The sequence below is a fragment of the Lissotriton vulgaris genome, chromosome 7 (genome assembly GCF_964263255.1).
Source record: "Lissotriton vulgaris chromosome 7, aLisVul1.2, whole genome shotgun sequence".
Lineage (NCBI taxonomy): Eukaryota > Metazoa > Chordata > Amphibia > Caudata > Salamandridae > Lissotriton > Lissotriton vulgaris.
The window spans coordinates 1,035,922,798-1,035,994,886 of NC_141695.1; positions in this window are offsets into that span (position 1 = coordinate 1,035,922,798).

The following is a 72,089-nucleotide window of genomic DNA, read 5'->3' on the forward strand; positions in this document are numbered from 1 at the left end:
ATGTCTCCCCTGCCCAGATTCGTTTGGAATTCGGTATTATCAGACACACTCTAGAAAGGGGGAGTGCGTACGTAGCAAGCTGGCAAAAAATCCGCAATGCAGAGGCCGACTCCCTAAATGCCAACATATGGGTTGAGCTACTACGGCACCGCACGTCGCTGCATAGAGTTTATCTTTTTGAATCAATTGAAGTCCTAGGTTTGTCTGACACTTGGGAAACGTCTACAAACCTCCAGTACTTAAAAAAACTGGCCAAAAAATCAGCACACATTATCTCCGCGATTGAAGATAAGATAAGATAGCAAACAGAGCGCACGGATGGAAAACCCAGGGTGGATATGGCAAAACACAGCCGCAAGCATACCTTAACATCGGGAGGAAAATTCAAGTTAAAGAAAACTTTTTAAAACCTGGCCTTGGCGTAATCCCGATACTGCAACACCTGCCCCTGAGACCACCCGCTTTACAACAGTGTCGCCTGTGCAAGACCGGCATAGAGGATATTGTCCACGTGATATGTATATTCCCTAGACTGAGGGACTTGAGGCGCAACCTCCTGCTTCCATCCTTTAAGTCACACGCTGTATGAACCTGTAGGCAGGCAGTTATACTATGCTTTACCTCTAGCAACACAAAATTTAACTGCAAGGTCGTCAAGTCCTTTGACTCAATAAGAAAAAGACTTGATACCGTTTGAAGTTCTTCACTAGCACCTGAGGACATTTTTGATCCGATCACAGCAATGCAGTGTTCTTTTTAATCCTAACTACAGATTGGTTTTTAATGTTGCTACTGTTTGTAAAGCTTTTATTTCGACATATTAGTCATAAAGCCGTAAAAACATTTTAAATACATTCTCGTACATAATTACCAAAAACAAGGAATAACATGATTATCAGAAAGTGCAATGGGTACATATTTAGTGCTTCAAGACAACATTAGGGGATGTGTACAATTTGTATAAGGATACATTGCAATACATAGTGTAAAGTATAACATACACAATACAATATGCTACCAGTTAAAGATCAATTACAAGACCGGTTTAAAAAAGAAACATATGTACAATATATAAATAATTAAAATGCCAGTAATTAAAAAACGTGTTTTCACTTGTTAATAAGATTCAAGAGTTCCTTATGGGGTTTAGTGCTATGTTTTAACCCCCAGTTTCTTTATAATCAAGCATACACTGAAGAGGTACATACTGACACCAAAAGCTACCGTCTGAGAGGTTGTGGATTTAAGTATCCTCTCTGCCTCTTTGTAAGTTCTTAAGCCCAGATTATTACAAAGTGGTTTGATCCATTTTGTGCGTTGGTGTTTGTACACCGGACAAAAGAAGAGGATATGAGCCTCATCTTCTTTATGCTTAAGACCACACAATTTACAGCTGTACAAATCATTCCCCGTGGTTTTTCCCCAGCGACCGGTATTAGCATTTATTTGCAAAACGCCATACCTGTATTGCAAGTAAACAGTTTTAGCCAGGGGTGGCTCAATTTCGTCCATAAACTGGTCAAACATGGGAATGTCCTTAAATTGCAGAAACCTCTGGGCTAGGGAGCCGGTGCCATGTTCATATAAATACACAATATTAATAACGTGGGACCAGAAGGCAGCTTTTACCTGTTCTTTACAATTGGTTGGCAGTTCAAGTGGGTTAACCCAAAAGTGTGAAAGACCTATTTTTGTAAACCAAGTGGATATATGTCTCAGCCATTTGATTAAATTAAAAGTATCCAGTTCCATAATTTCCAATAGGCCACTTCTATAGTCTGTGAGTTCCGGGGTAGACCATAGTCTTACCCAGTATAGCAGAGGCCTTAACCAACATAAAAGATCAGTACGTTTTACTTTATTATCCAAGTAGACAGGCACTAGGGGCGTTCTTACGGGTAATCTTAGTAATCGCCTAAAGAACGCATTCTCATCAGTGTCAAAGGTCTTGTTCGAGTATGGCCCCCAAATCTCGGCCCCGTATAGGGCTGCAGATTGTGCTTTGGCTTTAAATACTTCCATAGCAGGAGTAATAGCTTTAGAAGCACTCCCACCATGAATCTTTAAAATAGGAAGTGAGCTGTGTTTGAATGTCAGCCTTCTCTTTTCTAGTTGTTTTTTCCAAAACAATTTACTATCAAGCCTGATACCGAGATAATCAAAAAATTCCACATACTCTAGTTTAGTATTGTTTAGGACCAAATTCTTCTTGAAGGTTTTTGGGGATTAATGGCCATATACTTGGTTTTTGATGGATTAATTTCTAGCCCCTTTGCTTCACAATAACCATTAAATTGGTTTATTAAATTTTGTAGTCCTTTGGGGGTTTGCGATATTAAGATGGTGTCGTCGGCAAATAACAGTGCTGTAATTGCCTCATTGCATAGTTTCGGGGAATCGTGGTTACATTGTGCCAGGTAAGGGGGGATGTCATTCACAAATAAGGAGAAAAGGGTGGGGGCCAGCACGCACCCTTGTCGTACCCCCCTTTTTACCGGTATGGCCTGGGTAAGTTCACCATTTCTTCCCCACCTCACTTTTGCAAAATTATCTGTGTGAAGCTTTATAAGATTTAATAATAATTCGCCCGGGACACCCATATTCCTTAAAGTATCCCAGAGTAGGGAACGTGGAACAAGATCAAACGCTGCACGTAGATCCATAAATGCTACGTAAAGGCTACCCTTCTTTATATGTACATATTTCCAGCAGATGCACATGAACCTGTGCACCTGGTCCACAGTGCTTGTTTTAGTTCTAAACCCTGCTTGATATTTGAAGAGGATTTTGGAGTCCTCTACCCAATCTAAAAGTCAGTTTAAAATATGCCTGGCAAAAATGTATTGTAAAATATCAATTAAACTAATTGGTCTGTAATTAGCTGGATTGTAGCGATCCCCTTTTTTGTAAATGGTAACTATCTCCGCCCCCTTCCACGTTTCGGGGATTGGGGTCCCTGCCAATATTGAGTTACACAAAAAATTTATATAGGGGCACCAAGCTTCGATGTTGTGTGTAAATAAGTCCCCAGGCAATTTGTCAGGGCCGGGTGCCTTACCCGCCTTAATTGCCCTTATTGCACGTAGTGTCTCTTCGGCGCTAAATTGGGAAAAGCTAGTACACAAGGGCAAAACAGTTTCAGGATTGTTTGAGCATGGGAACACATCTGCCGATTCATACAACTTTACAAAATGGTCATACCAAATTTTCTCGTCTAGGAAAAAGTCCCTATTGGAGCGACCCGTCTTATTGTTTTTTGATATCAAACTCCAAAAGGTACTTTGGTCGTGCTTCCTTGCAGCATTTTGCACTAGAGAGAAGTCTTTTGTATTCGTATCTACACTCTCTTACCCTCATCTGGTCCTTAGATTTAACAGCAGTGATTAAGTTACTTTTCGCTAGGCGACACTGTTTATTATACCATGGTGTCTCTAGTTCAAGTTGCCTGCTTATGTTACTTTTATCGTTGCTACATGTTTTACTTAGTAAGGGAATTAGTAGTTCGACCAAATGGTAGTGCATTTTGAGAACTTCCTGGGAACCCAAGCTCAAATTATTGTATAAAGGGATCGTGTCTGCGAAGGTATTATAAATGTCCACAAGTATTTCTTTTTTTGCTAGTATATGGGGCCACTTTATAGCTCTTCTGTTGTTAGAGACCTCGACTTCTTCCACCTCCCTGGTAAATTCTATTTCCCCTGGGGAAGTGAAAAATGGATCGGAAAGTAACCCTAATTGCAAAGGAAAGTGGTCGCTTTCAGGCCTGTTCACAACTTTAAAAGCCAACAATAAGTGCCACAAATTAGTAGTAATCAGCATAAAATCAATTAAAGATTTGGATATTCCCTTGCTGTATGTATAATTCGCAGGTTTATCGGGGTCAAGACGACCATTACATGCCCTCAGATCATTGGACACAGTTAATTCGAAAATCTGCATGGCTGCAACTGAACTTTTAACTAGTTTTACACTGTCTAAGGAGGGAATGTCGCGAGCCCTGTCTTCATTTTCTAATAAGTTTTCTAGCCCCGACACAGGTTCGAATTGGCAGTTAAAGTCCCCGCCTATAATAACTTGGGAGTCTAGTTCTAAAGTGGCAAAGTACGAACTTAACTGTTCTACAATCATAGATTCCTTATTGTGGGGGTTGGGCCTGTTGTAAATGTTTATTAGGTAGACATCCCCCATTTCCTTCGTGGTCACCTTTACCCCAAGCAAATCATTAGAACCCAAAAGCAATGGTGAGATATCAACATTCAGGGATATTCTTATCCAAATTATTAAGCCCCCTGATGGTCTACCTCTTGTAGATGCAATTGCCCCACAGTGAAATGCTTTCTAACCAAGTCTATGAACCATGTTTCTTGTAGGAATATAATATCATGCTCTTCAATGAAGGAACTCGAAACCCTGTCACCGAGGTTTCTTTGTTACCCTGCAATATTCCATGACAAAATTTTTATCTCACGTTTCAATTTGCATTGTATTAAACTACTGGGGTATTCATTATGTACATTGGGTGTTTCCCCCCCATTCAAATTGTCCCGAAGCCCGCTACTAAGCACTAGATCTTGAACCTCCATGTATGCTGGTGATGGCATATTTTGATCCAGTGCAGTAGGATCATCCACGGGTACCTTCTTTAGGTGTTCTCTAACAATACCAACAGTCGTGGTTTTGGCTGATTCAGTTACGGGGGACACTACACAAGATCTTACACATGATCCAACACATATGTCCTGTCCTGTGGGCGATCACTAGGTAGAGGGGAAGAGTATTCCCCAACTTCAGACTCTCCTTGTTGTCATCGACCCCACCATGACCAATTTGTGTCCACTCCCATATTCTGTAGTTGCATTCTGCCACCTGGTGTAGGGGGATCAAAGAACGAGTACCTCGTACTCATCATGCCCGCATTGGGTGGGCCTCTACTGCCCAATGTTAGTTGCTCTGGATAAAAGTAGCTAAGGTCACAGGTTCCAATCCCTAAGTGACCTCTCTGTTGGTTTTGTCCATACACGAGGTGGGCTACCAAGGGGTTTTTGAAGTTCACCAAAATACAGTCCCCCCTTATGTCCTTAGGTCCGGTGCCCAGCCAATTCACTCTTCGGACGTGTATAACCTGACAGTTAATAGTGTATGGCAGGGGTCTATTTTCTCTTAGCCAATATAAGGTCTTGTTTTTAAGTTCATCATAAGTCTCCCTCTTGTCAGGTTTCAGGGGAGGGACACCTGTAAGCACTACCACATACGGTTGGCATCCAGGTGGAAGGTCGGCATTTGGAGTTTGTTTTGGCACCTATTTGCCTATGTTGCGATCAGCTGCTGGGACTTTAGTGTTAGGAACACAATTTGTGGTACAAGAGGAGATTCCTATCCCTTCATCAATTATCAATGGCGCTAACGTTTGAGAAGTAACAGACACTGGTTTGGTTGTTGCTGTGACCTGCTTTCCTTTATGTGGCGCAGGTTTTGGGGGGACAGCAGTAAGAATTCCTCCACTTTTTGACAGCACCCCGGAAGGAGCTGCTTGCGACCCCCCCGGTACAGCATTGTCCTTTTTCCGATCCATCACCTTATCTTTTCTTGGTGGTCGAGTTTGTTCCGATGGTTTGGGAATTGTCGGGCTCAATTCTCCCCTTGTTATGTCTGCTCCAATCTTTGAGTGTAGTTTGACCAGTGATTTTAATGCAAAGAAATTATCAAATGAAGCTTGTTCGAATGTATCCAAACGCTCCGAAAGCCCTTTCAGTCTTTCAATCACGGGTAAAAGCAAGGTTGACATTAGATGTTGGATCTGTTCCATCAAAGGATTGTCTGCAGATAAATCCTTTGGGCAGTTGTCCAATTCAATGACCGGTGGAGGGCTAAGTGGTACATTTGCAGAATTACCCTCATGCCGGTCACTTGCTTCTATCCCTGCGTTCTTGGTCTCAAACCCCATAGATTTGCAAGGGACTCCCCCATTTACTTGGTTTCTTTGTATTCTTTTGAGGGCCTTTAGTCTGTAGCCCTTGCGCGGTTTGACTATTCTCTTCCTTTTTAGTGCTACACAACTTGCCCTTGCCGGGGTAGCCAATGTATCTTGTTGTGTCGGTGCTTCATGAATCATTATCACAGGGAGGGTGGATGAGTCTACAACTGTTGTAGCTGGATAGTTCAATGTTACAACAGTACTACTTGGACTCCTGTTTGTTATCTCTAGATCTGGGATAATGTCGAGAAGTCCATTATGTACCCCTGGATCAGCAATACAGGGCTGCTTAATACTTGGTGTTGTTGAAAGTAAGGGTTCTGCTGGGATAGTGTTAGTTGGGGATGTTGCCTGTACCAGAGTTCCCAAGGAAGAGCGCTTATGTGCAAGATATTCCCGTGATAGTCTTTGCTCAGCTAGGATAATTTCCTTCTCCACAACAGAAACAGCGCGAGTTATAAAATTGTCCATAGTGCCTAATGTTGAATTTCCCCCTCTCCTTGAACATCTACCAGAGCGGGTAGCCATTGGAGTATAGGCAGACATAGGAAAGTCAATGTAAAATAGCCAGTATGCTATTTAATGCAATGCCAATATCAACATTTACCTGGGTGATTCTTAGGGGGGTGGCCCGTCCCGGCCCCTGCTGGTCCCGGACGGCCACAGACGGCCCGCCCTTTGCCCGGGCTTCGCTCGGTGTCCCGCTTCCGTCCCGCTAATCGGTCCTTTAAAAACAAAATGAAATGAAAAACAATTTTTATCGCGCAACTAAGCCCAGGTGGGCGTCAAGGCGCATAACCAAATAATACCAGCTATCAGAGAATAGTTCTAATTACGGATATGCCCTGACAAAACACCAGGTCTTGAGCGCTTTTTTAAAAGAAGACAGAGAGGGTTGCATCTTAATCTCAAGAGGTAACAGGTTCCATAGTTTGGGGGCAGCAATGGAAAAAGCTCTGTTTCCCCAGCGTACCCTTTTGGCACGTGGGACAAATTCATCTCTGAAGATCTCAAAGATCTACAAGGCTGGTAACGGGTCAGCAAGGCACCAAGGGGATCAGAAAAACCCTCTGCTAGAGCTCGATAGACAAGACATAGGATCTTAAAAGAGATCCTGAGATGAATAGGGAGCCAATGAAGGCTCTTTCTAGCCATCGTAGCAGATGAAGCGTTTTGAACGACCTGTAATCACTGAATGAGCCCCCTGTTGGAGTCTACATAAAGCGCATTACAGTAGTCCAACCTTGAACCTATCAATGCCACTGCCACCTGCTTACGTGCTGAGGGAGAGAGATAGTGAAGGATCCTCCTGAGAATCTTTAACACCCCCCAGCAGGTGGCCACCATACGGTTGACCTGCAGAGTCATGGATAAGGAGGTGTCAAAGATTACCCCAAGATTTCTTGCAGACTGGGAGGGAGATGGACAGGTTCCCAGTGAGGCCGGCCACCACTCATCCGACCAGATATCCTGGTCTTTGCCAAAGACCAGGATCTCAGTTTTGTCGCCATTCAACTTCAGGGAATTCTGAAGCATCCAGTCAGAGACTGTCTGCATACAGATCCTGAAGTTGGTGGCAGATGTTGAAACTGAGTGGGCAAGTGATACCATAATTTGAGTGCGTGTATCAAGAGGGAGAGAGAGGACCAGATAGCTAGTCCAGATCCCCGGTTTATATGTCAATTAATCAAAAAGAGACTAGCTAGGAATGGGGTTGGCATGATATTTATATTATAAGGATCATGGTGACTCAGTATTGTTTTGTCAATTGGTGGTGGCACCTGCTGGGTGTCTTTTAAAAGCCCTCACCCACCAACCTAGTTGGTGGCATGCTTCATCATCGGGCCCACCCAGTGACACCTAGCGTGTCCCTGGTGTGCTACGACGCCTGATTACAGCGGAGCAGGTATGTCACTGTGTGTGCGGTGAAGGGTGATAAGTTTGTGAGTTTAAAATGGCTTGGCGGGGGTCCCAGTACCCAGAGGGTAAAGACACTTTATTAAATGGGCCTCCGTCAGCGGTTAAAAATAAGGCTGTGGGATGTTAGAGGCGAGTTACGACCTCCCACGTCCTTAGGTGTGTCAACATGTTTCAGCCAGTGCCTTATCAATATGCTGGCTTTCTTCAGGACAGATAAAAAGGTGTGTGTAATTAAAACTAGTGGGTGTGTAGTGCAGGCTATGTGTCTACACACCCTAAAGTGTATCTAACTGTGAGAGGGGGGATTCCCTTCTCAAGATCACCTGTACATATAACATAAAGGGACAAAGACAAAACATACAGGGGAGAAAAGAGTCACTAGGAGATATTTATCATAGGTTTTGACAGCCGGCTTAATAGCGATGGGGTGCAGGCTATAAGCGGCTCAAGTGTAATGGTACTGGTGGTACCATTATGGTGAAAGATCGCACTAGAACTTCGTTGGTGAAGTGGGTTAAAAAACAATATTTACAACAGTGGTGAGAAAGGTGGAAAAATGAGGCGTAAGGTCTATTTCTTACGCTAGTTTTAGGTTGTTTTTGCTTCAAGGTTATTGAAGTGGCAAGGGGTTGGCCCTATATGGAAGACAAAGGTAGGACCACTGGGGTTAGGAGACCTGTTGGGAAAAAGGAGTGGTGGCGCTTACCCATAGTAGAGATGGTAGTTCAGCCTACTCACAGGATTTCTGGCCAGCGCCGGCGTTGGACCTGTTGTGCCTCCTTCGCAGAACCGGTAAGTAATGGCTTGTACTGCCGGTTTATATACTGAAGCTGATTGGTTAAACGAGGGCACCTGGAAGGTGGAAGGAATGGTGGAAAGACTCGGATTGTCGAGTCATGATTGCGCTCAGGTGTGTGCCGGTTGCCTCGCGCTGGTGCGCGGTGTAGTGGGCAATGTCCGCACATGCGCGATGCGAATGAATCATCGGGCGCATGCGCGGTGGATTAGGTTCGCCGCGCATGCGTGTGATGGGAGCGCTGCTTATGAGGTCCTGGCGCCATGCGCTGGTAACTAGCGCATGTGTTGTGTTTACACGTGCTTAGCGCTCCAGTTATTTATACACGTGCTAGCTCTAGGCATGCGCCCGTGGGATAAGGCGCACGTGGTGCCGGTGGGTGGCCAGGGTGGGGTAATTACGCTAAAGGGGGCAGAAGTGACCCTCTATGGGATATTAAAAAATATTAAAATATAATTTGAGTGTCATCGGCGTATGACACCAATTCCATCCCCTGAGATTTTACTAGCCTTGCAAGGGGGGCGACATAAATGTTAAATAGGGTCTGGCTGAGAGCCGACCCTTGTGGCACCCCACACTGCAAGGACATAGCAGGGGAAAGGAACTCACCAAGCTTGACTCTTTGCTCCCTGTGCTGTAAAAAGGAGTGCAGAAGGTTCAGAGCCATCCCGGAGATCCCTGCCTCCCTCAACCGAGATGTAAGCGTTGAGGGAGACAGGGTGTCAAACGCCGCTGTGAGGTCCAGTAGCACCAACACTGTAGTTTGGACAGCGTCCACCTTCCTACGGATGTTATTTGCCACCATAGTCAGAGCTGTCTCAGTACTATGCGCCTTTCGGAACCCATGCTGGGAGCTGATTTGATAGGAAGGAGGGCGGCTGCGGGCGGGGCACGCAGGGGGCGCTGACCGGATGTTGTGTGGTCACGCAGGGACTCCTGGAAGAGTGAGTCCCTGCCGCGTGCCTCCCCTGCAGCCTCTCTGCACCACAGGTGGACACGGGGCAAACAGAGAGCAGGTAACGAGTCCTCCCGTGAAGAGGCTCCTGCGAAGCGGGAGCGGCAAACAGTAGCGCTGGCACCCTGTGGTTCATCACAGCACCCTCTGGTTCACCACTGCCACCCTCTGGTTCATTACTGCCACCCTGTGGTTCATCACTGTCACCCTCTGGTTCATCACTGCCACCCTCTGGATCATCACTGTCACCCTCTGGTTCATCACTGCCACCCTCTGGATCACCAATGCACCCTCTGGTTCATCACTGCCACCCTCTGGTTCAACACAGCACCTTTGATTTACCCCAGCCACCCTCTGGTTCACCCCTGCCACCCTCTGGTTCACCACTGCCACCATCTGGTTCACCACTGCCACCCTCTGGTTCACCACTGCCACCCTCTGGTTCAACACTGTCACCATCTGGTTCACCACTGTCACCCTCTGGTTCCTCACTGCCACCCTCTGGTTCATCACTGCCACCCTCTGGTTCACCACTGCCACCCTCTGGTTCATCACTGCCACCCTCTGGTTCATCACTGCTATCATCTGGTTCATCACAGCACCCTCTGGTTCACCGCTGCCACCCTATGGTTCATCACTGCCACCCTTTGGTTCATCACAGCTCCCTCTGGTCCACCACTGCCACCCTCTGGTTCATTACTGCCACCCTCTGGTTAATCATAGCACCCTCTGGTTTACCACTGCCATCCTCTGGTTCACCACTGCCACCCTCTGGTTCATCACTGCAACCCTCTGGTTCATCACTGCCATCATCTGGTTCATCACAGCACCCTCTGGTTCACCACTGCCACCCTCTGGTTCATCACTGCCACCCTCTGGTTCATCACAGCTCCCTCTGGTTCACCACTGCCACCCTCTGGTTCATCACTGCCACCCTCTGATTCATCACAGCACCCTCTGGTTCACCACTGCCACCCCCTGGTATATCACTGCTACCCTCTAGTTCATCACTGCATTCCTCTGGTTCACCATTGCCATCCTCTGGATCATCACTGTCACCCTCTGGTTCACCCCTGCCACCCTCTGGTTCAGCACTGCCACCCTCTGGTTCATCACTGCCACCCGCTGATTCACCACTGCCACCCCCTGGTTCACCCCTGCCACCCTCTAGTTCGTCACAGCACCCTCTGGCTCACCACTGCCATCCTCTGGTTCACCACTGCCACCCTCTGGTTCACCCCTGCCACCATCTGGTTCATCACAGCACCCTCTGGTTCACCACTGTCTCCCTCTGTTTCACCACTGTCACCCTCCGGTTCATCACTGCCACCCTCTGGTTCATCACTGCCACCCTCTGGTTCACTACTGCCATCCTCTGGTTCACCCCTGCCACCATCTGGTTCAACACTGCCACCATCTGGTTCACTACTGCCACCCTCTGGTTCATCACTGTCACCCTCTGGTTCATCACTGCCACCCTCTGGTTCACCACTGCCACCCTCTGGTTCATCACTGCCACCCTCTGGTTCATCACAGCACCCTCTGGTTCACCCCTGCCACCCTCTGGTTCACCACTGCCACCCTCTGATTCACCACTGTCACCCTCTGGTTCATCACTGCCACCCTCTGGTTCATCACTGCCACCCTCTGGATCATCACTGTCACCCTCTGGTTCATCACTGCCACCCTCTGGTTCACCACTGCCACCCTCTGGTTCATCACTGCCACCCTCTGGTTCATCACAGCACCCTCTGGTTCACCCCTGCCACCCTCTGGATCACCACTGCCACCCTCTGGTTCACCACTGTCACCCTCTAGTTCATCACTGTCACCCTCTGGTTCATCACTGCCACCCTCTGGTTCATGCCTTGTGGAAAAAGGGGATGTGCACCGCCTTATTGTAGTAAACTTTAACCGTGCTGGCATGGAAATCACTCCCCTCCTGGAGTGTATGTCTGAAATCTAACTAGTTGCACACCCTCTGGTTCACCACTTCCACTCTCTGGTTCAACACTGTCACCCTGTGGTTCATCACAGCACCCTCTGGTTCACCACTGCCACCCTCTGCTTCATCACTGTCACCCTCTGGTTTATCACTGCCACCCTCTGGTTCATCACTGCCACCCTCTGGTTCACCACTGCCACCCTCTGGTTGATCACTGCCATCCTCTGATTCGTCACAGCACCCTCTGGTTTATCACTGCCACCCTCTGGTTCATCACCTCCACCCTCTGGTTCATCACAGCTTCCTCTGGTTCACAACTGCGACCCTCTGGTTCATCACTGCCACCCTCTGGTTCATCACTGCCACCCTCTGGTTCATCACTGCCACCCTCTGGTACGTCACTGCCACCCGCTGGTTCATCACTGTCACCCTCTGGTTCATCACTGCTACCCTCTGGTTCATCACTGCCACCCTCTGGTTCACCACTGCCACCTTCTCATTCACCACTGCAACCCTCTGGTTCATCTCTGTCACCCTCTGGTTCATCACTGCCAGCCTCTGGTTCATCACAGCACCCTCTGGTTCCTCACTTCCACCTTCTGGTTCATCACAGCTCCCTCTGGTTCACCACTGCCACCCTCTGGTTCATCACTGTCACCATCTGGTTCATCACAGCACCCTCTGGTTCACCATTGCCACCCTCTGGTTCATCCCTGCCACCCTCTAGTTTATCACTGCCACCCTCTGGTTCACCAAGGCCACCCTCTGGATCATCACTGTCACCCTCTGGCTCATCACTGCCACCCTCTGGTTCACCACTGCCACCCTCTGGTTCATCACTGCCACCCTCTGGTTCACCCCTGCCACCCTCTGATTCACCCCTGCCACCCTCTGGTTCATCACTGCCATCCTCTGGTTCATCACGGCCACCCTCTGGTTCACCACTGCCATCCTCTGGTTCACCACTGCCACCCTCTGGTTCATCACAGCACCCTTTGGTTCACCACTGCCACCCTCTGGTTCACCACTGTCATCCTCTGGTTCATCACTGTCACCCTCTGGTTCATCACAGCACCCTCTGGTTCACCACTTCTACTCTCTGGTTCAACGCTGTCACCCTGTGGTTCATCACAGCACCCTCTGGTTCACCATTGCCATCCTCTGGATCATCACTGCCAACCTCTGATTCACCACTGCCACCCTCTGGTTCACCCCTGCCACCCTCTGGTTCATCACAGCACCCTCTGGTTCACCACTGTCTTCCTCTGGTTCCTCACTGCCACCCTCTGGTTCATCACTGCCACCCTCTGGTTCACCACTGCCACCCTCTGGTTCATCACTGCCACCCTCTGGTTCATCACTGCTATCATCTGGTTCATCACAGCACCCTCTGGTTCACCACTGTCTCCCTCTGGTTCCTCACTGCCACCCTCTGGTTCATCACTGCCACCCTCTGGTTCACCACTGCCACCCTTTGGTTCATCACTGCCACCCTCTGGTTCATCACTGCTATCATCTGGTTCATCACAGCTCCCTCTTGTTCACCACTGCCACCCTCTGGTTCATCACTGCCACCCTCTGGTTCATCACAGCACCCTCTGGTTCACCACTGCCACCCTCTGGTTCACCACTGCCACCCTCTGGTTCATCACTGCAACCCTCTGGTTCATCTCTGCCATCATCAGGTTCATCACAGCACCCTCTGTTTCACCACTGCCACCCTCTGGTTCATCACTGCCACCCTCTGGTTCATCACAGCTCCCTCTGGTTCACCACTGCCACCCCCTGGTATATCACTGCTACCCTCTAGTTCATCACTGCATTCCTCTGGTTCACCATTGCCATCCTCTGGATCATCACTGTCACCCTCTGGTTCACCCCTGCCACCCTCTGGTTCATCACTGCCACCCTCTGGTACATCACTGCCACCCTCTGATTCACCACTGCCACCCTCTGGTTCACCCCTGCCACCCTCTGGTTCATCACAGCACCCTCTGGCTCACCACTGCCATCCTCTGGTTCACCACTGCCACCCTCTGGTTCACCCCTGCCACCATCTGGTTCATCACAGCACCCTCTGGTTCAACACTGTCTCCCTCTGGTTCACCACTGTCACCCTCTGGTTCATCACTGCCACCCTCTGGTTCATCACAGCTCCCTCTGGTTCACCACTGCCACCCCCTGGTACATCACTACCACCCTCTGGTTCATCACTGCCACCCTCTGGTTCACTACTGCCACCCTTTGGTTCACCCCTGCCACCATCTGGTTCAACACTGCCACCATCTGGTTCACTACTGCCACCCTCTGGTTCATCACTGTCACCCTCTGGTTCATCACTGCCACCCTCTGGTTCACCACTGCCGCCCTCTGGTTCATCACTGCCACCCTCTGGTTCATCACTGCCACCCTCTGGTTCATCACAGCACCCTCTGGTTCACCCCTGCCACCCTCTGGTTCACCACTGCCACCATCTGGTTCACCACTGTCACCCTCTGGTTCATCACTGCCACCCTCTGGTTCATCACTGGCACCCTCTGGTTCATCACAGCACCCTCTGGTTCACCCCTGCCACCCTCTGGTTCACCACTGCCACCCTCTGGTTCACCACTGTCACCCTCTGGTTCATCACTGTCACCCTCTGGTTTATCACTGCCACTCTCTGGTTCATCACAGCACCCTCTGGTTCACCACTTCCACTCTCTGGTTCAACACTGTCACCCTGTGGTTCATCACAGCACCCTCTGGTTCACCACTGCCACCCTCTGCTTCATCACTGCCACCCTCTGGTTCATCACTGCCACCCTCTGGTTCATCACTGCCACCCTCTGGTTCATCACTTCCACCCTCTGGTTCACCACTGCCACCCTCTGGTTGATCACTGCCATCCTCTGGTTCATCACAGCACCCTCTGGTTCACCACTGCCACCCTCTGGTTCATCACCTCCACCCTCTGGTTCATCATAGCTTCCTCAGGTTCACAACTGCGACCCTCTGGTTCATCACTGCCACCCTCTGGTTCATCACAGCACCCTCTGGTTCACCACTGCCACCCTCTGGTTCATCACTGCCACCCTCTGGTTCATCACTGTCACCCTCTGGTTCATCACTGCTACCCTCTGGTTCATCACTGCCACCCTCTGGTTCACCACGGCCACCTTCTGGTTAACCACTGCAACCCTCTGGTTCATCTCTGTCACCCTCTGGTTCATCACTGTCACCCTCTGGTTCACCACTGCCACCCTCTGGTTCATCACTGCCACCCTCTGGTTCATCACAGCACCCTCTGGTTCACCCCTGCCACCCTCTGGTTCACCACTGCCACCCTCTGGTTCACCACTGTCACCCTCTGGTTCATCACTGTCACCCTCTGGTTCATCACTGCCACTCTCTGGTTCATCACAGCACCCTCTGGTTCACCACTTCCACTCTCTGGTTCAACACTGTCACCCCGTGGTTCATCACAGCACCCTCTGGTTCACCACTGCCACCCTCTGCTTCATCACTGCCACCCTCTGGTTCATCACTGCCACCCTCTGGTTCATCACTTCCACCCTCTGGTTCATCACTGCCACCCTCTGGTTCATCTCTGCCATCATCTGGTTCATCACAGCACCCTCTGGTTCACCACTGCCATCCTCGGTTCACCCCTGCCACCCTCTGGTTCACCCCTGCCACCATCTGGTTCATCACAGCACCCTCTGGTTCACCACTGTCTCCTCTGGTTCACCACTGTCACCCTCTGGTTCATCACTGCCAGCCTCTGGTTCATCACAGCACCCTCTGGTTCCTCACTTCCACCTTCTGGTTCATCACAGCTCCGGCTGGTTCACCACTGCCACCCTCTGGTTCATCACTGCCACCATCTGGTGTCGTGTAGTTCCTAGTTTCCCACTAGGCCCTGCGCATTGGAATAACATAAACAGTAGTATCGACGTGGAACTGCGGATATTCCAGGCCTCCACTGACTATGCTAAACTTAATTGGGTTGTGTTACCAACTAGCTCAGAGGTCACTGGAAACTTTCTTCTCTGCATAGGAAGTGATCAGCTTCCTTGGCACAGACAAGAAGGGATTCAGCTTTCCAACAACCGTGCAACATGACAACTTTGCTCCTCAGATCAAGAGTCAATCTCTAGGGTCGTGTGAAACAATAGACATGTATTTCACTCAGTCAGTCTAGTGCAGTTTACTTTCACGAGATGTAGAGAATAGAGAGACGGGCGTTTGTCAATAAAGGGTTAACATTTATTGAACAGTCTTTCTTCTCGTACAAGAGAAATGTATTGCCACAATTGCAATAATTGTTATTATAAAAAGTACGTACAGTAAGATAAGGATTGCGAGATAGAACTGTAAAAGCATTGATATGGTTTCTTAGCCATACAATGGTTTAAAGTAATAAAACATATATACAGTCATATATACATTAGGCTAACATACTCAACTGGTGCTTCTAACTAAGCCTACCCCAGTGTGCCTGACCTAAGCCTAACACGTGAAGGGGAGTAAGTAAGTAGCTTTAAGTTAAGTTGGTTTTGCCAAGGTTTGTTTCAAGAATTCTCGTCTAAGGGTTTAGTCAACACCATACCTCTGAATAGAATGATGGAGGATTGGTATCTCCTTCAGGGGTCTCTCTCGATATCCCAGTCACCCGCGAGGGTAAACCGGAAACGCCGTGGCTGGATTTCTCTGCACGAGAAAGGCAGCGGGTCTCTTCAGCGCGTCGAGGAAGGAGTGGGGACAGCGTCCGTGGGCAGCTGGAATCTGCTGGATGTCTTCGCAGAGGACGGCTGTTCAGCTCCTTAAGCGTACTGCACCATAGTTCGCGCTTTAGCGGCGATAATGGTATCAGCAGCTTCACCACCACAGGATAGCAGGCTGCAGCGACAGAGTGCTAGATTTACCAACACGGGGTCGTGCAGGCAGCTGGCTTCAGTAGCTCGTACAACAGGCATTGCTTAAGGCAACGTTGGTAATATTTATACCTGACAGGTGCCGGGTTTGACGCAAGTTTGCTGGACATAAGACGTCAATTAAAGATGTCACTAGGAAGTGATAGTTATCAGTTGCTCATTAGAGTTCTATTACTAATCAAAACATAGCAAGCGGGGATTTCCAGGTTTGCTGAGTTTTTATCTTGTTGAAGAACTCGGAGTGTTATCTAGGAATATCAGATAGTGACTACTGCTCTGTCATTGCACTAATTGGTCGCAAAGGAAGTGGCAGAGGGAACTATGCTGGAATGTGGCTCTGTTCGTGTGAGGCCAGAGATGACTTTTCAGAAAATCGCACTTGAACGGTTATGCCAATATAGGGAATAAATGGATTTATAGCCGAATAGGGGCATAAGGTCACAGTATCGATCAGGAACCTAGATAAACACGCAACACCCACTCCACGGGTTAATGTCCATCACAATTACTAAAACTAAAGCAATTAGATGCATGTGTAACATTGCCCACCCCAAAATACATAAATGCATTCGAAATAGGCGTACTTGTAATACATGAATTTAGGTACTGTACGTTTTTTAAAGCATAGTAATCATTCAAAAAATTATTGCATATGAAATCAATGAACGATTATGCAAAAGGAATTACACATGAAGTATCTCTGACAGAAGAAAGGCGAGATAAATCATCACATAAAAATGCATTGTAATAACATGTGTGCTAGAGGCTGGTGTAATGTTGTTATGTCTCTAGATGTGTTTAGAAATAGAAGTGTGAAGCTTCTGTTCTCTAAGAATAGTTTTTACTTTAAGCAAAGAATTGTTCGTGCCAAAAAAGGTCAATATTAGAAAAATGTCCAATTCAAAGAAAATAGATTTCCAAAGCTCTTGGCAGTTTTTGTTGATCAAAACTGAAGGCCGAATTCAGAGTTCATGGGAACGCTGTGTGTCGGAAAGCTTCTCAAAAGTTATTGTTTCTGTACGGGTGAGAACATCGTATCAGACAGGCTCTCAAAGAATTGGTCTACAAATTCAGGTGATAGTTCAACCAAATTAGATAGCGCTGTAACTTGGCAGGTGTGAGAATGATTGCTGTCATTGAAGGCAGGACCAGCAATGCTCACAGAACGTTGTACCTGGATGATGTTGCTTTTGTTACTCGCTCCACTGTTACCACTTGGCTGTAGTACAGGAGTCTCCACGAATGCCGTCATCCGGATTGGTAGCCGCTGGGGACAACACAATGCGTGAGCCGTTATTGGACTGAGCAAAGTATCGACGTCCATTGGTACTGCTGATGGAAGTGAAAGACAGATGTCCAACACGCATTCATCGCCGCAAAGCATACACCGTAGCACAGGTAAAATGCAATTTTGCCATATCGGTCTGAATGAAAGGAACCAGGTCATGTTTAGATCTCTCAGCCTGGCCAATCCAAGGACGTTAGTTATCCTGTCCCGGTAGCGCATTGCTAGGATTGTCTCTTCCATTCCCATGGGAGCTATGTCTGAGCCGAGGCTTGCCATAACGAAGCAGGAGGGTAAAAATAGAATCCCTGCGACGAGTCTTAAAAATAATGGTATGCCGCCAAAAATGTAGTGCACAAAATTAGGAAAGATTCCCAAAATTGCCTGGAAGGGTGTTAGCAGTCCCGTAAAGACTGTCTTAAATATGCCTGGGATGCTTGTTGCACTAGACATGTTAAGGAGTTGGCTGAACATTTCTACGAAATGCACGGGGCAATTTGTTGATAAAAGGTCATGAACTTCAGTAGCTGTCCTTGCAACTAGAAGATCATACGTCTCTTTAGATGACGTTATAGGCACTGTTGTCTGTAAAAGTACAGATTTCATTTTGCTTAATGTATCAATTCGTATAGAATAGAGATTCAGACGAGGCCAGATGGGAGTCACTATGTCTGGAGGCCCACTCGGAAACAATGCTTGCATACAGCATTTGACCATGGATGTTACTTCTACTAGATAACTTTTCCCTGGCACGAGGCCACAACATCTGTGATCCGTTCTAAGAATGTAACTCCCGTTCGCGAGTTGCATAAAGAAGGGCTCTATCTGAGTTGCAGGTGTGACTAGCTGGTGGCATGAAAGGTTGTTTGAATTTGCATCACATGCTCCGTGTAAATTAATACCCTGACACAAAAGTATACCGCTTAGTGAATGTTTACAATTTTCACCACTAAGAAATACATTTTTGTCACTGTCACTATAGCAAGAATGAGTGTATGGTACTTTCCATTCGGATTTTACATATCCTTTACCCAATTGTTCATATTGGCCAGCAGGTATGTACTCAAGGCACTTTTTAAATCGGAAAGTTATTATCGGAATTGTGATAATTCCGTGTATTATCCATTCAATGACAGGACTCTCTGACATTGTCAATGGTAATCTCTTGAGTTTTTCGATGCTCAGGATTGTATAGTCTGCTCCTTTCTGTGCCAAACTGATCTGTTTATCAGTAAGGTTAAAACTGGAAAATAATGACGTCGTGTTGATTAAACGCCAAGGCACATAGCCTGAACGAAGATTTTGCAGCGTCCAGCGTAGTTCTATAATAGAGCGTAATTGAGATTGTCCATGTTGTAACATTAGCAAATCTCTGTCTATCACATCAAAGGCAGAGGATACAATATTGTCCAACGAATATATTCTGGAAGACAGAGTCGTTAACCCATTGTCTACCACAGAAAGTGATTTCTCCAAATTAATACGATCAATTTCTCGTATTTTTTCAGCAGTTTCAATTTGCTTTACTTTCCCACCCTCGTTGTAAGCAGCATAGATACTGGTCGCTATGAAACGCTTTTGACGCTGTTTGCGTGGTCCAAGAATGAAATCGCGCAAATCAGCACCATCTTTTAATAAAGACAAGTGTTGCTTAATTTCAGCCAGTGTGGATGTTGTTAGCCATTCAAGGCAGAGTTTCCCTACACTGTATGTTGTTATAATCCCTGGATGTTGTCTCTGGGAATATCTCGAGTCTAATCTGGTCATTTTTAACCCCTGTGTTTTATTCAGGAATCTATCTTGACAGCTATTTGTGTCTGTAGGCCAGATTAACCACTTTTTCCTTTTTTTTTTTTTTTTTTTTTTTTATTTTCTGGCAGAGGTAATACATTCAAGGATAAAACAAAGATGATGAGTCCAACATAATTCTTTGCACAAAGCAGCCATTATACATTTTAGATCCAATTATCAATTGGTAGCCATAACTTCCGACCAAAAGACTTCTTTTTGAGTCCTTTCAATTTATAAACTGCTTTATCCATTCTGTATACATTTAGCAGCTTTCCCAGCCATAACTCAAACGTTGGTGATTCAACATCCAACCATCTAGAGGTAATACAAGCTCGATAAATAGACATTCCCATAAACAAAAAATGTTCTTGATCTGCACTTAAATTCCGAGAGGGAAAATAGACACCAAAAATAATGATAGTTGGATGGAGCATAATCCGTACATTTAGCAACTTAAACAAAAACTTCTCAACCTTCTCAATATATACAGCAAGTTTAGGACAGCTATAAAACATATGAATTGAGTCAGCTGCCAAAGTTCCACAGCGGCTGCAGTTAGTGCCTTTTACAGATTTCCATTTTACCAGTTTTGCAGGTGTGTAATAAAGATCTAAGGTGGACATAAAGTGTTGACTCTTAAGAGAACTATTGATTAGTATCTTGTTACTCATCTCAAACACTTTTCCCAAATCGATCCCTGCCGTACCAATCTTTCTCTCCCATTTCAAGGTGTGATGATCAAGATTGTTCTGCATCCTATTATTCATTAACTGATAAATAATACCAATACGACTGTTCTTCCTGGAGTTTTCTAGAATATCACTTGTTGCTATGGTATCGGTAAATAAAGCATTTTTTTTTTCCAGAAAACTACGGATCTGTAAATATTTAAACAAATCGTTCCTAGATAAACCAAATGTCTCTTGTAGTTTAGAAAAGGACATAAGGGACCCATTTTGGAACAAATGACCTAGTATATATATCTCATTCAAACGCCATCGGTAAATTATAGTATCTTGAAATATTGCAGGTAAGATCTTGTTGTCAAGCAGTGGTGTGTAATAATTCAATTTTGGGATTATACATAAGATTTTGTTCATTTGCCTCCAAATTAAACATGCAGCAAGGAGCACCTTGAACTTTGTTTTTTTATAGTAGCTGGGTTCGATGACTTTCACCAGGCACTGCCGCGCATGACTACCTAAGAGCATTTCAAAAATAGAGGGTGAAATGGCTGGGTCTGCTGCATAATCATGAAAGAGCAGAACCCGAAAAGATTTCAAAGCAATAGCCCAGTAATACATTTTGAAATTCGGAAACCCCAAGCCAGCACACTCCAATGGAAGAGTACACCATTTTAAAGATCTTCTAGCACGATGATACCCCCACAAAAACCTCGACAGCATTCTATCAATTCTGTTGAATAGAGACATTGAAAAAAACAAGGGAATAGTACGGAAAAAATACAAAAATTTTGGAAAAATCATCATCTTAATAACGTTAGTTCGACCATACAATGACAAGTGTAGATTATTAAATCTTTCTAGCGTTCTATTGGTAGATATAAGTAGGGGATCTAAGTTTAATGCAACAATTTCCTCAACCTTAGAAGACAGAGTGACACCGAGATATGAGCCAGTAGAGTTTAATGGGATATCAGTGGGTTTGCCCGCTTCCGAATGTAAAATCTGAGTTTTTGTAATATTTAGCTTATAACCGGAAACCTTCCCAAACTCATTGGCCAGATCGATTATTGTGGGTAGCGCAGCGGAGACATCAGAAGTGACAATTGCAACGTCATCCGCATACGCTAAAACTTTATGGTCAATTTCAAAAAGGCGGACTGGTGAAATATTAGGTTCCAAAATAAGTCTACTCAAATAGGGTTCTAAATATAACGCAAATAAAAGCGGGGAACAGGGGCACCCTTGTCTAGTCCCTCTGGTGATTGGGAAAGATCTCGAATAATCCATGCCTAATCTTATTATACCCTTAGGAGCAGAGTAAAGTGAACGCACCGCTTGAATAAATTGCTGGGGAAACCCCTTCCCTTCTAGCACAGTCCAAAGGAAACCCCAGTCTACTCTATCAAACGCTTTTTCAGCATCGAGTAGGATCACCCCGACAGGGGATTCCTTTGCCTGTGCCCAATCTAGAAGTGTAATCACCCGTTTAACGTGATCAGTAGTATCTCTACCCCTAATAAAGCCGTGTTGGATGTTAGACACTAGACTGGACATTACCTGATTAAGTCTATTTGCAAGAATTTTGGAGTAGATCTTGCTGTCTGCCGTAATAAGTGATATGGGTCGATATGAACCCAATTCTTTTGGATTCTTGTTTTTCTTTAGAAACACCACTATAATAGCGGTGGACCATGAATCAGGTGGTCTCCCTTGAAAAGCTGAATTAAAGATCTTTATCATCTCTGATTTTAAGATATGTCTAAAAGTCCGGTAAAATTCGAGGGGTAACTGATCGAAACCCATGGCTTTGCCAGCCGCTAGACTCAGAATAGCTTGCTCGATCTCTTCCCAATTAATTGGGCGCCGAAATAAATCAGATTCTGCACATCCCAATAATGATTGATTAGTACTGTAAAAATAATTTAAAGGATTCAGAGTCTTATCTACTTCATTATTGAAGTCATTGTACAATGTTTTATAAAATTCCAAAAATGATTCTAAGATTCCTTCCCTACATTCATGAAAGTCCCCATTCATGTCATTAACACCTTGAATTTCATTAAGAGAGGATTTCTGACGGAGACGTTGTGCTAAGATTTTACCGGTGCGCTCACTATACTCGTAGCGTTCTGTTTTGTATTGCTTAAAATCCAGTGCTACTTTGTCTGCAATATGAGTCCGTAGACCAGAACGTTCAATTACTAAACGTAATTGCGCGTCTTCTATGCTTATATTATTTTTGCATGCCATCGCAAGATCCAACTCGGCTAACCTAATCTTATTTAACCTCTCCTTAAATTCTGTTTGTATTTTTTTCCTCTTGAAGATTGAGAAGCTAATTGTCTCTCCACGTACGATTGATTTGAATGTGTCCCAAACCACTGGTGGGGAGGCAGTATCGTTGTTTATTAAGAAGAAATCCTTAATAATTGTCGCCATATGTTGCAAATAATCTTCATCACATAGCAGGTTTCTCTGAAATGACCACGACCTACTTGTGTTCTGACACTCTGTAAAGACCTCGATCTCCACAATCATAGGATTATGGTCTGAAATGACTTGGGGTAAAATTTCGACATTCATTGACTCCAAAAACTGCAATGACGTAAAAAAATAGTCTAATCGGGCAAACTTTCGATGTGGACTGGAATAGAAGGTGTGTCCAGGATCTTTAGGGTATTTTTTATGCCAAACATCGGTTAGTCCATTATTCAGAACCAGCTCCCTGAGAGCAATATAAGTTCTAGGTTTATATCCTATATATCTCCTCGCTAGTTTAATATTCCAGTCGGCCGACAAATGAATATTGAAATCCCCGCACATTATGATGGGTTGCGTCCACATAGCTAGTTCTGCATTAATCGTGTTAAATACTTCCCCATCATCTAAGTTTGGGCCATACATGCAACATAAGGTGAATTTAGACCCACCAATGACTAGCTCAGCAAGTCCCCATCTGCCCCATTTATCGGCTAGAGTTCTCAGACATTTCCCAACACCCTTTCGCATACATATAGCAACACCTCTTTTTATACCCATCTGCTTAGATACAAGTAGCACATCCAATCCCAACTTATCCAAAAGTGAACGCTTATCCCATGCAATATGTGTTTCCTGTATGCATAATAAGTCAATGAATAATGTTTGAATCATAGAACGAAACATTCCAATCTTTTTAACATCATTGAGACCATTAATGTTAATTGTACATATTTTCACCTTTTTCATCTTTTTCTCCATATTGAAATAATAATTATAACAGAATTATCGAATAGCAACAGTGTATAACCCTCACTACTACCACCAGAATACCAACTGAAATATCGATTACACATCCTTTCAATGAATACCTCTGCCTTACACCCCCACCACCAACCCTTCCCTCTTCCCACCCCCACCCCCACCCATTGCCCCAGAACCCCACCCCCCACCCTCCCCACTATAGGAGGCATAGGAACTATGAGTTCCTAGAACGTATGGGTGCCGTGTCCCTGGGCCATAACGTCCATACAGGAAGAGAGAGATGCGAAAAAAGCCATTAGATAAAGAGAAAAAACTAGAGGAGAGAAAACAAAATAAGAAAGACGCTTATCAGCTCAATTTGAAAGAAAAAGAGAGAAGAAAGGAAAAAAAAAAAGGAGAGAATTACAGCTTTTGTCAAAAATACATAAACTAGCAGCCCTTATAATCCTCATAGTCCAGCAACATAACAGCCTTGCATTCAATAAAGGCCTGAACATCTAATTTATTGATCAGATAGAGTCCAAGTATTCTTTGGCTTTGACCTCTGAAGTAAAGTATCTGGTTGTATCCTTGAATACAACCTTTAGCTTTGCTGGACCTTGAAGAAAAACGGTTGCCGCTTTCTTTTGGAAATCAGGAATCAGCTGTCTCAACCTCCACCGTTGGGCCACTGTGGCTTGACAATAATCCGGTCGAACAAAGAACTGACAACCAAGACCGTCTGCTTTCTTATCTGGTCTCGCCAATCCATAAATAGCTTCACGGGCAAGAAAGTTATTAAATGAGACCAGAATGGCCCTGGGATAATTTGCTTGGCCTTGTCGTGGACTCCGAACAGTGAAGGGAAACCTGTGCGCACGTTGTACTTCTCGTGACCAATCCCAGTCTACCATTTCAGGAAAAGCATCTTTCAGTAAATTGACAATGAACCTCCTTGGATCAGATCCTTCTTTATTTTCAGGAATGCCCAGAAAACGTAGGTTACTTCTACGGGCCTGGTTCTCCAAACTAGCAATCTTATCGGAGAGGTCCTCTTTTAGGGCTGTGAGGTCGCCAACTTCCTGTCTCTGTGCCATACATTCTTCTTCCAGGGTTGCAATTCTGGCCTCTGCTTCAACAACTCTGTCAGTAGTCTCAGAGCACATCTTGATTGCACGGCGAACTGAGTTTTTGACCTTAGCACAGGTCACCTGTGTGCGTAAATTTTCGGCCTTACTTTCAGCCCTGTGGCTCATCATAGTGTCAAAGATCATTTTCAGAGTAATCTCCTCACCACATTCGCTACTGTCCTGTGCTGTAATAGATCCAGATACAGAATTAGTGTTGTTTCCCACATTTTCAGTGACATCGGGAGAAGGGGCAGAATCCAGATTAGAAGGTAACATACTACCCCCTCTAGATGAGTTAGAGACACCTTCTTTACTCCCTGCACGTAGTGACCGCTTTTTCAGTAGTTTCTTTTTTATGGCAGTAGCTGTGTTAGTGTCAGGACTCATACTAACTTCGCCATCCGAAGATAAACTCTCACAGCTAATCTCAGCCCAGCCTTTATGAGCACCTGTCGTCTCATCTGAAGAAAGTTCCGACAAAGAAAAGAACTTATCTGAAGTCTCCAGATTAGTACCCTGTGAGGACTCAACCGTTATCTTCTGCTTTTCATTTTCTATAGATGCTGGCACTGATAGTGTGGGAAGAGAACAAGAACGACTAATGCCAGCACCTCCAAAAGCTGCCTCCCCCATAATACCTTTCTTTAAAGGATTAGCCAGCATCAGGTTTGGAATATTATTTAGCAAATTATTGTCAGTTGCAGCTGTAATGATAGATTGGACAGAAGGCGACTCTGTCATATCTAAGCCTTGCGCATTCGACTCAGTTGCTGTTTTTTTTCTGGTTACTTGCTTCTCAAATAGGGCAGGCAGGGTTTGTAACGTTACATCTTTAGCATTTACAGTCTCTTTATGCTTAACAGGGGGTCTGCTGGAGTTCTTACCCTGCTTTGTTGCTGTTGTAGTAGCCAAAGTTGGAAATACAGCCTCTGGAGCCTCGGTCATCGTGAATCCCTCGCCACCAGATTCCGCTCTTCTCAGCGTTCGTTCGTCGTCGTCTCTCCTGTTACTCCGGGTACTAACAGACGAGGGTAGCGGTGTCTTTTTTTTTCCTTTTCGTGTTCCGCCTCCGCCTCTACCAGGAAAGACGCAGCTCTGCGCCCAAAACAAACAGAGTGTTGCACGCCACAGCGGAGACCGCCGACTAAGCTCCGAGAAATTCAGCAACATTCGTGTAATCCTTTAAGGAGATACTTTGTATCCTGTTCCTGTTCAGCACACCAGTACACCAGTACACCAGTATGCCAGTATATTAACAATATATTAACAGACTTCTGAGGTCTCCGCAGTATTCTGCCGTACTCTACTCCTCGCCAGAAGCGGTGCTTGATTGAGCGGAGCATGCACGGGCAATCGGCCGGAAATGATCAACGCCTCTAACGGTCCCGTCTGTAGGCGTCCAGCAACGAAGAAAACAGCGATATACACGGGTAGGCAACCGAGCAGAGTGGTTCACGCCGAGCATATCACGAATGCCACGACAGGTCTCTCCTCGCAGAGAACGGCTCCGACCTCTCTCCCATCTCCCGGACGCATGGAACCAGGGAACGAGCTGCTCACACAGCCTTCCTCACGGCAGCCATCTTGCCTCAGACTGCCAATTAACCACTTTTTCCAATCAGGATTTGTTCTGATGAAATGTAAAATTTGTGACACGTCTAACTCAATATCTGTGGTTGTATTCTCAGGTATTGGCTTTGGTATAGATGGTGTTTTAAGGTCTTTGATCTTAGCTAGGCCAAGACAAGATGTTTGGTGTATTGTGTCATTTAAAAATAACATTTGTTCTGGTATCATGCAGGTTCTAAATAGCGCTTCAATGCCTTGCACCTGCCAATCTTTTGTACCCCAAATTGTTTTCGTTTCAATATTATTTTTCCAATAATCAAAACCAAATGTCATCATTTTGTCATAAAATGCTTCTGAATATATCAATTTAGAATTTGTCAGCATTGTTTTCATTCCTGTTTTATCTAACAGTTTATAATAAAACGTTTCTGCATCACTGGTGTTAAACCCTGAGAAGTATTTGAATTTCTCAAAGAATGCTTTAGAACTGCTTTTAGGTGGTGTAGAACAATGTTCCCATTGATTATACATAAAAACATTTCTAGGCTGTGCAGATTTATGCAAGTAATGATCCCCATAGTGGGTGTAACAGAATAACTGCTCATAACTAGATGAACCTTGTAAATAATCATGATCTGTGAATCTAGCTGACATTACTAAATCAGACATCATGTCATTAATACTGTTAAAGTCCCAATCATCAGAGAATGTACTAGGTGTCACAAAGCCACTTAAGGAAACCTTTAGTTGATGAGGATACTTCAGGATTTCGACCGGCCCATAGATCTCATAGTCTGTTTTCTCCCATACTACCCCACCAGGTATTGGAATTGCTGTGACATTTACTGTTGACAGTTCTCTTTTCTTCACGTGGGATGATCTGTGTGGTTTCAGGACTAGGTTGATGTTCTGACTTGCTGTGTCCATTCAATTGTAATAAACTTCCCTAAAATTAAAACTAAAATTAGGCATAGTAGGAGTATGAATACCCCTGAGATAATCCAATGCTCAATCAACGGTGAATCCAGATATAGTTCTTTGATTTGTTGAAGGAGTCCTGTTGTATTTTCATTAGAATACTTTTTTGTTTCTGGCATCACTTCGGGGTCGTTTAAATCTTCAGAGAAGTTGTCGAAGTTGATGAAATAACCAGAGGCAGTTCTGTCAATTGATGGGATTGTTCTTTCAATCTGTCTCTCGGTAGCACTTTCTGATGCCACATCATTGTAGACTGGTGTTGTTTCTTGACGAACTGTTTCAATCTGTGTTTCAAGAGGCACGAGTTCCATGGCATTATTGCATAGTCCTTCATTGTGCACTGCAGGCTGATCGAATGTGATTAGTCTTTCAGTTTGAACCTCTTGGATTGTTGCAAGTTTGGGTATTCTGTTGTTTCTTGGGAGTCCACTGGGCCTACTGTTGATTATAGGCCACATGCTTGTGGTTTTACCAGATCGATAGACACGACTCTGTTCTCCTTTTTACCAGCAAGGGGCGGTAGCACAACTGATCTTGTTCCGGTGACTGCCAAGACAGGTACTGCTTTTCTGTAAGAATGCCCAAATTCCTTCTTAACCGCGATCTTTTCTCTGACTAGATCCCCAATCTTTGGAATCCAGACAGGCCTTGCTGGGGCTGTTGCGGGTGGTGCCTCGTCAGTGGTACTTGGCTGTTGCTTTAACTTTATGTTGCTTAATGATTTTCTTGTTTCATTCAGTTCCTGTAAAACAGCCAAACGATCTTTGATGTCAAAGTCTATTGTTTCTTCTTGTACCACTGACATCTGACTATCGAGGTCCTGAACTCGCATTCTAATTCCGAACAATAGTTCGTATGGGCTGAAACCTTTTAGAGAATTTCTTGGCATGTTGTTAAGACTAGTCTGGACACTTATTAAATGTTTGACCCACCCAGCGCCTGAACCTAATACCTTCGCTGTTATAGATTGCTTTATGTCACGGTTTTTTCTTTCTACCACACTATTCCCTTCCGGGGTATGACGGACAAGAATACCGCAACCCAATCCCCATGCTGGCCATGGCCTCCTTATAGGCTCGAGAGCTGAAAGCAGGACCCTGGTCAGAATGGAACGTGGTAATTGCGTATGTGCCGATATTGACTCGCAAATCTTTTATAACCGTTCTAGCGTCAGCCGAGCGCTGGAGGCCTCATTTTTTAAGTGCTTTTCGTCTTAACTGTTAATAGGACGCAGGACGGGGTGTAGGCAGCGTTACGCCCTTTCTGACTGGTAGCCGGTAGCAAGGCTCGCTACTGCGATCCCTATTACAGTTTTCACAGTTGTTTGCATATATTTGGTGTTCTACACTCATTCCCGGCCACCAGAATACTGATTGTAATTCAGTCAGTGATTCCTTGATCTCTCTGTGCCTTAGACCCAAACCCATGTGTGCGTCTGCTATTAAAAATATTCTCCTGTTCGTGTTTGGAATTACTCTGTCCCCCACTCCAGGGATTCGAGCAAAAGGAACGGAGTTTGCATCGATTATGTATGCATAATTGAGTGGATAGTTTACGGGTAGTGCTGCACAGTCGCCTTTTACGGTCGTTTTTACTGCCAGCATGGTTTCCCCGTCTATGTGTTTATCTGTACACTTTTTTGTGGCTACGGAAGCCGGGTTAGTTGCTTCCGCTGTGGCTGTATTAGCCAATGAATTCCCTGCAACGTGAACGCCATCACGTTGAAGACTCTGTGCGTGAATCACGTGAGTCTTTTGTAGTTCTTTATGTAAAAGAGCTACCTCGTTCCAGAGCAATTTATGCTTTATTGTGGCACCTGTGTCATCTTTGTAGTCGTTTTCGATCCAACTCTGCAGTTTGTTATTGTAAGAGTTGACGCAAAAATGAGAATCGCACACTATAAGTGTCGGGAATTCACGTTCTGCATTTTCTAGCGCCATCTTTAAAGATCTGATTTCAGTTCTTTGAACCGAACAGTTTCTTACAGATTCAGTTTTTGTTACTTTCGGTCTGAATTTACCGCACAGCCAACGACCTTTAGTAATCGCACATGCTGCATCGTAGGATTTTCTCTCTACGTTGAAATGCTGTACAGAGCTATCTGTATAGATTATACAGGCATATAGTGGGAGAGGCAGAATTTCGATTGGCAGAGGATATTCTTCTTCATATTCTAAATCATTCAGTTCTTCAAATTGCGGTGCGAAATAGTATTTCACGTCTTCCGCTCCTAGAGAATCTATACACTGTATCCATTTCGGATCCAGTGACACTGTAGGCAAGTTTACTGGGCTGAATAGCGCCTCGAAGGCGGATTCCGCTGTAAGGATATTAATCCGTTTGCCGTGTGCTAGTTCTCGTTCATTTGCTAATGCGATTTGCACTGCTTTCACAGTTCTTTCTGTGTGACTGAATGTTTTTTCTGCTTGTGTGTACAAGTGAGATTTAATTGAAATTGGTACCTTTTCTCCCTCATTAGAGGTTAGGTATGTGAATCCGCATCTTCCTGGGATGACTCGGATTACAAGATCGATCGTGTTGTCACGTGTATCTAATTTTGTTTTTGCTAACATGTCTGTTTGCAGTGATCTCAAAATTTCTGTGTGTTTTTGAGTCCCATTGATTGGTTTAAAATCAGGTTTAATTAGTTCGTAGAGAGGTTTAACCCTCTCTGCGTAATTTAGTATGTAAGTTCTTCCGAAATTCAGAAAACCTAGAATGGATTGTAAATTCTTCAGCGTTTTTGGAGCTTGGAGTACAGCGCACTTCTCTAAGAAGTTGTCCGCTAGGCTTTTCCCTTCACTTGATAATTCGTACCCTAAGAATAGTACTGTCAGATGGGCAATTCGGGGCTTTTTAAAGTTGAATTTGTAACCCTCTGCTGCGAACCCAAGTATAATGGTGTTCACTCTTTTCAAGTGAGTATCCAAGTCGTCGTCTGTGAGATAAATATCATCTACGTAAGATAATGCTTCATCATCATAGATTTGTAGTAACTCTGTTACCCTAGCTGAGAATAGTCCTGGGCTGTTCTTGAACCCCTGTGGGAGTCGACAGAATTTTTTCTGTGACCCAAATGCAGAGAAAGCGGTCAAATATCTGCTTTCTGGTGCAATGTTTTGACAAAAGAAACCATTAGAAATGTCTAATGTCGTTTTATATTTTTTCCTAACTATGTTATTCATTAGGGCTGCACTATGCGAGTTTTGTACTGCAAAGGTTTTGCAACATGTATTAAGGTGTCTGTAGTCCAAAACTAGACGATATGAATTGTCTGGCTTGGAGACAGGAAACAAAGGATTGTTCATTTGAGAGGTGCATGTTTCAATCACCCCCTGGTACTCAAGTTGATCTAAGATCTCCCTGACTTGTTTTTTCGCTTCTTGCTTTATGGGATACTGCCGTTGGGCAGTTGGTTCACTTTTTAATTGGATTTTGTGAGGCGGTGAATCCTCATCCCATCCTACATGATTTTTATATAATGCAGGTGCCTGGGCTACTGCCCATTTCCTTGCATATGTATATTTTTTGTGAATCGGAATGTGATTCGAGAAGGCACGAATGTGATTCTTCGCCACGAGGGCACTCCCTGACAAACTCCGGGGGCCAATCTTTTTCAGCTAACAGAATATCATAGCCTTTTGAGAGCTTATCCCAAAATAGACCCTTAATTTTCCTAGTCTTATCACCCTCTATACGCAATGTTATTTCGTATATTTTATGGGGCTCGCTAAGTCTGGCGTCGGCAGTTTCAACCTGAATGAATTTATTCGTGTCCACTGTCTCCAGATGACTCATCAAGATCTTGCGCGCTATACTGATTTCTGCTGCACTGTCCAACATTTTCAATGCCCACTCCCCGTTTTTCAACTGTGTCCTCAGTATTCTCGGCATGGTTGATTACTCTAATACTGGCTACCTTCTTTTTAGGAGATTGAGATTTCTTATTTTGAGCAGGTTCCTTGTCTTTGGACTTGGTGTGCTCTCCTGGGCCTGACCGTCCTCTTCTTTCCGAATTCTGTGGAAGAGATCGAGAGGGACGTGTATCAATACTTTGATATCTATCAGGTTTTTTCAGATTATCCCTATTTCTAAGGTTATATCTTTTCTCAGAGGGCTCCCTCTGGGGAGACTGGCGTTCTCGAGTCAGAGTTCTTTCCCTCCGTCGAGGAGACCTTCCTCTGGACTGGAAAACTTTTTCCTTGGGAGTGGATTGTTTATTTCCATCCCAGCTCTTTTAAGGAGTGTTCAAATTATTTTTAATAAATAATTTTTCAGGATTTTCGAGCAGTTGGGGCTTTACCGGTTTCCCACCCAAGCTGTCTCTACCTAATTCTTCATAGCACTTTTCTATGATTTTTGCAAGCTCAACAGGATCTTTTATATCTGTTTCCTTCAACTTCTGGCGGATCGCCACAGATGCTGCTTCTCCTCTAATGTTGGCTAATAATATAGCCGTGACCTGCTTGAAGTCTTTCAGTAATTTCATACCTAGATTTAAAGCGGGCTCTGGACCGAATTCATTTTGAATCCGTTTTAGCACTTCTGGTATTACCGCCATAGACAGAACACCGTGTGTTTTTGTGTAAATGGAAGCAAAGACTGTACCCCAAGTGTCGCAGTCCTCCACGTGTGGTGCGATTCCCATAGGAAGGCAGATGGTCAAGATTCTGTGTTTCTCAATAGGGGTAGTATCAGGAAATACTGCCTCTATTTGAGTGATTTTCTGTGCTAACCAGAAAGGAATTTGTTCCCGTTTTACGGGTGTTTTACCAAGACATGATTGTATGTTCTGTGGTGTAATTTTATTTGTGTTCCCCTGATGAGGGGTCAGCTGTGGTGTATTAACAGCTGGTTGGACTGTTGCAGTCCGCATTACATATTGGACTAATTGCCTATGTATTTTTATTAATGTGTTTAGCTGTACTAACAGCTCTTCTCTAGACATTTTTTCAATGTCAGGATTTGGTGTGTAGCTGGCTAGAACCGGCCACGTGGCTCCTGGTCTACCTAGTGGACCGAGCCTAGTTATGTGATCAGTGTGTTTTAGGGCGCCATTAAACCAGAGCAGGTGCTCTTGAAATTTAAGTGGAATTTCAATCTCCTCGAAAGGAGCGTACTCTTCCGGAGGTTTCTCTATTTTGTAATAGTGAAACTCTTTTGTTATAGCGTTTACCGCTGGAAAGTTTATCCATGAATAGAATACCTCTGTCTGCCGATATTCGTGAGCCTCTATCACGAAAATTACTGTACCACCTTGTGGTGTCAGTCCGTTTTCTATAAGTTTTAAAGTTATAGATCTTCTTAAGTGGACCGGGATGATAATAGCATCCGGGTCTGTGTATTCAGGACCTTGCTGAGTCGCATCTGCTGCGGCCCCAGAGGTTCCGTTTTCTGGCATTGTAAAAATGCGAGGTTTGCAGAGTAGGTCTCCAAGGAGACAAAGATTAGGTGCACAATATTTTGGAACACTGTATCCTTCAACGTTGAATAAACCAGAGCTTTACATAGGAATCTCTTCCTACTAAGGTCGGGCGGATTTTAACCTTTCACCCACTCCAGACGTCTATTGGAGTATTTACGGGAGAAAGGGGTGTGAAATATGCACGACTGAGTTACTCTAAAAGTCTTGCGTTAGTTTATCGCCTTACCAAACGTTTTGGCGCCATGTAGTGTAGTTCCTAGTTTCCCACTAGGCCCTGCGCATTGGAATAACATAAACAGTAGTATGGACGTGGAACTGCGGATATTCCAGGCCTCCACTGACTATGCTAAACTTAATTGGGTTGTGTTACCAACTAGCTCAGAGGTCACTGGAAACTTTCTTCTCTGCATAGGAAGTGATCAGCTTCCTTGGCACAGACAAGAAGGGATTCAGCTTTCCAACAACCGTGCAACATGACAACTTTGCTCCTCAGATCAAGAGTCAATCTCTAGGGTCGTGTGAAACAATAGACATGTATTTCACTCAGTCAGTCTAGTGCAGTTTACTTTCACGAGATGTAGAGAATAGAGAGACGGGCGTTTGTCAATAAAGGGTTAACATTTATTGAACAGTCTTTCTTCTCGTACAAGAGAAATGTATTGCCACAATTGCAATAATTGTTATTATAAAAAGTACGTACAGTAAGATAAGGATTGCGAGATAGAACTGTAAAAGCATTGATATGGTTTCTTAGCCATACAATGGTTTAAAGTAATAAAACATATATTCAGTCATATATACATTAGGCTAACATACTCAACTGGTGCTTCTAACTAAGCCTACCCCAGTGTGCATGACCTAAGCCTAACACGTGAAAGGGGAGTAAGTAAGTAGCTTTAAGTTAAGTTGGTTTTGCCAAGGTTTGTTTCAAGAATTCTCGTCTAAGGGTTTAGTCAACACCATACCTCTGAATAGAATGATGGAGGATTGGTATCTCCTTCAGGGGTCTCTCTCGATATCCCAGTCACCCGCGAGGGTAAACCGGAAACGCCGTGGCTGGATTTCTCTGCACGAGAAAGGCAGCGGGTCTCTTCAGCGCGTCGAGGAAGGAGGGGGGACAGCGTCCACGGGCAGCTGGAATCTGCTGGATGTCTTCGCAGAGGACGGCTGTTCAGCTCCTTAAGCGTACTGCACCATAGTTCGCGCTTTAGCGGCGATAATGGTATCAGCAGCTTCACCACCACAGGATAGCAGGCTGCAGCGACAGAGTGCTAGATTTAACAACACGGGGTCGTGCAGGCAGCTGGCTTCAGTAGCATTGCTTAAGGCAACGTTGGTAATATTTATACCTGACAGGTGCCGGGTTTGACGCAAGTTTGCTGGACATAAGACGTCAATTAAAGATGTCACTAGGAAGTGATAGTTATCAGTTGCTCATTAGAGTTCTATTACTAATCAAAACATAGCAAGCGGGGATTTCCAGGTTTGCTGAGTTTTTATCTTGTTGAAGAACTCGGAGTGTTATCTAGGAATATCAGATAGTGACTACTGCTCTGTCATTGCACTAATTGGTCGCAAAGGAAGTGGCAGAGGGAACTATGCTGGAATGTGGCTCTGTTCGTGTGAGGCCAGAGATGGCTTTTCAGAAAATCGCACTTGAACGGTTATGCCAATATAGGGAATAAATGGATTTATAGCCGAATAGGGGCATAAGGTCACAGTATCGATCAGGAACCTAGATAAACACGCAACACTGGTTCATCACAGCACCCTCTGGTTCACCATTGCCACCCTCTGGTTCATCACTGCCACCCTCTAGTTTATCACTGCCACCCTCTGGTTCACCACTGCCACCCTCTGGATCATCACTGTCACCCTCTGGTTCATCACTGCCACCCTCTGGTTCACCACTGCCACCCTCTGGTTCATCACTGCCACCCTCTGGTTCATCACTGCCACCCTCTGGTTCACCCCTGCCACCCTCTGGTTCATCACTGCCACCCTCTGGTTCATCACGGCCACCCTCTGGTTCACCACTGCCATCCTCTGGTTCACCACTGCCACCCACTGGTTCATCACAGCACCCTTTGGTTCACCACTGCCACCCTCTGGTTCACCACTGTCATCCTCTGGTTCATCACTGTCACCCTCTAGTTCATCACAGCACCCTCTGGTTCACCACTTCCACTCTCTGGTTCAACACTGTCACCCTGTGGTTCATCACAGCACCCTCTGGTTCACCACTGACACCCTCTGCTTCATCACTGCCACCCTCTGGTTCATCACTGTCACCCTCTGGTTCATCACTGCCACCCTCTGGTTCATCACTGCCACCCTCTGGTTCACCACTGCCACCCTCTGGTTGATCACTGCCATCCGCTGGTTCATCACAGCACCCTCTGGTTCACCACTGCCACCCTCTGGTTCATCACCTCCACCCTCTGGTTCATCACAGCCTTCTCTGGTTCACAACTGCCACCCTCTGGTTCATCACTGCCACCCTCTGGTTCATCACAGCACCCTCTGGTTCACCACTGCCACCCTCTGGTTCATCACTGCCACCCTCTGGTTCATCACTGTCACCCTCTGGTTCATCACTGTCACCCTCTGGATCATCACTGTCACCCTCTGGTTCATCACTGCCACCCTCTGGATCACCAATGCCACCCTCTGGATCACCAATGCCACCCTCTGGTTCATCACTGCCACCCTCTGGTTCATCACAGCACCTTTGGTTTACCCCAGCCACCCTCCGGTTCACCCCTGCCACCCTCTGGTTCACCACTGCCACCCTCTGGTTTACCACCGCCACCCTCTGGTTCATCACAGCACCCTCCGGTTCACCACTGCCACCCTCTGGTTCAACACTGTCACCCTCTGGTTCACCACTGTCACCCTCTGGTTCCTCACTGCCACCCTCTGGTTCATGACTGCCACCCTCTGGTTCACCACTGCCACCCTCTGTTTCATCACTGCCACCCTCCGGTTCATCACTGCTATCATCTGGTTCATCACAGCACCCCCTGGTTCACCACTGCCCCCCTCTGGTTCACCACTGCCACCCTCTGGTTCATCACTGCCACCCTCTGGTTCATCACAGCACCCTCTGGTTCACCACTGCCACCCTCTGGTTCACCACTGCCACCCTCTGGTTCATCACTGCAACCCTCTGGTTCATCACTGCCACCCTTTGGTTCATCACAGCTCCCTCTGGTTCACCACTGCCACCCTCTGGTTCATCACTGCCACCCTCTGTTTCATCACAGCACCCTCTGGTTCACCACTGCCACCCTCAGGTATATCACTGCTACCCTCTATTTCATCACTGCATTCCTCTGGTTCACCATTGCCATCCTCTGGATCATCACTGCCACCCTCTGATTCACCACTGCCACCCTCTGGTTCACCCCTGCCACCCTCCGGTTTATCACAGCACCCTCTGGTTCACCACTGCCATCCTCGGTTCACCACTGCCACCCTCTGGTTCACCCCTGCCACCATCTGGTTCATCACAGCACCCTCTGGTTCACCACTGTCTCCTCTGGTTCACCACTGTCACCCTCTGGTTCATCACTGTCACCCTCTGGTTCATCACTGCCACCCTCTGGTTCACTACTGCCACCCTCTGGTTCACCCCTGCCACCATCTGGTTCATCACTGCCACCATCTGGTTCACTACTGCCACCCTCTGGTTCATCACTGCCGCCCACTGGTTCACCACTGCCACCCTCAGGTTCATCACTGTCACCCTCTGGTTCACCACTGCCACCCTCTGGTTCACCACTGCCACCCTCTGGTTCACCACTGCCACCCTCTGGTTCATCACTGTCACCCTCTGGGTCATCACTGCCACCCTCTGGTTCATCACAGCACTCTCTGGCTCACCACTGCCACCTGCTGGTTCATCACTATCACCCTCTGGTTCATCACTGCCACCCTCTGGTTCATCACTGCCACCCTCTGGTTAATCACAGCACTCTCTGGTTCGCCACTGGCATTCTCTGGTTCACCACTGCCACCCATTGGTTCATCACAGCACCCTCTCGTTCACAACTGCACCTTCTGGTTCATCACAACACCCTCTGGTTCACCACTACCATCCTCTGGTTCACCACTGCCACCCTCTGGTTTATCACAGCACCCTCTGGTTCACAACTGCACCTACTGGTTCATCACAGCTCCCTCTGGTTCACCACTGCCACCCTCTGGTCTATCACTGCTACCCTCTAGTTCATCACTGCATTCCTCTGGTTCACCATTGCCATCCTCTGGATCATCACTGTCACCCTCTGGTTCACCCCTGCCACCCTCAGGTTCATCACAGCACCCTCTGGTTCACCACTGCCATCCTCTGGTTCACCACTGCTACCCTCTGGTTCACCCCTGCCACCATCTGGTTCATCACACCACCCTCTGGTTCACCACTGTCACCCTCTGGTTCACCACTGTCACCCTCTGGTTCATCACTGCCACCCTCTGGTTCATCACTGCCACCCTCTGGTTCACCACTGCCCCCCTCTGGTTCACCCCTGCCACCATCTGGGTCATAACTGCCACCATCTGGTTCACTACTGCCACCCTCTGGTTCATCACTGCCACCCTCTGGTTCACCACTGCCACCCTCAGGTTCATCACTGTCACCCTCTGGTTCACCACTGCCACCCTCTGCTTCATTACTGCCACCCTCTGGTTCACCACTGCCACCCTCTGGTTCAACACTGTCACCCTCTGGGTCATCACTGCCACCCTCTGGTTCATCACAGCACTCTCTGGTTCACCACTGCCACCCTCTGGTTCACCATTGACACCCTCTGGTTCACCACTGCCACCCTCTGGTTCATCACTGCCACCCTCTGGTTCACCACTGCCACCCGCTGGTTCATCACTGTCACCCTCTGGTTCATCACTGCCACCCTCTGGTTCATCACTGCCACCCTCTGGTTAATAACAGCACCCTCTGGTTCGCCACTGGCATCCTCTGGTTCACCACTGCCACCCTCTGGTTCATCACAGCACCCTCTGGTTCACAACTGCACCTTCTGGTTCATCACAACACCCTCTGGTTCATCACTGCCATCCTCTCGTTCACCACTGCCACCCTCTGGTTTATCACAGCACCCTCTGGTTCACAACTTCACCTTCTGGTTCATCACAGCACCCTCTGGTTCACCACTGTAGATTATGGGGAGAAAGCACACCTGCCCAGCCTCAACCGGGGGCTGGTTAATGTGTTACTAAATTTGAGCTTCATGTCCGGCACCTGCTTCCTTTTCTGTAAGTGCTTCCTGTTGTGGTTAAATTTTTGTGACAGCCTGGAGCATTGTGCCATACTTGTAACTATTCTCTGACCCTGCTTCGAGGGTCAGAGCAGGGTCAGAGAATAGTTGCAAGTAGGCAACAACTCTTGAGGCACCGTTCAGGAAGCACTTACAGGGTTACAGCAGGTGCCCAAGTTGAAGTTAATTTCTTTGTAACCTTTTGTAAATGGTTATAAAAAAATTAGCTTCAACTTGGGACCCTGCTGTAACCCTGTAAGTGCTTCATGTACTTCAGTTTTTGAAAATCTGTCCCGCACACGATTTTGGGGATTATTCTGCAATTTTGCGAGATTCGCGGGCCGCGACATTGCAGAAAATCCACAAATTCCGCAAACGGAACGGATTTTATGCCCATGCTTAGCCTTAACGATGGCTGGGATGCTCCGTCTGACAATTCCTCCTCCTCTTCCCTCCCTGTACCTGGTGGTGGTGTCGTCTGCCCCATCCTGGGTGCCTGGCGAACCTTGTCCCTCATTGTTAGACTGGCTCTGTTGTGGATAATGGGCAGGGCTCCGAGCTGTCTGCTGGGATGAGGCGGTAATGGGTGTGGTGGTTGGCACAGATGTATCTGTTCCAGCTGCTGCACGGGTTTGGGATCCAGAGGGGCCTGGTTGGTTGGCGTAATCCACAGTGTGTTGAGAGGCATCGCTGTCGGTGGGGTCAGGGCCGTGCTGATCCTGGGACTGGGATCCATCTCCCCCCTGGTTGAGGGTTGTTTCCACATGTTCCCCTGTGGGTGTGAGAGACAAACACTGTTAATGCACTATCATGCAACATCCAATTTTGATATCCATTGTCGTTAGCACTGTTCCACCTGCTTTGGATTGTTGTAATTGTTCACTTGTGTATGGGTATGTTGTGGGATGAGATTGACATGTGCTCAGGGGTGCTTGACATGTTAGGTACTGTTTACGATGACTGGCAGACCCATTGCTGTGGCTTGTGTCACCAGCACCACACAGATCCAGCTGTGCTCTGTGTGGCCCAATCTGCACAATGCAGCGTCAATCCTAATGCCTGGCTCAAGCATGCACTGGGTTGTATTGCAGCATGCTTATGATGGAGACTGAGTGGAATTTTGCTGATTATTATTCAGCAACTTAGGAGAGGTCGGCAGTGGGTGGCCGTGACGGCCACCCACTGCCAACACCCCAGGACCAGTACACCTACTTCTGGCGCAGGGCTTTAGAACGTGCCACTTCTCCAAAATGCATTACCTTGTCAATACCCAGGTCCATGGTGCTACTTGAGTGCATCCACAGCGTCCCAAAGCTGTGGCAACAGCATTGTGTGAGAGGCACAATGGACTTGTGATTCAGCACTGTGCTTTTTTTGCTTGGATGCATCATCATATCAGTTTTTTTATGTTGTGTTACATGACGATTGTGACAGTGGTGCACTCCATTGCCTGTCCCCAGGGGCTTAGTTTGTGTAAGGGGTGTGTGTCACAGGCCATGCTAGTAGTTTGAGTGTGATTTGCAAGTGGGCGTCCCTCGTGGTGTGTCTGTCCCCCCATGAAGCATGCTGCCATGACAGTGGTTGTGAGTTCCTATGCAGGATATCTGACCTTGTCCTGGTGTTAGTGTTTGTACTGATCACAGGAGGTCCTTGTGCTTTGTACACCAGGGCCCAGTGTCAGCTATCATGCCAGTACTTTCACACTCCCTGTGCATTGAGCATGGTGCATGGGTGTGTACCTGGGCCATATGGGTTGAGTGCAGCCTCCTACCCTACACCTTGCACCCTCACACCCTCCCTCTTGCAGCCTTCTGGCACTCCCCTTGCGCCCACCCCCATACTGTTAGGCACTGCTGGGAGTCATGGCCACACACCCCATACTGTTAGGCACTGCTGGAAGTCAAGGCCACCCCCCTCCACCCCCCACCCCCCCAATACTGTTAGGCGGTGCTGGGAGTCATGGCCACACACCCCAATACTGTTAGGCACTGCTGGGAGTCATGGCCACACACCCCACACCCCCCAATACTGTTAGGCACTGCTGGGAGTCATGGCCACACCCCACACACCACCCCCATGCTGTTAGGCACTGCTGGGAGTCATGGCACACACCCCCACACCTCCCAATACTGTTAGGCACTGCTGGGAGTTATGGCCACACACCCACACACCACCCCCATACTGTTAGACACTGCTGGGAGTCATGGCGGCCACACACCCCCACACCCCCCAATACTGTTAGGCGGTGCTGGGAGTCATGGCCACACACCCCCACACCACCCCAATACTGTTAGGCACTGCTGGGAGTCATGGCCACACACCCCACACCCCCCAATACTGTTAGGCACTGCTGGGAGTCATGGCCACACCCCACACACCACCCCCATGCTGTTAGGCACTGCTGGGAGTCATGGCACACACCCCCACACCTCCCAATACTGTTAGGCACTGCTGGGAGTTATGGCCACACACCCACACACAACCCCCATACTGTTAGGCAGTGCTGGGAGTCATAGCCACACATCCCCACACCTCCCCAATACTGTTAAGCACTGCTGGGAGTCATGGCCACGCACCCCCACACCACCCCCTATACTGTTGGGCACTGCTGGGAGTCCTGTGCACCCACCCCCTATACTGTTGGGCACTGCTAGGCACTGCGGGGAGTCATGTGCACCCACCCCCTATACTGTTGGGCACTGCTGGGCACTGCTGGGAGTCCTGTGCACCCACCCCCAACACTGTTAGGCACTGCTGGGAGTCATGGCCACCCCCCCCCACTACTGTTAGGCACTGCTGGGAGTCATGCCCCCCACCCCCCAATACTGTTAGGCACTGCTGGGAAGTCATGGCCACACACTCCACACCCCCCCAATACTGTTAGGCACTGCTGGGAGTCATGGCCACACACCCCCACTCCAGCCCCATACTGTTAGGCACTGCTGGGAGTCATGGCCACACCCCCCCACACCACCCCATACTGTTAGGCACTGCTGGGAGTCATGGCCACACACCCCATACTGTTAGGCACTGCTGGGAGTCATGGCAGCACACCCCATACTGTTAGGCACTGCTTGGAGTCATTGCCACATACCCCCACACCACCCCCATACTGTTAGGCACGGCTGGGAGTCATGGCCACACACCCCCACACCATCCCCATACTGTTAGGCACTGCTGGGAGTCATGGCCACACACCCCCACACACCCCCATACTGTTAGGCACTCCTGAGGCACTCCTGGTTGTACCCCCATGTTACATGAGTTGTTTGTATACTCACCAGGCTCCATGGCTCCTTCAATTCCGTGAACTCCCACCGGTGGCAGCAGAGCCATGACTTTCTCCTCCAAGGGATGGTATTGTGCAGGTCTGCGGGGACCACCACCTCCAGTGTGATGAGCATTGGCGTAGTCCTAATCCATCGTGCGCTTGACCATCCTCCGCAGATCGTACCACCTGTTCTGGCAATCCTTCCTGGTGCGCCTGATGGGTGCAACAGCATTGACCTTATCAACGATCTTCTCCCACAGGCGTGTTTTTCCAGCTATGCTGGTCTGTCTGACCAATGCACCAAACAGCTGTGGCTCAACTCTGATGACTTCATCTGTTAGGATCTCCATCTCTGGGTTAGTGAACTTTTGATTCTTTGGTGTGGTCATGGTGTGGGGTGTGTGTGATTGGGGGGGTGATGGTGTGTATGGATGAGGGTGTGTGGGTCTGATTGTGAAGGGGTGGTGTGTGTGTGAATGAGATAGGGTGTATGTGTGAAGGTGTATAGCTGCAGTTGTTGGTGTGCTATCTGTGTGTTTGCGCAAATAGGTATGTTGCAAAGGATGATGGGTTGTATGTGTGGGCCCTTTTATTGGTCCATTTGAGGGTGTGGCTTATTTAGTTTTTTTGGTGGGTGTGTTATAAGGGGTGGGTGTGACTTGGGCCCTCTGTTTGCCTGTTTGGATGTGGCCAGGACATGGTTTTCCTATAGTGTGTACACAGGAGACATGTTTTGTGGGGTTGTGCGACTCGTTTGCACCCTCCTTGTGCTGGTTTCGGGGTTTGTATGCGCTTTATTAGTGGGGGTGTAAAGTTCATTTTTGTTGTTGTAGCTGGCTCATAAGAAACGTTTTTGGGGTGTTCGCGTATGCTTTATTGAGTGATGTGCGGTTCCTATTAGTTGGTGCGGCTGGCTGTTACGGTCCGTTTTCGGGGTGGGGGATCATGTACGCTTGATTGAGGGGTGTGTGGCTCGTATTAGTTGGTGCGGCTGGCTGTTACGGTCGTTTTCAGGGTGGAGGTTCGTGTACGCTTGATTGGAGGGTGTGGGGTTCATATTAGTCGGTGCGGCTGGCTGTTACGGTCCGTTTTCGGGGTGGGGGTTCGTGTACGCTTGATTGAGGGGTGTGCGGTTCGTATTAGTTGGTGCGGCTGGCTGTTACGGTCCATTTTCGGGGGGGTTCATTTACGCTTCATTGAAGGGTGTGCGGTTCATATTTGTTGGTGCGGCTGGCTGTAACGGTCCGTTTTCAGGGTGGGTGTTCGTCTACGCTTGATTGAGGGGTGTGCGGTTCGTATTTGTTGGTGCGGCTGGCTGTTACGGTCCGTTGTCGGGATGGGGGTTCGTGTACGCTTGATTGAGGGGTGTGCGGTTCGTATTAGTTGGAGTGTGTGGCTGTTACGGTCCGATTTCGGGGTGGGGGTCCGTGTACGCTTGTTTGAAGGGTGTGAGGTTCGTAATTGTTGGTGCGGCTGGCTGTAACGGTTCGTTTTCGGGGTGGGGGTACGTGTACGCTTGATTGAGGGGTGTGCGGTTCATATGAGTTGGTGCGGCTGGCTGTTACTGTTCGTTTTCGGGGTGGGGTTTTGTGTACGCTTGATTGAGGGGTGTGCGGTTCATATTAGTTGGTGAGGCTGGCTGTTACGGTCCGTTTTCCGGGTGAGGGTTCGTGTACGCTTGATTGAGGGGTGTGCGGTTCGTATTAGTTGGTGCAGCTGGCTGTTACGATCCGTCTTCGGGGTGGGGGTTTGTGTACGCTTGATTGAGAGGTGTGCGGTTCGTATTAGTTGGTGCGGCTGGCTGTTACGGTCCGTTTTCAAGTGGGAGTTCGTGTACGCTTGATTGAGGGGTGTGCGGTTCGTATTAGTTGGTGCGGCTGGCTGTTACGGTCCGTTTTCGGGTTGGGGGTTAGTGTACGCTTGATTGAGGGGTGTGAGGTTCGTATTTGTTGGTGCGGCAGGCTGGTACGGTCCGTTTTCGGGGTGAGGGTTTGTGTACGCTTGATTGAGGGATGTGCGGTTCGTATTAGTTGGTGCGGCTGGCTGTTACGGTCTGTTTTCGGGGTGGGGGTTCGTGTACGCTTGATTGAGGGGTCTGCGGTTTGTATTAGTTGGCTCGGCTGGCTGTTACGGTCCGTTTTTGGAGTTGGGGTTTGTGTACGGTTGATTGAGGGGTGTGCGGTTCATATTTGTTGGTGCGGCTTGCTGTAACGGTCCGTTTTCGGGGTGGGGTTTCGTGTATGCTTTATTGAGGGGTATGCGGTTCGTATGAGTTGGTGCGGCTGGCTGTTACTGTCCGTTTTCGGGGTGGGGGTTTGTGTACGCTTGATTGAGGGGTGTGCGGTTCGTATTTGTTGGTGCGCCTGGCTGACACGGTCCGTTTTCGGGGTGGGGGTTCGTGTACACTTGATTGAGGGGTGTGCAGTTCGTATTTGTTGGTGCGGCTGGCTGGTACGATCCGTTTTCGGGGTGGGGGTTCGTGTTCGCTTGATTGAGGGTGTGCGGTTCGTATTAGTTGGTGCGGCTGGCTGTTACGGTCTGTTTTCGGGGTGGGGGTTCTGGTACGCTTGATTGAGAGGTGTTCAGTTCGTATTAGTTGGTGCGGCTGGCGGTTACGGTCCGTTTTCGGGGTGGGGGTTCGTGTACGCTTGATTGAGGGGTGTGCATTTCGTATTTGTTGGTGCGGCTGGCTGTAACGGTCCATTTTCGGGGTGGGGTTTCGTGTACGCTTGATTGAGGGGTGTGCGGTTCGTATGAGTTGGTGCGGCTGACTGTTACCGTCCGTTTTCGGGGTGGGGGTTCATGTACGCTTGATTGAGGGTTGTGCGGTTCGTATTAGTTGGTGCGGCTGGCTGTTACGGTCTGTTTTCAGGGTGAGGGTACATGTACGCTTGATTGAGGGGTGTGCGGTTCGTATTTGTTGGTGCGGCTGGATATAACGGTCCGTTTTCGGGGTGGGGGTTCGTGTACGCTTGATTGAGGGATGTGCGGTTCGTATTAGTTGGTGCGGCTGGCTGTTACGGTCCGTTTTTGGGGTGGGGGTTTGTGTACGCTTGATTGAGGGGTGTGCGGTTCATATTAGTTGGTGTAGCAGGCTTATACGTGATGTTTTTGGTACGAATGATGCTTCATGCGCGACTACGTTTGCCCGTACAAATCGCGTACTTGGTCCCTGGTCTGGATCGTACTTGTTAGTTCATACGGCATGTTTACAAATCGTACGGTTTGGGTTCTGATGACATTTCATACGAGTCTTTGATTGTGGTTCGTACGGTTCGCTGATATTCGGACGTATTTTCGGGATTCGGATCGTACTACGCAATTCGGACGGTCTTTTTTAATTCGGACGGAGACGGCTACGAATACAAATCGTACGACGGTTTTTTATCCCGAATCGGAATTGATCCTAAAATGTATTTGTTACTATTATTTCATGTTTTATTTTGTTTTTTGTTTTTTTCCTTGTATATCACTCTTTACATATAATCATTTCATTTCTTTTTACAACACTCTGCATGTACATTGCTATACATGTCATCAATATTTGAAAAACTAATATAATCTATGTGTTACATGTAATTTCAACACTTGTACAGCAACAACTGGAGTTGTATAATGAAACAAATAAGCAGTCCCCCACACACTCACACCTCTCTCTTTTATAACCATATCACTAACATACTACACACTGTCACTACACATCATAGAACAACACTGCATGCACAGATGGAAAAAATGGGGTGATGACATCAACCCTTGGTTGCTGTGCTGGTAACTGGGGTGTCACACTCTCTGGCCAACGTACATTTCAATGAACTAAATAATTGTTCTCCGTCTTCTTCAGGACCTATTATTTTATAATTTATAATGGGTGAAGGAAGGGGGCATTTCTCTGCTCTTACTGCTCAATGTGCCAGCAGCCTGTCTCCAATAAATGTCTGGTGTGGGTGACGCCTACCCTTTTTGTATTCCCTCTAGACAGCAACCAACACAGGAAGGTTAGGTGTGTCTGAGTACTTATCTGCATTGTTATTGCTCTTCCGGGGCAGGATGGGAGGGAGGGGCTAATACTCTTTCTGACACTGACACTGCATCTAGCTTGCCATGATTAGGATTGTGGTTCCTGCTTGGACAGGGTGCCTACCTCTGCCAACCAGAAACCCAATTTCTAACACCATCTGTTCCCAATCAGAAGGTAGCATGTATTAAATGTAACAAGGGTAACAGAGTGTTATCCAATGGTAGAAATATAACTTTATATCCAATTGATAGGTGCGTCTGGAGCTTCTGAAGGAGGCTTTAAGTTCCTCTTAATCTCCATTGTACCATTGAAAGACCCAAAATTATAAATTTATGTACACTATCCTCTCAGCCTGGAGTGTTATGTATTCCCTTTGTTTCACCAAGGTTTAGGCGCTTCCCTTGGTGTGAACCAAGTTTTTTTCAGATCTTTCAGGTTCTTGTTTAGAAAATATGTTACAAAATTACAATGATGGGGTTTGCAACTCTGTATTTAGGAGTGACAAAGAAAAGCACACTAAGTTAAACAGCGTGCGCTGCTAAAAGTGAAAAATCTGGTAGTCATTCTAAAATAGTTTGTTTATATATACATCCTTTGAAGTTTTCATAACATCTGAAAAAATTGAAAAACAAAAGGAAATGTTTATGAAGAAATGTTTTTCACAGTATTCATAAACACACCAGAATGTCAATGACTGCAATTGCTCTAAATTATTTTAGGTTCACTTCCCAGATGATCTAAAACATCAATATTTCACAAATAAAGGCATAGAAAGCAACATGTATGGGTTGCTTGAGTCACCTGTTTGTTAAAAAAAAATCCCATGTTCATGAACCCTATGGGAATATAGTGAAAAAAGCACCCAGCAGAAGAGCTGAAGAACTATTATGCTATTATGTATTATTATTACGCCCAAAGTCTGCCCACTTATCTGGCGGTCACACTGGCCTGTTATATATACGATGAACATATGAAAAAAGAGGAGCTTTTTATCCCCTTCCCCTAGAACAATTTCATCACCTGGAGATCAGGATGTTTGTTTGGACCGTCACAGCAAGGGAATCCCACTAAGTAATATATTTTTTTCAGGGTCAGTTAAAGCTTGTCCTACATTGTTCCGGGCCTTCTCAAATGGTCATGAGGATTCTTTGGCCTCTGGCCCCTTGTTTTCCCCTGGTTTATTTTCTTGCTTACTTTTTTGACAATGAAAGCTGAGTAGAGAAAACTTGGGGGGCTCCTTGTTCTGATGTAGGGTAAAGTTGATGGTGGCAGCTGATTGCTGTTCCAGTGTCCTATTCCCAACTACAGAAAGGGACACATGGGCAGTCTTCAGCTGCCCCGGTCCTCTTTACGTGTATCCTTTTGCAGGACAAGGTAGACCTGATTGTATACTGTTTCTAAGTGCCTACAAGACAGTAGAGCACCTATGCTGGCCCTCCTGTGCTGTCATCGTTTGGAGAGTGAAAGAGGGCCACAAAAGCTAAAACGTGCCCTGAAGCCCTGTTCACAATTGCAAACCGGATACCAGGGAAGAGGATAGCTTCCCTTGTGTCCCTTAGCTCAAAATGGCTTTACAGAAAGGACTACAGCAGCTGACAGCTGACCCAGTCTCCTGTGTGTAATTGAAAATATGGGAATCTGTTGATTTCGTCTTCACCAGACCAGACATGTTATTGGAAGTGGAACAAGACAGACTGCGGCGGCCCCGGGAACAAAAAGCTAAAAAAGAAACAGATATTCCTCTCACAACCCAGGATTATGGCCCGAAAGGTCACACTCACTACCTCAATAGGGGCTTAACTTTGCCTATATATAGTAATTTAGGAAAGATATTTAGCAAGTGGTCTGTGTGGTATACATCCCCACAAATCATTTCACATTTTAAAAGGCATGAAAAATGAGGAAGCTAATCTTTCTTAGTCTCCACCACAATTGTGGGATAGTTCAGCTCTTCTAACAATCTATACATTTTTTTTTAATGGACTCTATTGTCACCTTATTCATCTGCTTTTGAAAAGTGTAATACTCAGTTGGAAGCACCTGCCCTAAAGTGTATTTGGCTTCTTAATTCTAAATGCTACACCACATTTCAGACACAGACCAGATTATGAGTACGGCGGTCCGAACACCGCTGTACTCATTGTGGTGGAAAGACTGCCGCCTCCTCTGGGGGCCGACCGTCCAATTATGACCATGGCTGTCAGACCCCCACAAGACTGACACCACTGCCAGGGTCTTGGGTCCCGCAGCGGTGGCAATGTGGAAAGTGGCAGGGATGGGAGGCAGTGCTGATGCCGGCACCACCGTCCCAATCACAACATGCCTTTCCACCAACCTTCACATGGCTGGGACTCCGCCATGAAAATGTTGGCAGGAAAGGCAAGGAAGGACTCCCGCACAGGGCCCCAGGACAATTTTGCCCATTGGGCAAAGTACATGGGTCCCTCTTCTTGCGCAATGGTGTATGGTACACAATACACCCAACGTACAGGTGGTGCTGCTACTGCAGTGTCATATGCTTTAGGCTCTTTATGAGCTGAAGCATGCTGCTGCCATGGCATTGCCGACACAACACCGCCAGCTTAGCTGTGTAATCGTGATATGGTGTTCGGGATGCCGCCACATAGGCGGCATTCTCCGGACCGCTGCAATGTTGGTTCGGCGGTCAAGTATTCAACATCAGAATCAGGTCCAATGTTCATTTATCATTGGAGAAAGTGTATCTCAGTACTGGCTGTGCATATTGATGTTCGTTAATGGTTGGGCTCATTCATGTTTCTTCACTGCAAAGGGCCATTATTGCTTTAAAAATTATTACTGCTTTGGCCATTGATGATTCTGTTTGCCTGGGGAAATTAAGCATCACTAGTGTATAAGGACATTGGTGTTTTGTGAGCCATTAGGCTATGAGGATCTTAGGCTCATTTTTATTGGGGGACATTAATCCACATTGTTTCTGGGCCAATTGATTTTGTGTCTTTGGGTTTGGAAGTCAGGAAACCATCCTACAAAATTCAATGAAAAACATACTTAAGTTAAGGTTTAGTTGAGGTTGACTGAGGTAAATACTGCCTAAAGCAGAAACCACAAAATACTTGACACAGTTATAATATTACCTTCACCTTAACTTCTTCCCTGCTATCCGACCATCCTCATGTCAAACATAATAGCTCCTGTTCAACAGGGAGTTCTCCGTGATAGGAATAATTAAATTACAAACGTGTACACATAGATGGATTTTTACTATATTTAATAAAATAGGATTACCTGTCATCAGCATGCCAACAAATCTTTGCATCATTTCTTCAATGTCACATGTTGGAATTAAATAATACACCCACACCAAAAAGAAGTCCTCAACTCAGTAAATGAATCATCCAAACTCTCACATTCTCTACAGTACACTTACATTTATTCTCACTTTTACTTTTATATTTTTCAATGAATCTATATATATTTATAAATTAAAATAGAATATAACCTCTGGGTGCAACAGTAACCCTAACCTGGCTGGTGACTATCTAAATGTACCTCTCCACATTTGCTGATTGAATTGAGAACCCAAGAACTGATCTCCACTGAAAGAAAAGTGACAAGCAAAGATGACAGGGAAAATAGACTATCTCTCCCAGGTACTGAAATGGAAGAACCTTCAAAGAATACTGAGGAACTTATTTCATATGCTATTCATATTTGTCTACTGCTCTTTTTCTGGTATTACCTCGGAACTCATATTCCAAGTTTCTATGCAACATTTATGGCAGTAGAGAGTCCAAAATTGCAGTCAGTTTACTTGCATTCTACAGATTTGCTTGCAGGATTTGCAAAGATCGAGCAAGCAATGAGCTTTTAATGAGCAAGTTTTTTTTTAAGCCAAAATATACCATTTACAACAATTTGAACAGCTGGAATGAAGACAATGATAATCAGCACTGACTTACACTTAAAGAGGAAAATCAACATCTTTGTGTTTAGTGTTAAGAACTAGGCACTTTGGAACTCTGTTCAGTTATTGATCATTATTAATGTGATTATTGAGATATTTGAAAAACGAATGTCCTATTGTAATTGAAAGGAATCAATTTGGGGAGAATGCCTTTAAAGAAGGAGAATGAGCATAAAGTATCATTATACACTTCAAAATTGGGAGGATTGCAAAGTATGCACAATAGGAAATATGGTAATGTCTTGGGTTGTACACTTTGTGTGCCACAAGTAGAATAAAACTAAGGTGAAAACTGTTTTTATGCTAAGGGATCTGTTGTGCCACTTCTGAAAGGACTGGCCCTGTATCTGCCTCTGTATAAGATTACGACTTCAACAGAAAATGTGACAACACCAGGCGGCATTCTTATATCAGTGCTGCAGGCCTCTCATCATTAGTATGCCACTTTTGATGAAACCGGGAATCCCAAGAGGGTAAAGATATGAGGCATATCATCGGTCCATTTTCACAGCTAACTGTAAGTTATCCAAACAAATGCTGATGGGCTACCTACACACCCAACCCCTCTCTAATTCTTTCCCAGAGTTTCTGTACAGTGTTAGGGTATCTTTGCTAACGTATGTAGGAATCATTTCAAGTTTGGTGGGGTTATAGAACTTTCTAAATTCTCCAGTTCTCCTGCCTCACCAAACTTGTTCACCCAGCACTAATGTAAAAGTGAAAGGAATTTCAGATGTCTCATCATGGAGCCTCCGCCTGCTCTACCATGGGGAAGCCCATCACCACAGGTTCACCATCTTCAGAGTCTTAGAAAGCCTTTTTTTCTTATTTGGAGCCTTACAGCACTCTATGTTCTCTAGTATGCCACTATACTATTGTGGCATACATTTTGTCTGACAATAATGTTTGGTCCTAAATGGAATTTTCAATAATAACTCCCCATTGCCCACGTTTGACAGGAAAAAGCAGGCCACGCCTACCTTAGGCCACGCCCACCGCCCTACCGAGTATAAAACTCCGCTCGCAGCGCCACGAAAACAGAACCTGACTACTCCTGAGGCGGAAGCCGGGAGTCCACCATTTTAAAAACTTTGTATTTTCTGTGTCACCTTTTTCGCTGAATTAATTGTTTTTAAGCCTCACTCACTCACCTGGCTTGTCCAGAAACGAGCATCAGAAACCCCCTAAACAGCGCTTCTCGCTGCAACATATTCTTGGCAGAATCACTTGCCTGCCGCCATTGACGGCGAGGTCACGAGGCCACGCCTACCTTAGGCCACGCCCACCGCCCTACCGAGTATAAAACTCCGCTCGCAGCGCCACGAAAACAGAACCTGACTACTCCTGAGGCGGAAGCCGGGAGTCCACCATTTTAAAAACTTTGTATTTTCTGTGTCACCTTTTTCGCTGAATTAATTGTTTTTAAGCCTCACTCACTCACCTGGCTTGTCCAGAAACGAGCATCAGAAACCCCCTAAACAGCGCTTCTCGCTGCAACATATTCTTGGCAGAATCACTTGCCTGCCGCCATTGACGGCGAGGTCACGAGGCCACGCCTACCTTAGGCCACGCCCACCGCCCTACCGAGTATAAAACTCCGCTCGCAGCGCCACGAAAACAGAACCTGACTACTCCTGAGGCGGAAGCCGGGAGTCCACCATTTTAAAAACTTTGTATTTTCTGTGTCACCTTTTTCGCTGAATTAATTGTTTTTAAGCCTCACTCACTCACCTGGCTTGTCCAGAAACGAGCATCAGAAACCCCCTAAACAGCGCTTCTCGCTGCAACATATTCTTGGCAGAATCACTTGCCTGCCGCCATTGACGGCGAGGTCACGAGGCCACGCCTACCTTAGGCCACACCCCCCCTTTCCTTGATATGTGCCTGTATAGGAAGCGCAGCGGACGAGCGCAGCGGGAGCGCCGTTTGCGCGCCGAAGGCGCGCCTAAGGCAAGCCCGTCTGCGCCCGTCATCGCCAAGACATCGCCTCTCGCCAGTCCCCCTGCACAAAATCCCTCACTTCGAATCAGCTATGACAGAAATCATCTCCACGCACTAAACGCCAAAACTATATGCAACAAGCTCGAAGGTCACCTCGGACAAACTGCACTCCAGTGTGAATCCTGTAACTTTGCAACGCCCCTGCCCAGCCTGGTAAGTGGTACAGCAGCGATACCCAAACTACCCTCCCTCCGGGTCCTACAACTGAATGTGAGATCTCTTGTAAAACACCATGCAGAAGTCAACACTCTCATTATGGACGAAAATCCAGATATTCTGTTCATATGTGAAACCTGGCTCCATAACGATCAAACCAGCATTTTAAATCTCACGCTGCCTAACGGTTTCTCTATGAAACTGGTTAATAGAGACTCTAGAGGCGGAGGAATAGCCGTTGTGTACAAAACCATATACAACTGCTCCTTCACCAAAGAAGAAACCTGGGGCTGCGAATGCGCACGCTTCAAGATTGCCACCTGCCCGCAATTCACTCTCTCTGGCCTTTACGTCTATCGGCCTCCTGGCCCCTCCGCCAGGTTCATTGAGGAACTCTTGGAACTTGCTCACACCTTGGCAGTCTCCTCCCCCAACTTTACCATCCTGGGTGACCTCAATCTGCACTTCGACTCCACCACTGACCCCACTATCAAAAACCTGCTAGCCGACATCACAGCCTTGCAGCTAAACCCCTTGGTTCACTCCCCCACCCACACCGCTGGGCACATACTGGATCCCGTTTTCTCGAACCTATCGGAAGTCACGGCTGATCCCCCTGAACCCATGGGCTGGACTGACCACTTTCTTGTTAAACTTACTATTATGGCAAAAAAAACACCCCCCAAAAGCACGGCCAACTCCTGCCACAAACGACCTTGGCATAAACTCATCTCCGGAGACCTCATCAACCATCTAGGTGAATTCCACCTCCCCGAGGAGAATAGGGATATTAATACAGTTTACGCCACCTTCCACGAATGGATAGTCACAGGGCTCGATGCCTTAATTCCGCCCAAATTGACCAAAACCCGCAGCTCCCCCTCTAACCCATGGTACAATGATTCACTTAAAATGTTACGGAAAGAGTGCAAAAAAGCCGAACGCGAGTGGAGGAAAGAATACTTAGATACTAACAAAACCCTCTATCTATCTAAACTTCGCATCTACCACAAGGCGATTCGCACTACTCGAGCCTCTTTCTACGCAAAGGAAATCGAATGCAGTTCCAACCCCACCAAAACCATCTTCAACCTAGTCCAAAACCTCCAGAACATCCCCAATCCAGGCTCCTGCATCACCTCCCTGAAACAATGCGAGGACCTTGCCACCTTTTTCACTGAAAAGGTGAGGAAGATCTACGCGTCCTTTCCACAGGACGATGCTACGCACCATAGCATCCCCCATTCAACGGCAGAGACATCAAAACTGCTAAGAATACCCGATATATCCCTAGACGACCTCGCTAAACTATGTAGACAGGTCAAGTCTGGTTCCCCAGCAGACCCCATGCGACCGTCCAAATTCTTGGAATCACTTGACTTCTTTCTCCCCCCGCTTGCCAAACTACTCAACCTTTCCTTTTCCTCAGCGGTGGTCCCCACTTGTTGGAAATCTGCTTGGGTTTCACCCATCATTAAAAAACCCGCATTGGATCCCAATAAACCAGAAAATTTCCGACCTATTTCCCTGCTCCCCTGGACGTCAAAACTAGCTGAAGCTCACGTCAACAAAATACTATCCCACCACATGCAGCAAAACCATGTCCTGGACCCTTCCCAAAACGGCTTCAGACCAGGTCACAGCACTGAGTCGGCTCTGCTAACCACCACGGAGCACCTTCGAGGAATACTAGACGCCGGTCAAAGTGCCGCGTTGATCCTGCTGGATCTTAGCGCGGCCTTTGACACGGTCTCACACAACATCTTGCTGAAACGACTTGAGGCCATTGGGATTGGCGATTTAGCCCTTGAATGGTTCCAGTCCTTCTTAAAAGACAGATCCTTCCAAGTCTCAGCCCCCCCCTACATCTCTCAACCCCACTCCATCGGGCAAGGAGTCCCCCAGGGGTCGGCGCTTAGCCCATCCTTATTCAACCTATACGTTCAGCCTCTCGCAGTGGTAGAAAAAGAGTGGGACCTTACGCTGGTGTCGTACGCTGACGACACACAGCTGGTCATTACACTCTCTGAAGGTCCCTCACCTTCGGCAACCAAATTCAGAGATGGCCTCGCGGCAGTCGCACAGTGGATGACACTCAACTGCCTGCAGCTAAACGCCGGGAAAACGGAGGTCCTCCTCCTGGGAAAAAACCCCACCCTTTGGAACAATCATTGGTGGCCCTCTGTGCTTGGCCCCACTCCCGTGCCAAAAGAAGTCGTCAAAAACCTAGGAGTCTGGCTCGACCCCTCACTTAACTTTCAGTCCCACACAAATAAAGTGGCAGCCACGTGTGTGGGTCTCATGAGGAGCCTCCACCCCATACTTGGATTCTTTAACTCCAAAACCCGTCAACTCATCATGCAAGCCATGATTCTTGCCCGGCTAGATTATGCCAATGTCTTGCTCTTAGGAGCAAACAAAGCTGAACTTGCAAGACTGCAGCGTATCCAGAACTCGGCCGCCAGAGCTGTGGTTGGTCTCCCACGCAGGTGCTCTGCCAGAACCACCATTCGCAATTTGCACTGGCTGCCTGTGGAATCTCGGATCCAATTTAAAACCCTGACCACGGCTTTTAAGATTCTCAAATCCGATTGCCCTGAACTCCTGCGCCCACTTTTGACACCATACACGCCCCAGCGCAACTTGCGTTCTCTGGGACAACACCTCGTGATGGTCCCCCGAACTAAGCTCTGTAGACAGGGTGGACGTTCCTTCAAAGTCCTAGGAGCTAAGCTATGGAACTCACTGCCTCCACACATCCGTGCCCAAACCAATCTGATCGCTTTCCGGAAAGCACTTAAGACCCATCTCTTCTCTGTCATCTAATTCCTCTGCTGGTTCCCCCCTCCCCTCTGGTATTGGTTAGGTCAGCGCCGGGACGCTCCGTTGCTGGGGCAGCTGTTTGCGCTTAACAAATAAATAACATAACATAACATTGGTGTTAGTAATAAAAAATATCTGTAGTCAATGGAGCATATTTTAGCAGAAATTTTGATTGCCAAATTTGTGCTAGTCAATATTTGTTATTGATATCCTGCCCAGGACCACGGTAGCCATGTTCATAAAGCATGAGAAATGAAAACCACCCATTTATTGAGAAAAATGCCCCTGCCCATCAGGCCATTGGTTTCTGGTGTTGTAGAAATAAACCTTCCTTTGAAGGCTTGTGATGGTAACGAGCCAGCATTGTAGTTTTGCTGAATGTTCTTCCACTGCACTGGTAGAAACAATTTCAACTAAAGAGATCCATGCTGACATGACATGGATCTTTAACTTTGGAAGGAGGTCTTTTACAAGGAGGGGAGAGGTGAAAACAACTGATGTCCCTTTGGCTGGCGAGCCACCTGCCATACTATAAAAGACCACTTTAGTGCCTTGCATGTGTATAAACTGAGAACCAGCCTTTAAATATTAATGTGAGCCTGCCCAAATACACTTATGACCCAACTTTTCTATTTTAAATTAGATCTTTTTGTTGTACAGTTAGCTAGTGTATGCTTTTCAAAGGTGAAAAAATATGACTTTGTAAGGTCTTACCCTCCAACCTAGCAGTTACATTTAAAGGCTTCTTGGGGATGTTGAGTTAATGTTTGATAATCCCATGTACAGTGCATTCCAATAGTCCAATCTTGCTCCAATGAAATCTCTCGATAATTCTGTACCATTTACATATCAAATGCTGCAATCTATATAAAACATCGAATAATAGCTACAGCTCATTATGACATAATTTTTAAGATGATCCGTGAAAGGCTTTGGCTCAAATAGCACCCAGTGTTTAAACCTCTGATTGAGTAGCAGTCAAGTGATTGTCTGTACTGTAGTGCATGGCACTCCTGACTAAAACCCTGATTTAAAGTTCCATGGTGAAAGGTTTCTGCCGGCTAAGCCAGCGGGGCTACCACCAGCAGAATCATGATGGTCCATCTAACTCTAACTAGAGGAGATGGACGTTGAGTTCGGCAGGCAAAGTACTTTGCCACAGTACCCTGTCTACCAAACTTTTAATCTGGATCTTAGTCAGGCGGAGCAGACACCACAGTACAGAAGGGGACTTGACTGCCATCAATACCAGCACCAGGACATTTGTAAATGCAGTGGGCAATGGTCCACCTGAGTAACAGATGTCATGACGTCTGTTCTTCTGGCAGAAAGCAGCCCACCAGCCCAAAAGTGAATGAATGCCAGATGATCGTATTTAAAATCTGGCAGAGTTGTTCATATACCATCCGTTGAATACAGAGTGTCGATGACATCAATGCACTCTTCATGCAGCAGAAGGGACATCTGCCACATTTTGGCAGATGTCTCACATTTCATCATATGTCAATTTTAGTTCAATTTAGGACTAGACTGTCACTTTTCAGCCAGGTTTACATAACTAAATAATTATGGCTAAGTGCCCCAGCATCTTTCATATAGCTTAGAGAGAGATTAAAACATGTTGGCTATCACTGGCATGATTATGAAGTACAAGCCTGCTTGCCAATGATCCATGAATGTGTTGCAAACAGACATTAAATCATCTGACATGAGACGTTGAAAATAATATTTCCAGAAAGAAGGGAGTGCCTCAAACTTATTAACACAAAATGGATAAATGACTCTGTAGAAATTATGTATTAGAATAAAATACTTTCATCAGTTTCAGTCTAGTCAAAAAAATAGCATGATACCATCAAAAAAAGAATTTAGGTTTTGACCCAGCAGAGGATCCCTCTGCTCCCCCCTGCCAGACCTAGGGGGGCACAGTATTCCTACCTCCTCTTTTCAGCCGATTCTGACAAATGACAACATTGATGTGTACCATGATCTGGTTATCAAAGAACTTAAACAACTATATGTTAAGACCAACAAAAAACATGAAGTCGCTAACAAAAAGAACCAATGCCATTATAATCTGATTAAAAAACTGGAATCAGATAAGAATGTGATCGTCTGCCAGGCCGATAAAGGCGGAAACATAGTCCTTTGGCCACGGGACATGTATGTAGCAGAGGCAGAAAAACAACTACTTGACACTACTTGCTATAGAAAAAGCAACATGCTAGCTCTTAGATCTTCTTGGCAAGAACAAAGTTCTAAAATAATGGCATGGATGATGAACACAAATTTCTGAAAAAAGACTATCCGGTGATTCCGACATTCTATTTGATACCAAAAGTACACAAGGACATTGCAATGCCACCTGGTCGTCCGATAATATCGGTGATAAATAGCTCAACGGAAAACATCTCTCGTTATATAGATTTTTATCTCCAGGACTGGGTAAAAGGTCTTAAATCCTACGTACAGGATACTTCTGATTTCATCAGAAACTGAACAATGTGGTTTGGGATTCTAATTGTTTACTTATAACACTGGATGTAACATCATTGTATACCTCGATCAAACACACTGACGGGTTACGCGCTGTAGAATTTTATTTAAACAAAAGACCCATGAATTTTTCTGCACACAACAAAATGCTTCTGTCTATGATACGAATTTGCTTGGAACAAAACTTCTTTTTATTCAATAACCAGTTGTACCAGCAGGTCCGAGATGTCGCAATGGGGTCATGCTTCTCCCCGAGTCTAGCATGTCTCCACATGGGGCTTTGGGAGGAGCATGTCCTGGGCGGCCCCTTGGAGGACACAATGCAGGAAAATGTACCATTGTATCTATGATACATAGATGATTTGTTCTTAATATGGCGAGGTTCAATGACAGAAGCGCAAGAATTTGTTGAGGAACTTAACAAGAACAGTTTAAATATGCAGTTCACCTCTCACATAAATGGCAAGTCAGTGGTGTTTTTGGATACTGAGGTTTATGTCGCCGGCAATGAGTTAGCTCCCAAAATGCATAGGAAACCCACAGCCGGTAATACAGTATTACATGCCTCTAGCCAGCATCCCTATCACCTAATAAACAGTATTCCCTTTGGGGAAATGCTGCGAATTAGGCGGATATGTAGCTTGGAGTCTGAGTGCCATAAAATACAGGAGGAAAGCAAGGAACGTTTCTTGGCTCGAGGCTACTCAGTCAAAACAATACAACGAGCAATAGATAGGTCTCTAACAATATCTAGATAAGAGGCTTTAACTGTGAAGGAGAAATCCAGAGAGGGGTTATCCGAAGAAGAAAAACTGATTACACCCAGAGTTATTATAACTTTTAGTAAACAGCATAAGGAGATTAGACAAATCTTCTATAAAAACTGGAACTTAATAACAGGGGACCCTGTTATTGGTAAGTTCGTAGTGAAAAAACCAAACATCACGTTCAGAAAGTCTATCTCTATGTCTGACAAACTAGTGAACAATGTTTTGGAAAAACCTATTTCAGATACCTGGGGTGCCCTGGGAGGTGGTTTTAAGAAATGCGCTGTATGTAAAGCATGCACAAATGGGTGTAGTAAAACTCAATATACAGTGCCTTTTAATAGCAAACCTGTACCGATTAAAAAACGCATGTCTTGCAAAACTGACTTTACAGTCTATGTGCTGCAGTGCCCGTGTGAGTTACGATATATAGGCAGCACTCGCTTGCCGGTACACAGACGGGTACTGCAGCATATTAGAGCAATTGTGGGTAAAGACCAATCTTACCCCGTAGCACGCCACTTTGAAAAAGCCCGCAAAAGTGATCCTTCTGGCCTTGTATACTTTGCAATAGACTGTGTTATGCCTCTGAAAAGAGGAGGAGATAGGGATGCTAAACTCCGCCTACTGGAAACCAGATACATAATCGAACTTGACAGTAAGGCCCCACGGGGCCTTAATGCAAGTGAAGATTTGTACACATGGTTATAGGCACCTTGAATGAGTAATCTTATTATTTGTCAGATTATTAAAATGGGAAACATTAGATTTTAGGCAACAATTCAACTACGACTCTCGTATATTAAGTAGATGTGTCAGCCAATATGGGAATGACAACTGTTTTACATCTTGGTTGGTGCGTTCAAAATGCTGCCTTAAGTAGAAAGAACAACTTACAAACATAAATTATGAATTAATTACCTCCCACTCCATGAAAATTGAAAATGAGCAAGAAACCGTTTTCAAAAATACTGATAACAAAAAGAAAGAAAAATTAATTGAATTATTATTTCTTTATATTTGACACAAATTTGCACTTTGGTCTTTCTTTTTCCTGGGGTCACGATGCAATATGGTACTTTAGCTGTAATGAATTAAGATATTCGAAGTTGTTATATACAACTTGAATGTACTCATTTTTTTTAAATTTGAAGTGGTGTTTTCTAAATGATATATTGACATTTCATATATACAAACTTCTGGTCATAAGATTGGCTTATGAAATACATAAGAAATAAGTTTTGGTAATAATTTGCACTAAAATTGCTTTAGTTTGCACAATGTAAATGCTGCTAGAATCAAATTCAGAGAGGATTATTTATTCAGACACTATGTCTTTTATTGTAAATAAGATGTATATATCATGAATTTTAGTTATGAGATACTATATATATTTCTCCTCAAAAAATTGAATCTCAGCTGCTTGTGCACCATACTATTTTTCTACTGTATATAGAAGGTTATATGAATTATGTGTATATTTTTCTGTAAGATAAGAAATGTTATAAATAGGGCACTGTGCCTTGTATTTGCAATGAAAAACACCAATGTTTGATTACGAACAAAATGAGAGACATTAATGAGTTAATGTGGGCGGATTGCTTTTACAAGGATCCGCCTCAATGGAGTTCAGAAATGCAATAATTACCCTCTTTTATGTCCAGTAACGTATCATGTGATCAAGCCTCTGGCTAGAGGCGAAACGCGTCATGCAGGACTGCTTGGGTGTTAAACTTTTGATGGAATAAACACTGCTTTTGCACAAGAGCTGGGTCTGGCTTGTTCGTTCTAATCCAGTTGGAGTAGCAGAACTGGGATGCGGCAGCGTCGAGCGATACAAGTGAAATATATATATATATATATATATATATATATATATATATATATATATATATATATATATATATATATATATATATATATATATATATATATATATATATATATATATATATATATATATATACGCTCCAAATACTCTCTCCCGTCCGGGAAAAAAGCGATAGCACTCACGGGGGCTGGAAGGGAAATAGGAAGAGACAATGGGTCACCAAGCGTTACACGAGGCAAGAGGGGAGGAAGATGGTGATGAAAGCAGACAACCTAATCATCGTAAACTTAACATCAAGGCAATTAACAACGACTGAGGAATCTGTATTGAGGTTAGGTCTATCTTTTTGCCCTCAGAATTGTTTTGAATTTACACAAACTAGGATCGACCTCTTCAAATTTGTGCGGAAGCTCAAACTGCACAAAAACTTCAAATTAAAACCACCATCAAGAAACCCAGACAACTCAAGGGCAAAATCAAAGACACCGATTTGCTGACAGTAGTGGCCACATGCATCAAAGTCCAGTTTTGCGATTCCTTATTTGCTATTTTTAGGGAATCGCAAATAAGGAATCGCAAAATGGGATGCATGATTTAAATCGCATAATATTTGCGATTCAGTAAAAATCGAAATTTTTACCGAATCGCAAATATTATGCGAATTCTAATTTGCGATTTCGCAATTCCCATTGATTCCTATGGGCCAGCCCATAGGAATCAATGGGAAGGCATTGACATTTTGCGAATTTCAATTAGCGATTCGCAAACTGTTAATGCATTCCATGGGTGCAGGGGGGGTCCAAAGGACCCCACCCCTGCACCCCTGAAATGTGTTTTGAAGTGCATGTTTCACACACACATGTCCTAAGGACATGTGTGTCTGTAACATGACAGTGTTTTAAAATGCAATTTTGAGCATTTTAATACATTTTCGTAAATTACCACGAGGTTCACCCTTGTGGTAATTTGCACCCCCTAATTGCGAATTTGCAATTTTAAAAGTAATCATGCATTTCTTTTAAGGAATCGCAAATTTGCGATTCCTTAAAAGCAATCGCATTTTTGGAAATCGCTAAAAATAGCGATTTTTCAAAAAATTGTTGATGCATCCCAAAAACCTATTTAGGAATCGCAAACGGCCAAATTTACCGATTCGCACCGTTTGCACTTCCTAAATAGGTTGATGCATGTGGCCGTAGATGATTTAACAACACTGGAGTTAATGGAATAATTTCGTCAGGTTGAGGAACCAATAGGGGCCAAGAACGAGGAATCAATAACACAAAGGACTAGATGCCTAGGGATTGAGCAAGAGGCACCAGCCAGCAAATTTAAGCCAACCTCACAATTTTTGCCACAGATACCTCAAGACGCAATTGACACTTTCATGGAGGCAGTGATCAAAGATCTGGTGAAGCTGTGTGAAAAGGTCAGACCAATGCCAACGGGAAGAAATCTAACGAAAGCCCAGGAAGAGGCATTAATAAATTTACAAAAAGAATCTAATGTGATTTTTAAACCCTCTGATAAGGGGGGAAATATTGTCCTAATTTCAAGGGAACAATATGTTGGGGAAGCTTTACGTCAACTAACAGACAACCGTTATTATGAATTAACAACAAAGACCAGATATCAGAACAGTGAGACACAATATCATATACTAATCAAGAAATGGCATGATAAGTCTATGCTGGCTCCCGAGGAATATCTTTTCCTCAGAACCATCAATCCGGTAATTCCTACTTTTTACAACTTACCAAAGATTAACAAGGACATGGTCAGGCCACCTGGTAGGTCCATCTTTGGGAAGTCTTACTGAATATCTGTCTGTTTTCGTGGATCATTTCCTATTCCAATCAGTGTCACAGTTATCTTCGTACATCAGACAACAAGGATTTTATTTCCCGTATTGAGAACTTAAAATGGGAACCATCATTCAGTTTGATAGTACTGGACATTACAAGTCTCTATACGCGTATAGATCATGGACACTGACTTAATGCCGTTGAATTTTTCCTGAGCAAAAGATCACTAAAATTTGTGGAACACAACAAGATGTTGATTGAGCTCATTGAATTTTGCTTGCGATAATTATTGCTAACCCAGGTTTGCGGCATTTTTTTTATCGCCGTCTATCGCTGGATTTCATCACTGAGATAGCGGGTTATTAGCAACACTTATCTCTAAGGCGATAAAAAATTCCGTGATAGCGGCGAAAACCAGAAATAGCGTGAGAATACCAGCGCTAAATTAACTGCGCTAATGAACAGCTTGCTAATAGGCAAGTCTGTACTTTACCTAACAATCCACCCCTCATTGACAACATGGCTAAGTCAAGTTTTTATCAGGTGTTAAAATGAAGCGATAATCTCGGTTAGCGAGACTTTTTTTATCGCTTCGCGGGCATTAATAATAGAGGGAGGTTTGCGACTGTTTCCCTTTACTTTTATTGAGGAACGCCTACATTGCATGTCATTAGCGATAAATATCTCTGACATGCAAAGCGGCAAAAAAACGGGCACTATTGCCAGTAAACTGTCGCTAACAACTGTTAGCGACAGCTTGCTAATAGGGCGATAAAAATATCGCTGCTTTAGCTGCAAAAAGTCCTGCTAAAACGGCGCTACAGCCCTTGATAATATGCCCCTAGGTTTTTAACTTGCTGATGAGGGTCTGTCTTCTGAACTTGTGAATAACCCTATAAGCCTTTCTGTTTTTGCATCTTTCGTAATATAACTAAAAAAATGTTTATGAAAAGTGCAATCCTATCCTGTCTGTGCATATCCACAATTTTTTTCAAATTTCTAGGTGTCTAATTTGAAACTATGTGGCCATCTCACCAGTGAGACCGAATTGCCAAACAAAAGTGACGGTGCTGAAAAAAGCCGCGAAAGTATATCGCCTATCCTAGATACTAAATTAGAGGAGTCATCAAAGGTTACCGAGGTACTAGCTATATGTTCCATTGATGTTTGTGTTCTCTTTTCACTTCCACATATCTGTTGGAACCAGTCATGACGTATGGCCACTATTTCAGCCACATTACATGCCTTCTACAGGATTTTATATTTTATTGGTGATGTTTAATGGCACCCATGCAAGATTTGTCGAGAATGTGAGAGAAACAACATAAAATTTACACCGGAGCCCAAATGATAAAATGTATCAAATTATAGACCAAAGACTATAAAGAGACTGTGAAGAGATGGAATATTGTCATGGGCATCAGACTCGATGAGGAAAATTAGCGGAGACATCATAACATGTTTACTAAAACTGTTAAATGAAACCTATTTAAAAAGGGCACAATATAGTGTCCTATATTGGTTACATTATATCACAGGAAAGACAGCTAAACATTAGGAAGATGCATATTTTTGTTACTAGTGTCAACCTATTAAGTTTCAACCTATTAAATATTAAAGTTAAATGGTATGCAGGTGGTCTGCATCTGTAATATAGACTTATTTAACATTCTTCATTTTATTTGGGCTTATGTACTTAATCCAGTAAATGTAACTTTAACTACCTTTCCCTTTTGCATAATATGTCTTAGAAATATGTATACATTAAAGCATATCCAACCTTGTGCATATCTCAAATGTAACTTAATTTTTCAGAGATCTAGATTGAAAACTTGTGGACTCCTCACCAGTGAGACCGAAATGCCAAACAAAAGTGTCAGTATCGAAAAAATCTTTGAAAATATATCCAGCCCCCCAGACACTAAAGTAGAGGAGCCATCAAATGTTACTGAGGTACCTTTATATATATGCTTGAATCTCCTTTAAACAAGTATCCCCTCCTTTGTTGAACCCATGGACAAATGCAATACGGCGAAATGATGGTTCTAGAGTGGACAACGTGTGAACATAGAACAAGGGTACACCTATACATGGGTACTTTTACACTTGGTCCGAGATAGCATCACTTAGTAGGAAATGTTTTGGTGTGGCACTTAACATAGCGTGGTAATCGTTTGACTGGCATGCGTTTATATTTATACATCACTGCGCATGCACAATAATGCTGACAGGGCTTTAACTGGCCCCCGTAATCAGCACTCCTTTTTGCTAGTTAGTGCGCTGGCGCACCACGTGGGCACTGTTTACTCGTGCATGGGCGGGCACCTCCTCAGCTACCGGCGCATGAATTATCTTCACGCCAGCAGCAGTACTAGCATGCCGGGGTAAGGCCACTGCTTATTTACCTCTCAGGTACCTACAATACAGAGCATACGAGGCAAACCATCCCGTGAATAACGACAAGTACAGGCGCGGGGAAGGGTCACTTCAGATTTCCGCCAACTAACCAATGCGCTCAGTCATACGCTGACACTCCTATACACAGGTGGTCAGGCGCCCACGAGTAGGACACAGGAAACGCACCTGATGGCTCCATTTAACACTCGTTAACGCACTAATTAACCACTTTACTTTAATATATAAACCCCCCTGGTTTCGGCTGGAAGCACTAAAGCAAGACAGTAAGAGTGTGAATGGGAAATGATGAATGTGAGGGTGACCCACACTTTGGGACACTGAGGTAATGGAGTTCTACCTGACTGTGAGTCTAATTCTGGCCAATAGTTTGAGTTGGAATTCAGACTGTTCACTTCTTGTGTCATTTTGTACTTCTAATTTCTAGAAAGTGAAAGTAAGTCCTTCCACCTCTGCCCTCCCATGGAACAAGTAGGTTAGAATGTCGGGTAAGGATTGGTATTTTACCGATTTTCTTTTATTTGGTTGCAAGGATACACGTGTACATGCCACGTGTCTCATAAAGACCATTCCACGCGTGCAATAGGTATGGCGCCGTTTGAATGGTACAATGTGCTAACGATCTACATACTCACACACTTTGGTTTGTATGTTGTCTTCTTTTTCTTTGTGTTTCCTTTTCTTCAGAGTCACTTTCTTGGGTACTACACCAAGAGGGGTATTTTTAAACCACGGCCCCCTCCCGCACTGGAGGCAGGTTCATACTTTCTGACACTAGGTGTGTGAAGATTGACCCTTAGGTAGTATCCTCCCCTTTGGTCCTGAAGAATGGTACGTACCCTCCGGTGACATATAAGCAGAAACATGTCGACCTTATATAACACGGTGAAGGGAGAATAACATCCCACATCACCAGTCACTTTTTTTAATCACCATACTTTTGCTCCCCAACTAAACATAGGATATGGACAAAGGTAGTGGTTTTTAATTCACTGATCACTCCGCCATGGCCATCACTTAGCTTTAGAAGTGCATCCCTCTCTCCAGGTGGATGCCCGCCCTCTATCAAACCAAGTTTTTAGAGGGCGAGGACAGCCTATGATGAAGCATTACACCGGGCGGTGTGTGAGGCCAGTCCGTAACTTTTTATGAGATGCTCCCAATGGCACCGCATCACTCCCTAACTCTGTAGATACTTGCAGGAAAACATTCTAGGGCCAGCCAACTTTTGTGGATTCACCTTTGTATTTTTCACTGTTGTTTCTGTTCTAAGTTTTTCATTTTTATGTACTGAAAATGTGTTCCAAGTTCTGAAATCTGTTGGAACCAGGCATGGCTTATGCTTAATATTAAAAGCAGATAAATGGGGTGAAGCTAGCTGCAGAGGAGCATGACAGCGTCTTGCTGAAGCTCCATGTCAGTGGGTCCCTGGTCTGCGGTTCTGGCACCTTCCGCAGGCAGATACTCCAGACCATCGCTGATTGACAGGGCCACCGTGCCCTTCTTCCCCCAGCAACTTGCCTGACAGAGTAAGAAGGGTGTGGGAAGGCCCCCGCTGAAGGACCAGGATCGTACCCACAGCACGAAGAAATCTGACGCAGCTGGGAGAGGTGAAGGCAAGGCCCGAGCTCCAGCATTTGAGACCTGCTTTGGAGGCCTATTTGTTCTGTGATCCTTGGAGGCGTGTATGCTTCCACTTTCCTCCCTAACTATATTCCCTGCATAGGGGCCACCTGAGGGCGTGGTGACCTCTGCTCAGGGGCCCGGCTGTTATGACCAGACACAGTAGGAAGACGCAGCGTGGTTTAGGAGCTAATTGGAATCTGTGGCTGGAGCCACATTACCCCCTTGTATTTTTGTACCCTGTAGCCCCCTTGCTCTTATGATCGGACTGCTACCCCCTGGCCTACACTTTAACTCCTGCCCACCACAGCAGTTTGTAGGACACTGGACCATTTTCTATGGTGTCTACCTTAGCACTGGTGGGATCGCAGTGAGTGGAATTGCTGCCCATTAGCGAGGTGCCCATACTTACGAAAGACTGGCCTTGCCTCTACTCCATGGTGGGATCTGCCTCTCCTCTGCAGTGGACAGACATCTGCTCAGTTGTAATTTTCTGCGCCTGCAGAGTTCCCCTTTCCCTGCCTGCCAGTGGTGCCATACTGTGAGTTCTGCTCAACAACTCTGACCCCTCAGGAACACAGCTTCTAACCTAAATCAAATCAAATCAGGTATTTGTGAAGCGCGACTACTCACCCGTAAGGGTCTCAAGGCGCTGGGGGTGTGGGGAGGGGGTGGGGGGTTTGCAGGTTCCAGTCTATCAAGAAGGGGGTCTGTTGAATAGCCAGGTTTTGAGTTTTCTTGTGAAGATGGGGAGCGATGTTATCTGTCTGAGGTGGAGCGGAAGGTCGTTCCAGGCACTGGCCGTGCGGAAGGAGAAGGAGCGGCCTCCCGATCTGGTCTTTCTGGTGCGGGGGACCATGGTGTAGGAGAGGTGGGCTGATCATAGGGTCCTTTGGGGTGCATAGAATTTGAGTTGGCTGTTCATGTATGCTGGTCCGGTGTTGTGGAGGGCCTTGTGAGCGTGGGTTAGCATCTTGAAGGTGACTCTAGCTTTGATGGGGAGCCAGTGGAGTGTGCGCAGGTGCTGGGAGATGTGGCAGTGGCTTGGCAGGTTGAGGACCAGTCTTGCGGTGGCGTTTTGGATGTTCTGTAGCTTGCGGGTGAGGTTTTTGTTTATTCGGGCATAGAGTGCGTTGCAGTAGTCGAGCCTGCTGGTGACCAGGGCATGAGTGACGGTTGTTCTGTTTCCGAGGGGGATCCATTTGAAGGTCTTACGTGGGAGGCGGAGGGTGTGGAAGCAAGAGGACAAGACAGAATTGATCTGGCGGTCCATTTTGAGCTCTGAGTCCAGGATGATTCCGAGGTTGCGTGCGTGGTCCGTGGGGGTGGGCGGGCTACCAAGGGCTGGGGGCCACAAGGTGTCGTTCCAGGCATCTGGGTTTGGGCCCATGATAAGTACTTCCGTTTTGTTTGTGTTTAGTTGTAGGCAGCTGTTTTTTCATCCATTTGGCGACGACTTCCATGCCTTCTCAAAAGTTGTGTCTGGCGGTGTTGGGTTTGTTGGATAGTGAGAGGATGAGTTGGGTGTCGTCTGCGTAAGACACAATGTTGAGTCCGTAGGTTCTGACGATGGGGGCGTGCGGAGCCATGTAGACATTGAAGAGTGTTGGGCTGAGGGAGGACCGCTGGGGAATTCCGCAGGTGGTAGGTGTAGGGTCTGAGAGGAAAGGGGGAGTCTGACCCACTGCGTTCTACCGGAGAGAAAGGAGCAAACCTCGGGTTGGGGTCTAACTGTTGCCCATGTTCAAATCAAAGTTGAGGTCCAAGCATCAACTCTTATTTTCTGAGACTTTCTTTAGGGTGAGGCCACTAACACTTCGGAAGCAGGCAGGCATCTTCACCTTTGCGGTCTTTAGCTATGGACACTCTGCTTCGCAAGCTCACCAACATTAAAGTCCTTATGGGGTCCATTGGCGCATCTGTCACAAAAAAGGAGGAGGGAGTGCAATCGATTCGCATGAATATTGCCTCCTTTCATCAGTGGCTTGACATCACAGAGACGAACCTCAAGAAGGTGGATACACACTTTGATAGCTTTCTGGAATGGTCACTGGAGGTGGAGAGAAGCAGTAGGGACAATATTTGTATCTCCCGACTGCTGGGGAGAACGGAGGAGTTGCACATGATCCAGTTCTTTTGTGACTTTTTGCCAAAACTGTTGGATAAATCCTTCGTCCCGAAACTCTAGATACAGCCAGCTCATAACTGGTCCTTTCCTGCACCTCCTCCTCTTCAATACAGTGGACTAGGCCCATTCTGGCGTGCCTCTTCCTGCCTCAAAAGGCATGGCAGATATTCATGGCAGCAAAAAAAAAATCAAACCTTATCAATGTGAAAATTACTAGATTTTAATTTTGGCTGACTTCTCTCCTGATACCACCCTTGTCCAAACGCAATTTCTGACCTTGAGACCCTACCTTCGGACACAGGACATCAAATACAGCCTTTTCAAACAGACCGTGGTGCTGATAACTGTGGATGGCAGGAATCAGGAGTATGATGACCCAGAAGATCTGGAGTGATTCCTAGATGCCATGTATGTCTCTGACATGGACACACGAGAACCACCTGTGGGTCCATCAGCTGCTGTCCTGGTGCAGGATGATCATCTACCTGATGATAAAGAGGACCAACAAAGTTGGAGAGAGTCACCCAATGCTTGGTCTTCGGATGGGGGGCAAGCATTTTTACAAGTTTTTAGGTGATCCAAAGTACAGGTCACGCTTGCCACTCAAGGCTTTGAAAGTTTGCTAATCTGTCTTCTGTTTGCTGCCTTCCTTCTGTATACCTTGGCCCTAGTGGTCTAGTGTGGGCCATTTGATGATGGACTTCTGATGCCAGCCCTCTGTTGCTACCCAACTGATGCTCAGTGTGGAGCCATGGAGCCCTGCCATCACTCGGCTCACTCAGATGGCATCTGTGGGGTCAGGCTGTATGACTGCTGTGCTAAGCCTGGCTGAGACTGTCCCTGTGTTGCTGAATGGGCCTCCTGGCTTTAACACATACTATGTCTGTGAAGTTAAGCATACAGCAGTGGAAGTTTAAAAGAGTGAATCAGTGAATCAGTAAAAGGATCTTGTCACTCCTACAGGTCACTAGAGGATATGCTGCCACCACTGTGATCGTGCCACTTAACATCTGGCAAACAAAGTATCATTACACTACTATGAAGGTAGTAGTTTTGGTGCCCCTCTGTGCCCAAAAAGACTACAATCCATGAAATAGGCCTATATCATGGGGCACACCCAGTATCTGTGTTTGCCAATGGCAACAAAATTCAGCATTAGGCATCCTGACATCATTAGAGCTGGGGCACTCAGATCAGGGGCGCACATACATCACATTGAGGAAGACTTTTCCATCTCAACAGATATCTCTCCAAGATCAAAACAGCCAAACCAACTCCCTTGACTGATCCTTGGCACTACCGCACCCAAGGGACACTTTCATCTCATTTGTATATTTCACACATTCCTGTATAGACTTTTTTGCTGTTCGTCAGACTAATGGGTAATTTAATTCTCCTGAACAGCACTTTTGACCATGACCTAGTGTTGCTCGATCTTGACTCCCAAATCCTGCAACCCCTTCCCCCACCAGGCACGCTGGCACATGAACATCATGTGGTAATAAAGCTCCTGACGACAAATGCCCGTTGTGCCAACATCTAAGCCAGTATTTAGAGGGGAACTCTGGATCCGTCACCTCCGCGCAAGTGCTCTTGATGGTCAGGAAAGTCTCCCTAAGTGATAATTAGATGAGCAATTCTGCCGCCTATAAACACCTATAAGCGCCACTGTAAGGAAGAAAACCAGCGGCTGATGGGCCTCACTCTTTACCTGACTCAAGCCTATACTGCATTACCAAAACCCGCCCATCTCAAAAGCTCTGATGAGGTAAAGGAAATATCTTTGACACATTGGCAGAGGATGGCCCATCACTTTAATATTTCTTAATTTTGAAATGGAGCTTTCATATGCTGAGTTGACTTTCTTCAGTGCCGTGAACCACTATTGGGAAAAACAATGAAGGAGCTGCTCGGGGCCAAATATGATCTGAACTCCCAGTAACCCACGCAAGCAGGGTCAGCGTGGTTGACTCAGTCAAGGAGTTTGACCCATCCTCCTGCCCCACAACATATTCTCTACCCCTTTATCCATGGCCCCAGGGCCAAGTTTGCTTCCACATATTTTATCATGGTGTCAAGGCAACTTATATCAAGCTCAGTGATATACTCACATGGTTTAAATGATAGTCTGTCATGAAGTTAAAGCTACTGAAATGGTGATGGACTGGTTAACGAAAATAAGGCTCTCTCTCTCTCTCTTGTTGGGCTGCTTCACCGCAGGGATTTCTGGGTTCAATAGCAGATCATGCAGAAGCTCCAGGATTGGGTTTGCTGAGTTCTTTGCTTTAAAAATGTGAGGGTTGAAGAAGACACAAAGGAAGGGTTGATCGTTCATTTGATTTTTTGAATACTGTCTGATAACAACTGTCCTCTAAGTAAGGGATTATAGAACTGGTTTGCCAAAGTTGTCTAATTTATGACAATCATAGGTTATGTCTCAGTTTAAGTTTAAGAGAATAGGCGTTTGAGAATACAAGAACAATTCGTTTAATTAAATGCGGCAGCAGAGAGAACAGTCAGCAAGGTCTGGCTCTGAATACTGTCTCAAAGAACATTGCTTTTGGCCGTCTTTTTCTACATTGCATGAAGCATCATAAAGCAATTTGTACAATACTTTGGAGACAGAAAGCTGGGCCTAGTTACGGGGCCATACATCTGGTCATTTGATAAGAAGCGCAGGTGGGTCTTGACCTTGCATTGACACAATGGGGTGCCACTGGGTACGTGTCCAGATGCCGGCATGGGGAGCTTATGATCTGTGCTTGTAGTGTGCATGCTGTGTTCTGATTGGCTGAGTGGTCCTAAGTTAGTGTGGCATCTGACTTCATGGTGTTTTTTGGAATGCACGTCCCTCCTGCCAAATGTGTTTTATTGGGGCCAATCTCCTAAGACCATTCCTGCCTAACTTTGACCAGGAAACAATTCAGACCAGTCCAATGGCCTTCATGAAATAGTCCAATGGCCTCTGTAACCTCTTGTACTTGTTATTTCCATATTCTGGGTTACTCTGTCAGTTTCAGATATTGGGCAATTTGGTATTTTCACTATGTATCCTTCTAGTTGCAGGTGGTCTTTTGTTCCCACTCTGGCCAAAGAATTTTTTATAGAACTGGGCAAGTTTCCCGGTGATAGGCTTCTGGTCAGGGAGCTCCAGAGTGACCTTCTGACCTACTGTTCTAGGTCAGTCCTCCCTCTTACTTATCCAAATTTTAATAATTTTGGCTTCATTTCTTTGGTCACAGACCCTGGTCGGGAAGGCAGACATGCCTTTTGAGCTTCCTTCAACTCAATTGGTGCAGATGCAATATGGCTGAAACTAATTCATACTGACTATCTTGCTTCGCACCCCTACTCCCTTCATCTTCCTGCGCAAGGATCTCAATCTCAAAAGGTGCTTCTCCTTATTCACATGTAGTTCCAGCTACATACATTCTTCCTGTCTATCCCTGTGTGGCTAATGTCCTTGACTATAAAGGGCCTCTGAACTACTCAGTCATTTCAGAGTGCTCATAAATTCCCAAAGGCGATACATTGCAGGCAGAAAAGATCCTCTTGAGACAAAGATTCCGCAATACAGATGTGCTATGGCGATGTTGTCTCTGCATTTTAAAAGATGCAATATAATTTAACAGTTGGTGTAAACTAGAAACAGAACCTGCCTTTCAAATATCTAAATTTCTGTTTCCCAGAGAGAGGGATTGGAAACCTCAGACACAGTCGCCACTGAAAATGAAGTGTCAATCAAAGGGGACAGTCTTGAACGAGTGTTGACAGATACATCAGCATGCGCTGGAGCTAGCATGGAGGAACCATCAGATATTATGAAGGTAAATGATGTATTTATTCAGAATTGTAGTGCCCTATTTTGACCTTGTGGACACTGAACCCATCATCATCATTTCCATTTGTAACCCATTGGCTTTAGATACAAGAACATTCAATATATAATCATCGTCTTTTATCTTGTACAGTTTTGAATTTGTAGAGCTAGAGGTTCCACACAATGGCAGCTTAAAAGAAAATTTGATGTAGAGTTTATGTGTATAAATGTTCAACCTCGCCTCCGCTCTGCACTTTCACAGATGTTGATGTCATTTTAGGCTTCTGATTGACTAAATTCAGGCAGCAACAGACAGGGCAATGTACATATTACCACCACAGATTAGGCCTAATCTTATCCATGCTGGACCGAATCTGGAAAATCTGATTCATATAAGAGAATAATAGAAAATATCATAAAGAAACTTATAATGAACATGAAGTGTTGACTGTTTTTCACTGGAACTAACTAAACAGTGAAAAGGGTAATGCATTTGAAAATTATATAATGAATATATTACATTAAGAAAATAAAGAACACAAGTAAAGGGATAACATTCGTTTGTATTTGGGGGCTGCCCCTTAAAACAAATACTCATTACTCCTGGAGTATAACTGATGAGGGCTGGGTAATATTATTTTTCATTCTGCTGTAAGTGGAAGTGAATCTCTTAGTGAAACCGTCATTTCCACTGATATACTTTCATCTGCTGTGGACGAAAAAAGCATTAAGGTTGAATGCATTGTATCGCAGAGTCAACCAAACTCTTGTGATATTATTGATTGGCCTTACCATACTGTCAGTCATACTGCAAGTTGTGATGAGATGTGTGGGCAACAGCAAGGCAATTTGTGAAGTGGATGTGATCATTCATCAAGAAGGGTCCAACTACGAAGATCAATTCTGATTGGCTAATGGGAGCCAATCAGTAGTGCAGAAACAACTTGAAATCGAAGGTTTTTCAACAATGCCACTGACAGCCATCACTTAAATGGAACAGTCTCTGTCGTTCGACTTTGAAACTGGACAATGGCAGCCCTTTCACAAAAAAAACGCCTCACCCCTCGCTAAACTGTTTTCCAGTTTGGGGAAGTTGATTTACGTGAACATAAGTATAA